The sequence below is a fragment of the Tetrao urogallus genome (genome assembly GCF_951394365.1).
Source record: "Tetrao urogallus genome assembly, chromosome: 1".
Lineage (NCBI taxonomy): Eukaryota > Metazoa > Chordata > Aves > Galliformes > Phasianidae > Tetrao > Tetrao urogallus.
In genome coordinates this window covers 129,272,055-129,344,143 of record NC_136813.1, presented here as the reverse complement: position 1 = coordinate 129,344,143, position 72,089 = coordinate 129,272,055, and the positions used below count along the sequence as shown (strand labels likewise).

At 39.6% G+C, this 72,089-nt stretch overlaps 2 protein-coding genes across 2 annotated transcripts; both read left to right on the top strand.

Moving 5' to 3' along the window:
- Positions 1-14,201: 14,201 nt before the first annotated feature.
- On the top strand, positions 14,202-39,052 carry LOC306957909 (solute carrier organic anion transporter family member 1C1-like; the record flags this gene model as incomplete). Its single annotated transcript, XM_079549260.1, has 15 exons — positions 14,202-14,245; positions 17,566-17,711; positions 20,309-20,450; positions 21,151-21,283; positions 21,920-22,041; positions 23,089-23,235; positions 24,325-24,423; positions 25,221-25,466; positions 26,306-26,470; positions 30,014-30,209; positions 31,710-31,875; positions 32,325-32,509; positions 36,525-36,589; positions 37,678-37,795; positions 38,830-39,052. Exons 2-15 carry the CDS (start codon positions 17,583-17,585, stop codon positions 39,050-39,052), a joined length of 2,136 nt encoding a protein of 711 aa, XP_079405386.1. The 5' UTR covers positions 14,202-14,245; positions 17,566-17,582.
- Positions 39,053-50,564: 11,512 nt separating this feature from the next.
- LOC306958190 (solute carrier organic anion transporter family member 1C1-like) lies at positions 50,565-66,134 on the top strand (the record flags this gene model as incomplete). The annotated part of the gene is made up of 14 exons (XM_079549623.1): positions 50,565-50,696; positions 52,911-53,052; positions 53,139-53,271; positions 56,061-56,176; positions 56,985-57,131; positions 57,248-57,346; positions 57,914-58,159; positions 59,002-59,166; positions 59,715-59,910; positions 60,848-61,010; positions 61,959-62,143; positions 63,293-63,357; positions 65,244-65,361; positions 65,918-66,134. 14 exons carry the CDS (start codon positions 50,565-50,567, stop codon positions 66,132-66,134), a joined length of 2,124 nt encoding a protein of 707 aa, XP_079405749.1.
- Positions 66,135-72,089: the final 5,955 nt, after the last annotated feature.

Sequence of the window (72,089 nt, the reverse complement as noted above, 5' to 3'; positions counted from 1 at the left end):
CAGTTAACAGCGAGGTAAAGTAGCTTTTGCTCTTAATACTGAGGGATAAAAGTTCCAAAGCTTTACATGTATCCTGCCAACATATACATGTATGAGGGGAGTGGTCATGTGTGTGGGTGGATATAATGTCATATAGCAGAGTTTGAGACTAGCTGTAGCACATCCGAATACACGACAATGAACAGGAGGCCTAAATTTTAGGAATCTGTGCCCATGAGGAGCCCTTTGTGAGAAGCTCTGCATTCCCATCCTCCTCTGAGGACCGGGCTGCATGCTGGCTGTGTGACTTCAGCTCATCTTCCTTCTCCTCCTCCTCTTCCAGCACCTCCCAAACTGCTGGCAAAGGGATGTGCCAGGGCACTTAATCCAGAAGGGTTACGAGGGATTGTGCAGCACGCTGCCTGTGAAAGGCCCCGACCCTCTGTCCGCCTCTGAGTGCAAGAATGGCATATATGTTTGAGCAGGAAGCAGAAAAGAGCAAACGTGTGTGCATATGCAGAAACTAGAGGCAACACTGCTGTCTTTCCACCCAGACCTTATGCCTCCACACATCAGTGGCCAAATATACCATATAAGAGTGAAGCTAAGCACCATCTCTTGAGAGCAAAGGAAGGGGAGCATGGAGATTATGCCCCTTCTCAGAATAAAATGTGAACAATGCATTAGGAGAAGGGTTGGAGAATGGTGCCAGTCCTGCGGATGTCTCAGCAACCACTCACAGGACCTTTGGAGAGCTTGGATTTCAGTGCAAGGTGCTGGCTGGGAGCAGTTTGTTGCTGGTGTTCTGCCTAGAAGCAGCGTGTTTGATCCCACCAGTATACTTAATGGTTTTTTTCTTTTTACTTTTCTTTTTCAAGTGAGAGGATAAGATCAGTCCTGTAGAAGAGCAGATCTTTTTGTTTTGTTCTGTTTGTTTTTTCTCTGTTGTTTATGCTGTGAGCCAAATGTCTATTTAAAAGGTTGAATATTCACTTTCAATATTTTATTTCACGATATTGTATTTGTCAATGATTAGCTATCTAGATGTAAATATGGAAAAATTTTTATGGGTTCCTGTAGATAATGATATCTTTAAGAAAAGAAAAAAAAAAAAAGAAAAAAAGGGAAAAGTGTTGTTTTTTGGTTGTTTTTTTTTTTTGTAAAGCTAATTTTTTAAAAATAAATACAAAGGCATTTTTATGTAGTGTAGCCATTTTCAAACCCAACAAAAAGGTCTTAATATGTACAGACCCTTCTGGGAAGCCACTGGTCTGCAGGGTCATGGCTTTTATGTATTAATGCTCTTTGGGACTGGCAACACCATCCAGTACCACAACATTTAGAGCATTTTGTTTTGGTTTTTTTTTTTTCCCCCACAAGAAGAGATATATATATATAGAGAGAGAGAGAGATACTAAACTTTATATATGTACATATATGAAGCTCAGTATCTCTCAAAAATGATTAGACTATGTATTCTCTTTTATCCTAATCCTGTAGCCCCTTGCCAAGAAGAGGATTGCTTGTGGGAATAAGAAGGCTTGTGAAAGGAAGAGTTTGTAGGAGAAGTCCTTTCTGTGTTAAATAGCTGACACTGCATCCATCACTTTTTGCCATTGTTATGCATTCACTGTACTTCATGGTCCTACTGATACCTTCCCCAAAACATTCTCTGCCAAAGCCAAAGTATGTTGTCACTTCAGAGAATCTCTCTGCTTTGCATTTCTGATAGAGTGAGATTTGCTGGAAGAGAGGAGTTTGGTTTCTCACCAGTAGAGATGTTTGCATTTGGACAGAATGACTCTAGAGCGTGGCCCTGGATGTTCTAATCAGCAAAAAGATTTAGACAGTGGTTTTCAATGAAATCCAAAAAACAAAAGTTCAAACTGAACTATTATTTTAAATTGAAAGGATAGAATTCATTCAAAAGAAAGAGACATCTCACGTATGCTCCAAGATGCCAGCAAATCTCTCCCAGTTCCAGCTTCCACCATTTCACAGTGCAGTTTTATTAACTCAGGTCTTTCACAGTGAAGGATTGCTGACAGGCCTAAAATCAGATTATCTTTGATTTTATCCCAACTGGAAGCAGTGCCTGCAAGGAATCAGAAGTAGCTGGGACTGGTTAACTCAGTAAGAGGTAACATTTTTTTGCACTCCATATAGTTATTGGTAGAATCCAATTTCTGCAGTGTTCATTCCTTATCAGTCTGCATTTCTGGCAGGAAAAGATCAGGGAATTCCCAAGGTTGATTTACATAGAACACAAAGAAATGCCAGAGAGATTTTGTATCAAATGTGTGAATACATTTTTTTACTTTTTTTTTTTTTTTTTTTTTTTTTTTATGTAGCTAGTGAAGCAGGTTTTTTTTCAGTGGTTGGAGTTCTTGGGTTTTTTGATGTACTAGTTTCTAGCCCAAAGGAGGCAAAATTTTTGAGCTGCAGTTGCAGCAATGTTTCTGAGGCTAGACCTTGATGGTTTCCCACTTTGTGCAGTCCTTTGGTAGCGCAAATCCCAAATAAACCACAACCTGTGCATTATTTTCGGAAAAGAAAATTGTATTCTTTCATCAAAGCTTTCAGATTTCAGGTAGGCTATTTTAAATGTTAATATGAGCTTCTGTAATGTATGTTTTGCAAAGAGGTTGGTTAAATGCTAGAGAAAGCCCTGTCTGGTTTTTGCAGGTTAAAAAATAACGTGAGCCATACATGAGAAATAAGTTGTGGGAATTTACTATGACAAAACAATTCTCCAGTCTCCCTGGAGCATTTTAATTTTGCTTATTCTGTGAACAAAGTCCCTTACAGAAAGCTGGAGAATTGGCTGTGCGTCACCAATGCCTGCAAACTCGTGCTGGCTCTCAGAGTAAATGCCTGCCACATTCAGGGTGTGGGTGGTTCCCAGGCAGTTGGGATCACAGAGTGCATTTTTCACCAATGCAGGTATAGTTAGTCATCAGTTTTTACCTTGATATCATGTGTGAGCATCTCTACAACATCAAGTTATAATCCCAGATCACAGTAGAATTTGCTCAGAACCTTTTGACTGGTGGTTTGGGGGCTTATACTCTTAATGTTCTACTGTCAGAAGTTCTGAACATTCTGACTGTCTGAGTGAGGAAGGAAGAGAAGTCTATAATGTTTCAGATAGGTACTACTAAAAGTATCATCTGAGATCTAATCAAATTCCATTCCCAAATCCTTTTTCATGCTTTCCCTTTTGGACTTTAAGATCATTTGCTTTCTTTAGAAAGTTCTCCTCAAGTCCTGTCTGCCATTTTAGAAACAGCCTGGCCTTCCCTCCCTCCCTCCCTCCCTCCCTCCCTCCCTCCTTCCCTCCCTCCCTTACATCCATCCATCCATCCATCCATCCATGCTGAGCCATGAACTGAGTAGGTGTGGGGTGGCTATCAATTTTCAAAATGAACCTGGTTATAAATGAGCCACTTGGCTGCAACCCAGAGAAAGCATCAGGTGCTTGATCAGCCATCGCCCCAGTGGGATGCACCCAATGGTCCACGTGTGGGAGAAGCAGTACAGGTGTGCTCCAGCTCATGCTGGAGAGGAACCATGTAAGAGAAATAGTGCTCAGTAGGTTGGGATGGCAGCAATGAGTTTGTGGGTTTTCCTTCTCAGAAAGCAAAGGCTTTTGCCTGCTGGAAAATCTATGATTCATAAAAGATATATAGTTTCAATTGCTTTTTCGAGTACTGTTATGGCTGAGATGTTCCTATGTCACTGTTTGAAGCAGAAAAGGTTCAATATAAGCATGAGCAAGAGAGTCTCAAGCATCCCTCTGCCATATGGGCAGATAAAATCAGCTGCCTGCATCTCCTATCTGCTGCAGCTGACAGGCAGTGCAAGGCTCAGACCTGGATATTGGTTGGGGGTTATGGGTGTTCCTCAGCTCGGCAGTGCTGTAATTAGTCCTTGAGTTGTGACAAACAGGGAGAGAGGCAGAGTGGCTGTTTGTGGGAAAGAGAAAAGAAAAATATAATACAGTATGAAACAAACTTTGTGCAACACGCTAACTTTTCTTTCAAAATCAAATGCAGCCCCTTTGGAGTGAAGTAAGCCTAGGTTTTCTGGGTTTTTAATCAGTTTGATGTTGCAGTGTTAGTCAAAATGGTGGCAGCATTAAAGGGAACTGTTTCCAGCAATTAGGGCGGATGAATCTTTTTTTTAATTTTTTTTAAGTAGCTCAACAAATAAACCATCCTTTGACATCTGAATGGCTTTTATTTATTTTGGTATTTTCTAATGTTAGTGGAGATAAAGCCTGGAAATTTGAAAGGAAGGAGGAAATGCATCTTTGACGCGTTCTCATTTTCCAGGCCTCCTGAGCAAACTGCACCTGTTTATGTGTTACTGAATGTATGGGGAATAATTGAAATCAAGCTGACAGCTATCTTAAGCAGTCATCAGCAGGAAGAGTAAGCAAAAATATTGATTATTGAAGGCAAACCTTGAATTAGTGCAAAACAGCACCAATGCATTTGAGAACAAATGAATATGATAAATCTTTCTTTGAATTTCATCGCTTTCATTCAGCAAAACAACATTCCTCTGGAGGTAAATCAAAGCAGGGCTTTAGCCCATGCTGTGGTGGTTATTGAATCCCAGCATCAGAGGCAGCAGTGTGAGAGTTACTCTCCATTTACTTCCCAATTATGATTTATTCAGAGGCTTTTAGTGTGATTTGCCTTTCAGGCAGGTGATTTTTGATGAAAAACACATCACGCCTCCTCAGCAGGGTGCAGATGTCACCCCCGTGCAGCCCTGCCTTGGGGCTATGGGAGCCCCTCGGAGCCAGCAGGCAGCAGTGCTGGCACAACTCTGGAGAACCCTTTCCCACAGTGACAACAGAGCAAAAGCTTGAGCCAGTTCACAGTACTTCTTTGATAAATCTGAAGCAACAGTAAGCACAGTGCAGCTTGAAAGCCTGCCAGCAGCACGTGAGATGTGTGCAGCAAGTCCTGAGTGCATGCACATGTGAAAGGATCTTTTCATCAAGGTGATGGGGTTGGGTGTAACCAGTGGGCTGTGTTGACGGGCTGTTGAGCTGAAGTATGAAGTAAGCCAAGGAGGGTTTTAGTTTTTCAGTGTTCTGTCATCTAAAAAAAACCTTTTCTTGGTGCTAGGGGAGGAAAACAATTATAGCATTTATTTCAATTGAGATTTTTCAGGTGGCTAGAGTGTGCAAGTCCAGTACATCAACTGGACAAGAGGTGAGACTGTGGCTAGTTATGATGGCGTGTGAGATCTGGGTGCTGAGGATCACATTGGAATTTGCAGGCATGGGAAGTGCTGTTCCCAGCAGTGAACTGGATGGGAAAGTGCAAGCAGTTCTGCTTTCCAGCTGTGTGGAAGCACAGAGCAAAGAAGAAAGACTTTGTCACAGCCATGAGCTGTGTATGCCTGAAATCTCCAGTGCTGGTTGAAGAGCTACAGAATTCAGCTCAAACAAGCAAGGGGCAGCACGAGTCATGCCAGCAAGGCAGGTGTAAGGCTGCCATCGCATCCTCTCTCTCATGGAGGCTGTGCAGCACGGTATGAAGCATGGGGAGGAGCAAATGTTGAATGTCATCTGTCAGAGCAGCTAGAGAAATGCCTGCAGTAATGCAATCTCATCCCTTGCCCACCTGGCTGTGGCTGGCTCAGCACCGTGGGTTTAGAGGCTTTGCTTTCCAACTGTCTTTCTTCACCACAGCAAATACTTAGAAAGAGACTATGCTCATTGCTTTAAGATATTTATTTAAAAGAGATTTGGTTGTTTGGGTTTTTTTTTTCCATTGACCCCAATAATTTTGCCCCCGTGCTTTTATACAGAAAAAAAAATAGTTCTGTGATGTGAACAGAGAGAAAACAGCTAGGGATCACCATGCCTGTCCATACTTCTCTAGATAGAAGCCTGTTGTCTGTTGAAGCTGCCTTTCCTTTCTGAACTTCCCTCCTGATTCTGACATGCAATGAAAAGCTGTATTTGAACGCAAGGTTTTCATTTTAGGTATTTATAAACCCAAGTACAGTACTGCAGATGGTATCTAAAAGATCAAAGGCAGCATTTAGAGCTGCTCTGTGGCATTGGTGGTGTTTTTAATATTTCAGCCATGTCAGCGTACGTTTGGTCGTTACTCTTCTGACGTTAAATGCTCTTTTCTTGAGTAATCGATGTAAGATGTCTGCACGACAGAAAGTAATTTAAGTTCACTTTTTTAAAAGATGTGATTCGTGCTATAGGCTACGTTTGTTCAACAGATAACACTTTCACGGGGGGGGTGGCAGCTTATTTTTTGTTAATGCTTTCAATAGAACATCGAGGGCATTTTCCACCAGAATCACATTCTGAAACCTTTGCCTCGGCAACTCCAGCAGGAGTGGGACCTTTCAAAAATGACAACTTTCCAACACAATTTTGCCATCTGGGTAAAAACTGCAAGTGTGTCCATCACATACAAGCTATACTTACAAAAAAAAAAAAAAAAAAGAAAGAAAGAAAGAAAGAAAGAAAGAAAGAGAGAGAGAAAGAAAAGAAATCAAAGTAATTAAGAAATCAGTTCATCAAGGTCAAGACACTTTCTGAAAGAAAATGTGAAGTGTGTGGATGTGTATGAAGTACTCAGTGGCCCACTAAACATTGGGGCCAGTCATTCAGGTCTTGTATTTCCGAATTCCTCAGAGGCGTATCAGGGCCTTTGAGTTGAGAAAGCCCCAAGGGATTTGGCCCTCTCCTGTCCCAACCCACAGGCTTTGGCTCCTGCACTGCTGCTCTGGGTGCCGGGGCTCAGGCGGGCTTTGTGATGCTCGCTCAGATCCAGCATAGTTCCAAATGAATCCTTCCCAGAATCGTTCGCTTCGGAAGGTGAGAGAAAGGGGGGAAATATATCTATTTACGTGTACAGCTTTGATATACGGCTGTATTTGAGAAGGCTTTGGGTATCTTTGTAATTCCTTTGCAGCAATATTTTGAAAAAGAACTGCCGACCAAAGTGGCAATGCGGAGAAGTGCCATCTTGTTCAGGATTTGTACACGCCAGTTTTTAACACAGTGTTCCTTTCACTAAGTACTGCATTCGTTAATTTATATTTATATCTTGTCAATATTGTTGTAACCGAGCTTCTCCTTTTTAAACACTTCAGGAACAAGGCCTTGTATTTTTAGGTGATTTTCATAAATGGAATAATTCTTTTCCTTTCACTAGTATCTTGCACTCAATACATGTAGCAATACTTAATATATTCTCTTCACAAGTATTTGTTAAGTGATTTAGTTAATGGCTGATCAATGTTTTGTACAAAATAGATTCTGTACAGGAAAAAAAAATCTTTTAGATAAACATTATTTATTTTTACTGTTTTGTAAGTTAGACACTATAATGAAGCTCCTTTTTGCCAGAATTACTGGAAGTGCCTCTTGGTAAAATGTATTATACAGTAAATATGTATTCAAAATTATTAGAAATACTTGTCACAAAATGAACAATGTGGATGTTGCAATGTGAAGACAAATGTACAACATAAATATAATTCTGTGGTATCCTGTTTGCTGTGTTTCTTCTTCCTTTATCGAACAAACTCACTCTCAGTGCTCAGCTTTTTGCTGGCAGGCCCGGCAGGGGTGACCCATCACCTCTCCAGACTCTCACCCGCTCAGGCTGTGGGAGGACTTGAGCACGGTTTGAAACAGGCCCCACCAGCTGGCCAGCACCTGCTTGGAAATGCAGCCACTGTGTGACCTGCCAATGTGGAAGAGGTATTTTACCCTTTCTCCATCTCATTTTTTTTTCTCCAGTTTGGGTATGGCAGGGCTATGCGGGTGCACAGGTATCATACAGTGCTTCTTCTGAAGTGTTTGTATGATAAAGCAGGTATATGTTTAATCACTATTTAACCTGCCAGCTTTCTTTCATGTGTGTTTGTGCCCCATGGTCACGTTCACTGATACCTGATTATCTGTAGCTTCGCTAGCAGAATTTTGTGCTATATTTCACTAATATTACATGTTAACTGCTGTGTGACTCAACTAGTCTGTGGAAGGCCTCATTAAAAACATCCTTCTTTGATGAAGACCAGTATTTCAAATCTGTCATCTGTCTGCTTTTCAATCCAATATGGACCTTATTGATTGACAATTTGTCAATTGTATTGACAAATATAATGTCATTATTCAGTGAAAGATTTTGGTAGTCCATGGCACATACCACTATTGATATCTAGCTGGTTTCTTGGATCACTGTTTATCCTTTTCAAAATATCCTATCTTACAGCTATCTAAAACTTTTCCTATTTTTTGTCTTAAGTTTTATCACCTACTTTCATCAAAGATCTGCAGAGCTTTTTAGCCAAGTTGTGTGAAATGGCTGTGTACAGATTTTCTGGATCAGCTATGTTGTCAAAGCCTCTTTTCCTATAACTTAAAAACTCCAATTTTCAAAATATGGAAAAAACATCAGCCACAAACCTGGCTGCCAGTTTTTAAGTCCCACCAGCTTATTTGTCCTCTGGCTTACATTTGGAATAGCAAAATGTAAGGTAATGTGCATCAGGCAATGATTAGGAAGGTATTAGTTGGGAACGGTCCTGATATGAAAGAAAAATACAGTTATCTGTATTTTAACTGAAGTGCTCATAAGGCTGCAGCTGGTCTGTCTCAGGCATTTAATAACTTCACGGTATGGAATTATTTAATCCAGAGATTCACAGCTGCTGACCAAAAAGCACACTGCTGGAGTGACAGAGAAAAGCTCTTTTCATTCAGTGCTTCTCATCACAAAGACAGCCCTACCAAGGTAAGAATGCACTTGTCTATAGAAATCACAGAACTCTCTCTGGAGCTCTTCAAACAGCAAGAGGTTCCCATGGGAAGGGATGAGCAACAAAACACAAAGCAGAAGCAGTCAATCTGCTAATGAGACCACACATGAGCATGGCTCTCCCACTGCTCTGATAAAACATAAAGGAGACCGTGACACACAGTCAGTAGAAGCTCAATTAAATGCTGCGTTTTCCAGGTGTTCAAATTACTCTCAATTGCTCAAGCAAATCCACTTTTCTAAAACCCACTTAAAGTGTTTCACTAAAAATAGAAAGCTCGGGGAACTGCTGGCACTCTGCTTAACAGTGCTTTCTTTATTTTTTTCCTCCCTTCAAATCTCTCACCCAAATCCTGTGGCAATAGGCATTATCCCTCGTGCCACCCTGGGCTCTGGATTTCGTCTGACTCTTCATAAAGAGGTACAGCAGCAAAGGACACTAATAGTCAGATGCCCAACTTCTGGGTGCTGCCATGGCTGACGGAGTGAGTAGCTCTGGGACAGCCATCTCACACCATCTCAAGGAAGATTTTAAACACTCTGCACTGGGATCTCAAAAAGAGGCACGTTCAGGAAAAAAAACATTAAAGTCAGCTGCTTTGTTGGTCAACTTCACAGTCAGAAGCTGGTACCAAAACTGCCTTTGTTCATGAGCCACGAGAGAAAACATGCAAGTTTAAAGTTGCACCTAAGGCTTTGATGATTTGTGTTGCACTCAGGCCAGCCTGCTGGTTGTCATCACCAAATAACACGGGACAGACACAGCTGTAGTGATTTGGAAGTCTGACGCGGATAAAAGGTTGCTGCAACATCTGCTTATCCGCAGCCAGAAAGAACAAAGTCCTGTTTGATCTGCATGATGACTTCACTTACAATGATTTCTGTTGTCGTTGCTGGTAAATTACTTCCCTTCACAAGGTTTTGCACATGGCAGTTGTTTATTATTGTGCTTGCCAAAGGCACTGAATTCAACAAACTCAACACCTTCAGTGTAATAAACTCTTCTGTTAAATTCTTTACACTTTTTCTTCCCACATTTTTAGCCCAAATCTTTGTGTTTAAATCTAGTTCAAAGAACTTGCATAACAGAAAGTGCTCTCGGATTTTATTAAGATTGATGGTGTTAATCTTTAGTGGTTGGCCAAATTCCAGTTTCTCTTATTCTATTCTTCTAAACTAAAATTCTTCCCAGAGCTCCAGTGGGTAAAAATGCTTCCTGCCTTGACAGCTGTGCCATGTTGCTGGATCTTTCCTTCAGTCTGTGTCAGAGCTGGTATCTTTGCAAAACTTGGTTCTACATAGGTATATATAATAATTGATAACACTTCATTTTACTCATCATTCAAGGACAACCTCCTACCTCTTTCACCTGATCTTTTACAAGGTTACCTTCTGCAGCTATTTTCAAGATAATCCAGAGCCACTGAGCATACACTTCTGTATGTTATCCTAGGCACCAAACACAGAGAACATATGTGGTAAAGGGAGTATCATTCCATGGTAAGGCTGCTATTGCTTCTAACAACCAATGTGTGTTATTTGTCTCTAGTTCTCTAATGTGAAAGGGACTTGTAAGGTTTCTTCTGAGAGTGGTTTTCCTACTCTTTTATGCACCTAACAAGAATGTTCTTTCGACTGCAATGAAAGGGAAAGTTGATACTGAGAAAAAGTGAATCCATAGCAATAGATGAGCATGGCTAAAGCAACAGAAATTATGCAGGCAGTGAAATTGTATTGCTTTATTTGTTAACTGTAAACGTCTTGGTTGTATCTGCTTGTTGCTGACTCCAGGCTGTTTTCCTAAGTATCACAGGAGAAAATATTATTTAATAATGTTAAATTATACTAAAATTCAAGTACTTAGAGACATTCGTTGGAAACAAATAGCTGCTTCCAGACTATCATCATGCTGTTACTTTTATTCTGGCAGCTGTTTTTCCAGACTCAACAATGGCAGGATGCCTTGATCTCACTGCTCTGGACAAGGATTTAAGAGAGATGGATCTTTCTGAGTTTTTTTTCCTGAGCTCTGTACAGGCTTCCTGCATGGCCTTCAGTAAACATGAATGATTTTAAATCCTCTCCTTCAAAAGCAATTATTACTTTTTAGCCAGTTTTCTGGGTCTTGCCCACTGCATTTTCTCTTCAGCACTGCCCTCGCTGAAGATTTAGGAGATCACTGCAGTACGAGGACTCTGGGCCATACCTGTTTCTCCATCTGCATGAGTTGTTTCAGGCATAGCAAGGCAGCTCAGAGTCAGGGAATTTACATTTTAGCAGAAATACAATAATAACTGGCCAGTTGTCAAGCTAAGCAGTTAAGGATTCGTTCTACTGAAAGTCTGTACACAACTTTACTTTCCAGTGAAATAGTAAGACTTGGGAATATGTTTTCTGTCAGATCATAGAAAAATAAAAAGCTAGGAAAAAAAAAAAAGAAAATGTGGTCTATTTAAATCCTTTTATTTATATATATATATATATATATAATATATATATTGTTTTGTTTTGTTTTCTTTAAAAAAAATCAAAACATTCCTTCTGTCAGTAAAAACTGAAAGTTTCTTTGCAGTATTCTTGTTTGTGTTCAGGCTGCATTGTAAAGTTTATACTTGCAGGCAAGACCTTGTGATTTAAATGTCTATTAGAATATGTTTTAACAAAAAGTCTTACAAAGAAAAAAGCTTAATGCTTCACAACACTGTTTCTTTGAGACTTTACAAGGTTAGTGTTTGTTCATGACGTGCACTGAAGAAGCAGCTCCCTGGAGCTGCACCTGAGAGACCTGCTGTTGTCAGATGATTTAAAGACTGACCCACAAACCCACTGTGTGATGGGTTTATTGATATGGCCATGAATTAACATTGCTCTTGTCCCAGCTATTCACCATTCGGCTAGACTAGGCTTTGGAATGTAATTAATTTAACCCTGTTCTTTAGAAATGAAGGTGGTCAGGCTTCTAATTTCCTGTAACTAATACAAGGTAAGAATGCAAAGAAAATGGAAACGAACCTCAAGGAACAGCCTTCAGTCTGGTCCTTTGTCCTGTATCTGCTTCCAAGGCTTTGCTTCTATTATAGAATAAGTATATATAAGTAAGCAATTTCTTTTAGGACTATGGGAAAACAAAACCTTTCTTTGATAGACTGCCTAGAGAGCTTCCAGCCGGTTTTGTGTCACTGCACTTAGGCAGCGCTCTGCTGGGGGAGGCAATGAAAAAAGAAAACAGGGTGGTCATTGCCACAGGAGGTGGCATGTCCTGCTCCATGACTAGTAGTGGTTTGTCTCCCATGCCCCAGTTCTTGTAGGTAAATTGAAGTAGGCAATCTACTGCACTGCCTTCCTATGCAATATCCACAGTATGGAAGGCCCATTAGACTGGTATGTTCCTGCCTAAACAAGAGTTTCCTCTCTGTCAGATGAACTCACTGAGTTAGTTTTAGTGAGGATCTTTTGTTCATTTTTTCCAAGCATCTCCAAGTCCTCCAAGTACAGAACATAAATATGACTGTTTCTGAGGAACTGCTATAATTAGCTCGTAGTGGAATGGTGATACTCATTTGGAAGATGTAAGAAAACTTTCCGTAACGGAAAATATCTCCCTCAGGATTGTTTGGGTAAAGTTCCAGTTAAGATGTTATCTATACCTATAAGGAAGTCAAAGCAAGATCTGTAATGAAATTCCAGTAAAAACATACCTGTGATAAAAAGTTGATGCTGAAGATTTACAGTGAACCAAAATCCAGAAACAATAAGAATATTGCAATAACCTTGGCAGACCTCATTCTTCAAAGCACAACTTCATCTTAAACCTTTCTTCAGATATTTTTGCCTTAGAGGACTATGCCTCAGTGTTCATCAATACAATCTGTAGCACAATGAAGTCTTGGATGATTTATGTGAAAGAGATTTCTATAACAAATCTGGGATTCTGAATAGGAGCCTCACCTATCTCAAATGACAGTGTGGTGAAGGCTACCAGTGGCAGAAAAGCTGGAGTTTGTCAGAAATCATTGGAGGAGACAAGGCCAGCAAGAAAGATTTAAGATCAGGCACAACTAATACAGATCCTGTATTGTGTAAACTCAGCTTTCCTAATAATTGAAGGAAACAGGCTGTAAGCTGCTCTAAGAAAGAGGCTGAAAGAACTCTTAATTCTCCTAATCATTAATTCCTGCAGACTACTAGGCACCCTGATATCTTGTAGAAAAGAGGAAAAGAGATTTCCAAGTTTCCAAACCAGCCAAATAAGGATGTAGGCATATTAAAGTACAAAATGTGAATTACGTGCCATATAATAAATTTCCAGCCGTGTTAAGAACCCAAAATGGAGATATAATGAAGGAATGGATAATCATTCGTAATAAACCTAGGAAAACAGGAATTTGCTCCAACTGTTGGTGTTTAGCACCTCCCTCTTTGGAGTACCAGGGGGGTTTTAGCTGCCATGGCAACAGACCCTATGCAGAGGGTGGGGGAGAGCAGGTAGGGGGAAGGAAGAAGAATTTCTATTAATGCCTTCTCTGTCTGTGTAATGAAATCACATAGGTTAGCAGAACAGGTTAGCAGACTCTAAAACCTTCCTCAGTGCAAGCAAGTGCACTGAGAATTAGCTGCGTCCCTCGCCATTACACAAATTTCAAAATTAAAGTTGCCATCTCAACAGCCATAGACCTTGCACAGGAGAAACACATGGAATGAAGTTTGCATGATTTTCCTTTGATTCTGGCAAAAAAACTTGAGTGATTCTCCCATGCAGCTTTGTTCTCTCCTTTAATACTTCTTTTCCTGCTGGTTTACCATCACTTCATCAGGGACTTTGCTCCGGGGCTTTGGGAGAACAGGGAGACTGGGCATATTGGAAAGGTTTGGAAACCTCAGTGCAGAATCTCTTCACCCCACATCCTATCTTCTCCCACCCACTCTCTTTTCTTTTTCTGGTCCATTTCCCCTTTAAGTCTTTTGTTTTCTGAGAATGAGCAATTAAGATGATCAGGATTATTTTTTCTCTCAAAAAAACCTTTGTCACGTGCCCCATCAAACTTGCAGCATATTGCAAAGAAAAATACACCTGGGAGGGCTTAGGTGCTCTTCAAACTTTGTACCTAGCATACCAGCATTGTTGCATGGCCATATACCTAGAGTTGATAGGAGGGGAGAAAGGAAGAAAAAAGTGAGGAGGTGTGGGAGGAGGATGGGGGAGACGAATACCAAGTTCTCAGGCAGAACAAGGGACAGCAGTTCCTCCACCCCTATGTTTATTCCTTTCTCTACCTCCAATATAAGATGGACCATCCCTAGGCTGGGTAGTTTCTAAGAGGTGATCTTCCCCTCCAACTTTTCCCACTTCTATGTTAGGACCACAGACCGTGCGTGCATGTATGATGGGTAAGCATAAACGATAGAGGGAGCTTACCAACAGGTAGGCATCATCTGGGGGTTTCAGCTGCCAGGTAAGAGTTCGGTTTTCTTCTCCTTGTTGAGCTGCCTTTTCAAGACAATGTTTCTGTCCTGGTCTGCCGTTTCCTCTTAGCCTAGCAAGTGCAGCTTCCACGCCTGTGGGCTGCCACACAACAAAGGCATGTCTAAGGAGGCTTATCGCAGAGCAGACGTGTTTCCACTGGGGGAAGGACTTTTTCATTGCCTGGGCTTTGAACGAGCACAGAGGCACTCCGGGAGCTGCCTGGTGGAGCCTCAGCCCACCGCATGCATGTTCGGAGACGGGCCCTTTCCCGGACCTGACCGTCTGGCTGGTCCCACATGCCAGCCCTGGGGAGGGCACGCACTGCTGCTGCCCCCGCAGTGCCACAGGTGAGCAGGGGACCCATTCACAATGGGACAGAGACAATCCTGTTAGCAGGGGCTGGCACCTGGCTGAGGGCTTCGGCTATAGGCAGGGAGATGTTGTGACCGTGGGCAGTAGCTGTCCTCCAGGCAGTGTCACCAGCCCAGATGTGCATAGGTGGAGTGGATGTGGTAGCTTTTGTATTCTGCTCATTTTATTTATTTCAATACTCCCTCAAAAGGCAATGTTAAAGTAGGATTGGGTTTGATTTTATTTTTCCTAAGTGTAAAACACCACATTTTTCCCTCCTTGATCCTCACAGTGACGAGAATGTCCCTGGTTTTGATGGCTCCTGCTTAGCTATGTTCAAGAGAACTTCTGCTATTTCACAATTAGTATTACAGAATGCATTGGCAGAATTAGGCAATCCTCTCACTTATGCATCTACTCTTCCTTGACTATTATGGAGAAGAACGGCTTTAAATATGGGAAGAATTTTTTTAAGACAGAAAACAGCCTTACACAGTGCATTCTTAATTTCTAATAAAAGTTACAAAATGGATTTAGAAGGACTAACCCATGGAAGATGTCTAATATCTTCTGAGTGCAATGTAAGCTTCCGAGGATACTACTTGTAATTAGGAAATTCTGCTTAGATGCCATTTGATTGAAGGAAGACAAAATGTTTTGTCTGTGTGTACACATTTAACTGTTTATGCTTTGGTATACTTGTTTTTTTTTCTCACCATATGGTTACTTGCTTACGTAAGAGCTGAATATCTTTACTGCCAGAAAACCTGCATTGTATACAGGCTAAGCAATAAGGACTGCTAAAATCAAGAAATATGTTTTTATCATTGCAAACATTACATGGTAAAGATATGTCTTAAAACAACAAGCAAATCTAAATCTTGTGTCAAAGTAGTTGTAAGTGCAGTTAGGAGTTTGTTGTCTAAAAGACACGACTGTAAGAAATTTTTGTGTACATGTGTATGCATCCATGCCTAAGCCCATCTGCAGTCACACAGATGTTGATAAAACTCTAGTCCTTTGTTACAGTTATCAGCTTATCTGGTCCAGTAACCTGGCCTCAAGGAAATGTTGTGCCACTGCTTTGGATTATTCTTTTCCAACATTCCTGCCATGTCTGGGATGGAAGAGCCAGTACAGGCTATCTGTCCTCATGTTTCATGACGAACTGGAGAAAAGTGGTGCCCAGGATGACAGGGCAAAAAGCTAAGGTTGTTGCTACACCCAGGTCCCCAGCCAACCGGGTCAGACTCCATGGGTAACTCCTTGGTCTGATATCTCTGACCCACAGTGCCCTGTATAAAACCAATGGAACCAAAAAGACCTTTGAGTGACAGTAGTTTGTGGTCAGAGAAACACCCATATTTATACTTGTTGCACAAAAGAGGAAAGGCTAGAGCTAAAAGTGCAGTGGTCTATGGGGGCACAGTGTTCTATTCTCTGTCTTAACAGCTTCCTTCAGAGACACTGCCTGCACATCTGAAGAGATGTGCTTGTACTGACAAGTATAAGAGTTGTTCGAGCACTGCTGTTGATCCTCCATCCTTTCACAAGTTGCACTCAGTGTGGCATGATGCATTCAAGCACCAGACATTAACTTGTACAATGCAGTTAAGTGTGTCTTATTCCATCTCAGCAACTCCACGGCACATTTTTCATCAGCCCTGTATATGGGGTGCAGTGGAGATCATACATGCCCCTGCTGCCCTGCTAGACCTTCCCAAATTGGACACTGCTTTGCTCAAAAATAAGGGAAAATATCTTCATCCATGTTTCAGATGTTATCCCTTCTGTTTCTGTAAAATAAATGCTTATTTCATGTGCTTACGTGGCAGCACACTATGTGTCACACCCATACTCCTAAGATTGAATGAATTTACCCTCATGTGAGCGCTGTGAGGTACATGCAGTCATTCCCCACTGTACAAGTTTGGGAGTGTGGCATGCAGTGTGATGTTTCCCAAGACCACAGCAGAGGGAGAAGGCTGTAAGTTTTCTGCAAGCACAAGATCCTTGAAATTCACAAATACGAGTGGATATACATACAAACATAGATATTTTTAAAACCTTCTATGTCTTTCATTTGTGTAACATCTCTGTTTTAGACAAACATAAAAGAATAAGAATTTCTATTTTCCGCCAGCAGTTCTATAAAAACAGTGCTGCTCAAATGTGAACACAGAAGCTGATTTCATAAATATTTACAGATCTGATTTAGAGAGATTGAAAGTAAGAACCAAGTACTGTACTATGTAAGTAGAGATTTAAGAATTACTGATACCTTCTGTTCCCAAAGTGCAGCATTTAGGTTTCCTTTACTTCTTTGTATTTACCTGCAAAGAAGCAAATTCACATTTTTCCTGTAACAATTGACAAAACCACTGAGCCCTAAGGCCCTATCTGAAATGGTAAAGGGAGCTAAACCTCTTTATTCTTGTGTAACTCATTAGCTAACATCAGGCGATTAGAGCTAATGTTTCAATCTAAAACAATTCAAGTCCCTCATTAACAAGACTAGATTTCCTTTGATCTAATTACTCAATGTCCCACATATGTGGGAAATTCAGAGATCAGCTCTGAGAAATCTCTGCAGACATGGTCACATCCAGAAATGTGAACTTACATATAGGTTCCAGAAATGTGATTTAAAATGTTAACTAGCCTCACTTAGTCTGCTGATGATGCTGGGCAAATGTTCAATGAAATCACATTGATGATAGCACGAGAATGAAGATGAAGATTGTTTACTGAGTACGATTTAATCTTCATTATGATAGGCAAGTGGATTGCAAATTTCCTTAATTAAACATCCAGTGCACTGGTCAGATTCTGTTGTAAAGTTTGATAATTGCTGTTGTAGCGAAAACAGTACAAGAGGGTGTTGCTGTCACGTGACAAACTTTGAGGCTGAGCTGAAAGGATGCCCTTTAAAAATATTCTTCGTGTTTTCTGGTTTAGAGGCAGGGGATATCATCATGGAGTTTTCTTCAAAAGAAAATGCTCAGTTATTCTCAAACAACACAATCCTGCCTGTTGACCGATCTTCACTCAAATCTGAATCTTCTACTTCCAAGGAAAAGCAATCATGTTGTGGAGGTATAAAGGTAGAGTAAGAGCTTTCGAATATTCTGGTTGGGGCTTAGAAAAAAAATTTTTTTTTTTTGTAAACTAACCCTTTGTAAGTTGTGATTATATGTTGGTGAGTCAGTACAAAATTATTAAAGACACTTCAAAGCCACAGTAGTATCTGCCTCTGATCTGTATTTGCCTAACTTTTGGCAATATTCAAATATAACATGTTGACTGAGGCTTGCATATTATGAGATCTTCATCCTGAAGGGTCAGTTACATCCTCCTTATTGTACCATGCTATTTTCGTGAAGTTAAGAACAAAGTATGAGAAGCCAGATACTACAGTCAGACAGACAGATGTTAGTACAGATGGCATTTTTAAGATTGTAGCCTTCCAAGTGCTGGGAAATATTATTTATATTATGATCTGTGTGTTCTGAGTCCAGTGTTGTTGTAACATTCTTGATTCGAGAAAGCTTTGTATGAAAGCACTTTGAATTGAAGTATCTCTGCTTTATCAGCATTCCTGGTACCCACAGTACTACACTGATGCAATGGAAGCCCCCTGCCTTACAACAAGGCTACACCTCAGACCACTGCCCCTTGGAGGAGGATTCCCCACTTTCTGGGACACCTGGGGTACAGAAGACAATATGATGATTTGCACGTCATCTCTACCCACTTTTCAAAGCCAAGTTGTGAAAAGCTGAGACTCCTGGGTGGGGTCTCAATAAATCACCATATAACAGTGAGAAAGATTATTTGAGTTATATGGAAAATGATTCATCAGCCTTGCCTAGCTCTCTACAGATAGCTTTTTTTTTATTATTATTTTTGTTGTTCTTCCAAATGAACGAAGATACTGGCAATTTATTCATAGATCCCGATTCAGCTTCCAATTAAGTCACCAAGAGCAATGCCTATTCAACTGAAGTCTACAAATTAAGCAAAGCAGTTAAGATATAGTCACGTTAATGAGTCTAATAACTACTATCAACATTTGATTTCCTCAATATTCTTCCTGATTTTCCCTGCTCCTGTAAAGGCCTGGAATTGGGATCCTGCCTTGAAACAGAAGATGAGTTGTATTAATTAAATTTGTAGCACAATAGTAATTTATCATTGTTCTTCCATTTGCTCTAAAATAATCCAATCCTTTCACTGAATAAAACTCCAATCATAGATTAACCAGTTAGGAATCAGCTTATTAGATCCAAAAATAGAAAAGAAATAATATTTCAGCTCAGATTTTTTCTGGGCCACTTTTTTTTTTTTTTTTTTTTTTTTTCTTCTGAGAACCACAATGTTGTGATTAACCTTTGGACTAAAAAAAAAACCGACAAAACAATGTGTTGTGTTGTTGATGGTGATTTGTTTCTTTTTGTTTTGTTTTGAACTAATTACCAGCATTCCTGTGTTTCAAAATTACCTTCATAAACAGAAAAGATAGGATTAGATATTTTACTTACAGTCATTCACAGACCACTGAACAAAATGAAATCCTGTGCACCTTTCTGTCCCAGATCTAAATCAGGAGCATTTTTCCACTGTTGCACATGTTCTCCATTTCTCTGCAGGAACAGCTCCAAACCCACTAGAAAAATGTGTACCAGAGGGACAGAGAAATTAGACAGTTCTAATTTCACCTGTATGATTTTCTTGTGGAAAAACCACAGTTGCTTTCACATTGCTATTCAAAATCCAAGAGCATAAAATGCACAGAAAATGTAAAAGATTAAGGCAATATTTTTAATAGAGAGATTTTTGAGAGCCTTCACCATGGGAAATAAGAATGAGATGCTGTTTGTTTTACACAGAAATGCTTCTGAAAGAGAAATAACCAGCTCTGTATAAAGAAAAAATGCATTGAATGTGACACAGAGCTATTTTTGAACCTTGACATGAGAACTGGCATCCAACAGTGACGTCAATATTACTACTAATGTGCCTTGTCAAAAGTGATGTCGTAAGGAGTGTTGCACTGGCAAGGTTCCAGCATGATGGAAAAGCTTCCAGCCTGATTTCCCACAAGTCAGACCTAAGGAGTAGGACAAGAGTCTTAGTCTTGCTGTATATCATACAAAACTGTGTATTTTAATTTTTTGTTTATAGTTTTTGACACTTTTTGCAAACAGCAGCCATATATATTCAATTAATCCTGCCTGTATTTGAAGGTAGAAGGCAAACTTGTGGTTTCCAACATCAACCTCATGGTGTGTGAATATCCCTGGAACTAGTAAATTTAGTAAAGCTATGTTTACATTAGGCAATAGCACTGTAGGAGTGGAACAGCTGGTTCTGAGGACCTTGTGTTCATCCTACATTTCAGTGTGGGGAGTTATATCAGGCTTGATATTTATTGTTATTTCAGGCTGGGAATCCTGTCCCAAACACTGAAGAGCCCTTAGTTGTTATAGTGCCTTTCTGGAGTGCATCTTCCACTTTAACTATTTTGGCAGGAATTTATTCTGCTTGTTTGTAGTGTGAACCACTGGGGTCAAAAAATTTCATTTCCAAAGCCCAATCCTGAGTCAGACTAGGACATTAATGCAGATGTGAAGCAGCTTAGAAATAACTAATAAAGTAAAGCAATCTTCCTGATTTTAATCACTGTCAATTTCTTTCACAGATATTTCTTGGTGCATTATCTTTTGTTTATTTTGCTAAAGCACTGTCAGGAAGTTATCTAAAAAGCACTATCACGCAAATAGAAAGAAGATTTGATATCCCTTCCTCCTTGGTTGGTGTTATTGATGGCAGTTTTGAAATTGGTACGTGCTGTATAAATTCATTTTTGCTTTCAGAAAAAAATACGATGCAATTTGTTGTGAAAAAATGTTTGTAAGAATCTTCTCTGACTGTTAAAACTGAGCAAGGTTTACTTAGTAGTAATCATTATGACTATCAATATGATTACACTGGATAGGATATGGCTGCTAACACATGCAAATCAGCATAGTCCTAAATATTTTGTGATTTGAGATGCTTATCTGCTAGTTAATTAATAGTAATAGACATGCTAACTGAAAAATGAGAATTCAACAACTTACAAAAATTTCAGCCTTCTCTCTCCTTCAGTAGCGATACAAAACTCTAACTGTGTAATCTGTGTTCATTGTCCAGCCTTGCACTAAGATTAGGAGTATGACATCACTTCTTGCTATTTCAAATTACTGGCTTTGTCTCTTGGCTGTTCAGTGAGTTGTGGTATTCATGGGAATGAAATCTTGGTATATAAAGCGCTGTTGCTCTACCATCTGACACAGTTATCTTTTCCAGTTGTTTTTCCAAATGTTTTCTTATCATGAAAGGTACTGGGCTCCTGTAAAGATGCCTGGAAAGAGGTTGAAGTACCAACCACATGCAGTCAACCCTCTCCCTTGAAATAGCTGCATACATTGTGAAAAATTTTACTAGGGGGTGTTTTATCAACAAGCCATTAAACTTAGTTTTCCTTTTGTACTCTCTAAGGGAACCTCCTAATCATAGTTTTTGTAAGCTACTTTGGAGCGAAGCTTCACAGGCCAAGAATAATTGGAGCAGGCTGCTTAATTATGTCAGCTGGAACATTCCTAATTGCAATGCCCCAGTTCTTCATGGGACGGTAAGCGCAAAATGATTGGTATTTTCCAACTGGGCGATGCATGCTGGATACTAGTTCACTGAGATATGTAAGCATTGACTGTGAAAAGGTCCACAAAAATAGTTGCATATAAATGTGGATGTTGAATCTAATATTTATTACAAAGACTTATTTTATTACAGCAGAGCTAATATTTTAACACATATGCCATCCCAAGTTTTAATCAACTTAAGTTTTATTAGCCTTCGAGCTCAAATATCAGCTGTGTTTTGACATGGTTTAAGAATTATTGAAGATTTGGTGAAGAGATGACAAATCATGAAGACAATATGAGTATCAAACAAGAGTCAGAGTGAGCACCCACTGTTTGATTCTCTTTAGTACAGATTAATTTATCACAGTACAGTAGATTTCCTGTTAAACTGAAATGCATCACTGTGACAGAGAGAACCAAATGGGGAATATTCATACGCTACTACAATATAAGCCAAGTGACATTTATCCACTACAAACAGATCATTTGTAATTCCAGATGCAGATAAAATCTGCATTCAAGTGCTGTATTTAAGTGCTCTCCTCCATGGTAGCAAGAGATTTGTTTGTTTCTTTTTTCTTCTAAGTTGGGAGAGTAAAAAAACAACTTTGGTTTGTAAACAGATATCAGTATGAAAGATTTCCTTCCACCGTCAATTCAACTGTTAGCATCTCTCCATGTCTGCAGGAGAAAAGCCAAACTCCACTCTTGGCCCTGGAAAAATCTCAAGCCAAAATAAATGCAGGTGAGAGCAATCTATTTTACATACAGTGGTGAGCGCCGTAGAACACACCTGAAGGCTCTCAAACACTGGCTTTATTAGAATGAAAAAAATTGGAATCAGAAGGACCTATCCCATGGAAAAGCCAGATCTTTCTAGTGAAACAAGTTTTTTAAAAGCAAATGAACATCTGCCTCTACTCATAGTCTTTTCAGGATGCCTTCTCAGATGCCTTTTCAGGCTGCCACCTCTTCTCCAGCAACTTTCTGCAGCATCATGGCTTGCAGAAACCCCAAACTTATATAGGACTCACACAGGAAAGCTTTGGTCTTCTCTCTGTCAGGAAACGAGCCTTTGGGTCCTCGTTGTGATGGAAATAGCAGATTAGATCTTCCAGACTGCAGACCCACTTCCTCATTTCTCTTCCTGCCCACTGCCCTCTGTTTTGCAGAGCCGGAAGCTGTCTCCCCACTGAGGTGTGCTCAGCGCAGAGCAGAGGAGCTGAGGGCAGGCCTGATGGCGGCTGCAGCTCCTCACAGGGAGCGGAGGGGCAGCGCTGAGCTCTGCTGTGTGACAGCGACAGGGCCAAGGGAACGGCATGGAGCTGTCAGGGGAGGGCAGCTGGGGGTCAGGGGCAGGGGCTGCAGCACAGGGCAGAGGGCATGGAACGGGATGCACAGGGCTGTGGGCACTGCGCTGAGTGCCAGAGTTCATGGAGCATCTGAACAGCACTCTCAGACACAGGGTTTGAATTTTGGCTGGTCCTGCATGCAGCCAGGAGGTGGGCTGGAAGATCCTTGGGGTCCAACTTTGGATGTTCTGTGGTGCTAAGATATTTATAAAACTGGCCAACTTTTAATGCGTCTTACTAATTACCTGGAGTAGTTCTTGCTAGACGTGTATCCACCTCAGTCTCATGGGGTTAAAACTGCTACCACCACCGTTGGCCCAAAACTTTTTTCAGCTTTCCCACTGCTTTTCCCATGTTAAAAGCATTTTAGAAGTCCTGTGCATTCACTGTGAAAATGTTATGATAAAAACACATGGTTGTCTCTCTTGTGATATACCCAGGATGTGAAAAAGAAGCAGGCTCTTCCATGTGGATCTATGTTTTACTGGGAAATCTTTTGCGTGGAATAGGTGAAACTCCTATCCAGCCTCTGGGAATTACATACATTGATGATTATGCCATTGAAGAGAATGCTGCCTTATACATTGGTAAAGTAAATACTTCACATTTTTTTTCCTAATGGATTTTTCCTTAGAGAAAATGTAGTCATTTTTACTAATGGAGTGACCGTTGTTAAATTGACTTGCCCTGATTGTTTTACTTGCATTATTTCCAATATTAAAGTTTATTTAACAATCGTATACATTAAGGGTTCCTACTTCCCCTTTAATTACACTAGCACAGTTCCATTATCTTAATTTGAGGAAAGAATTTGATCTAGGGTTCCTGCTGTTACTCTAATCTTCCTAATTCTTCTGAATGGAGACTGCTGAGCCTCTGTGCACATTCAGTTCTCTGGAAAGTGATAAAAACATGTGTTATTTTAAGCACTTAAAATAGAATTTCAGTGGGCACTCATGACTTCCCCTTCAGACTGAAGCAGGATTACCAATAGTAATTGAGGCTTGAAAAAGTAGATATCACTTTTTTTTCTTGTATTCATTGTGTGAAGAGATCTGTATATTCACCTAAAATATTACCGAAAGGTCTTTCTCCATCAACATCTCCTCTCACAGTTTCCAGCTTGGAAAAACCTCAGGATCTCTGTTTAAAAGATTCAGTCTTTCCAGATTTCCAGATCAGTTTTGAACATTCAAAATATGGAATGTTTAGCTTAAGGAGTTTTGAAATATGGTAAGATTGGATACCAAACCAAAGTGATTTTTCTGCTTGCTCATTGTCTAACACAGTTTAAAATTTATTTTGGTAAATGATATTTGTTTTCCAATTACTTGAATCTAGCCAGCTTTTTATAGTTTATAGTAGTTATAGATTGGTGCCATTATTAAGTTTAGGCTATCTAATTCCGTGATTTATTATGTTGGACTGAATTTTGGTTTTTAATTGTTCTTTACCAACAAAATATCAAAGTGACATTGAAGTGCATGAAATTTTATTGTTGATTTTTTCCTTCTTGCAAAAGTGCTAATTTGAGTAACTGATGTGCAAGAGAGCAAAGGTGGATTAGTCTTTTAAGACTGTCTCACTTGTTACCTATCATGTTGTATTCTGTTCTTTTGTGCAGCAAGAGCTGATGTTCACTCAGAAGAGTAACAATTCCGTGGTTTCCATTACAGGCTGCGTACAGACACTTGCAATTATAGGTCCAATATTTGGCTTTCTTCTTGGATCTCTGTGTGCCAAACTTTATGTTGACATTGGCTTCGTAGACCTTGGTAAGTCAGAAAACTCAAGTTTAAAAAAATCAGTTAAGTTCTAGTATGCCTGTTTTGGGCATGTGTTCCAGTTAAAGAACTATTAAGTTAGCTTTTATAGATAAAAGGCTAATGAGGGCAGAGCAGCTACTCTCTGAGATAAAACGGATGACTGCAGTGCAGTGCCTCATGCAGTAAAATCTATCCACAAGGCCAAATATGGAAGAAATAGGAGGCCCGATGCTCCCTCCAACCCAGCTCAGCCTCAGCTGCAGCCTTCAGGTGCTGTGCTGGTGAGTAGCTACGGGGAGACAGTAGGCACCTGGAAGAGACAGGACTGAGGCTCCTGCCAAGAGAATTCCTTTTTCATTTTCCAATAGACCATCATTGCAGAGAAAGCGGGTCTTGCAATGCATGCAAGAGCTCTTAACTAACTTCCTCCTCACACAACACCTTTCTTCTAGCTGGGCTTGTGACTCTTAAGCAGAACAGCATAGTTGGTGCAGCAGTGTTAACTGGACCACTCCATGGCCCGATCCTCATAGCCTCTTTAGGAATATGTGAGCAGAGTTTTGGGACACCCTGATGTCAGGAACAGGACACCAGTGTGACACACGAATCAGCAAACCTTGTCACCTCCCTGAAATTGCTAAATTGCTCTTATATTATCCATAGAGACACATGGCACAGCTAAATCTGGTGGCAGGAGAGCGGACTTCTCTGGAGAAAATTTTCCCACAAAATCATCTTCATTGCTATCAGCAAAGATTCCTTAAACAACTTTTTTTTTTTTTTTCTTCTTTCTTGACTTTCTTCAGACAGCATAACAATAACTCACAAGGATGTGCAATGGGTGGGAGCCTGGTGGCTGGGTTACCTAATAGCAGGTGTTATCAGTGTTCTGGCTGGTATTCCCTTCTGGTTCCTGCCCAAGCACCTCCCAAAACCAGAGAGCAGAAAGGACTCCAGCACCTCTTCTGAGCAGTCCAAATTCATCACTCAGGATAACAAAGAGCAACAAAAATCTTACCAACCGCAAATGAAGTTTGCTGAGATGGCAAAAGGCAAGTCATCGGAGCTTCTGTCCTGACTGCTGAGTCTTTCTACACTAGCTTTCAAACTTTTTAACAACCTCAGAATTATTATTTTTCCCTCAGATGTCAGTTTCCACATAATTTGTATGCACAAAAAGGGTCTCTTAATTGTTCTGTAGACCTGCTCTTGCATGTAGAATTTATCCAGCTGAGAGTTTCAAAATAATGCTAGTGATACAGCAAATATAACAAAACTGTAAAAGTTTGTCATTCACATAATTTGGCTGTTGTAGATGTGGGGTGTCAAAACTGACAATCTCAGTTTCTAGTAAACCTTCTTTTTCTTTATAGTCATATGCATATAGTCAAATGCATATAATGGCTGATCAGAATAAGGATAGGAACATACCAGGTACAGAACTTCAGGAGACTAACTCGATTTTAACAAAAGTGTATTTTTTTTGTACAACTGCATTTCCTTGGCTGTACATTGCCTAAAGTATTTTCTCTCAATACCTCAGTCTGTAACTCAATGACTGTGCTTGCTGTCAGCTGTGCATAGCACCATCTGCTCCTAATTTCAGCTGAAAGATGTCCTGGCTGTTGAGGACACAAAGTAACAGCTCAGCCCTGTTTTCTGATCAAAAGAAAGTACCTAAATCAAGGTGACTGTTCTGGAAAGCTGATTCTTAGTACTTTAGTCCACCATTCCAAGCATCCAGGAGTGCATCTCTTACAAACGTAGTGGGACTCTATTCCCCAAAACATATCGTGCATTTCTCCTCTGGAAGACGCAGATTACAAAGCATTATTCATGGCAGTTATTCTCTCTCTGGTCTGTATGTCATTTCTCCTGTTTTGTCTTACAGACTTCTTGCCATCACTGAAGAACCTCTTTGGAAATCCAGTTTATAGTCTGTATTTGTGTGCAAGTATCCTTCACTTCAATTCTTTAATTGGCATGGTGACATATAAGCCAAAATATATTGAACAACAGTATGGGCAAACATCTTCAAAAACTAATTTTGTTATAGGTAATGCTATATCTGCTTTTTGATTCCTTAAAAAATGGACATTTTAGTATTGGTGTATGAATACATAAAGGGAAAATTGCTCTTGAAGCTATGTTTTTTTTTTTTCTCCCTTCTTTCCTATCTGGCTTTTAAGTAGTTGCTCATAGAAGGTAAGTTACTTTATTTCTGCTTTAGCACTTGTTAGCTCATAGTTTATCTGTACAAGATTGAACAATCTGTAAAAGATTCCACAATTTGATACTTCATTTCCAATTCTTCTAGAAAAATTGAAAAATAATTTATTTTAAAATACTTGACATAAATTTATCATCAGATAGATCTGTTTCCTTGCTGGCTTCTCACTTATTTCAACAAAATGAAGATCAACTCAGAGCATGCTAAAAGACTGACCATATAGTAGCTGTGATATTGCTTTCTTACTTTCCAAAGAGGTTGGCGTTAAGCAAAAGGAAATTAAAGTCATATAAATGATCATATAACATGTGAATTAAAATTAACATTATCTCAGTGCAGTGCAGGTGAAGGGAAATCAAGTATTTTTGCCCTAACTCTAAGAGTTAGTTACCCCAGACTGTATGGACAGGTTGAGAGTGGACAGTGTTGGTTCTGCTGGCACCACTGAGCTTCTGCTTTGCCAGACTCACAGGAAGAAGATACCTTTCTCATCCAGCTGCGAGGGCAGCATTGAGTATTGAGATGGCTGCTTTTTGAGGATGTCTTCAGGATGGTGAACTTCACTGTCCACTTTGTTGAACCTACAGGCTCAGCCTCAGTTTCTGAGGTACAGTGACTCAACAGCATTAGACAGCAAAGAGGTTTATGTCTGTTCAATACAGAGGGATCTGCCGTATTTGAGAGAAGCTTTAGTTGCACAGCAACAAAGTATATATATGCAGAAAAGCTGTAGTGATCCATTATGCTATGTTAATTCCTTAAAGATAGAGGCTGGAATTTCCTGGCACTGCACCCCTACAAGCAAGGAGAAATCTTCAGGCATAGGCAATAGCCAGAGAAAGTCCTGAAAACAGTCCCTACATTCAGCACAGTACTTCTCATTGTATTTACAGATTCTCTGGAGCTAAGCTTTCAAGTATGTGCAAACTGAGTGAGGATTAAGATCCATCTGATTTCACAAAACATACAGACTGCATCCGCCAGGGAAAATGTGACAGCTTAGCTAGGGAAGGGTCTTAGCCAAGTGATCATCACTACAACAAAGTGTTTTCCCCTTTTCTCCCTTTTCTTCTTTCAATCTGTTTTTGCTGAGAAAGCTTGCTTGTACTAACAGTGCCTATTTCTCTTGCCCTTCCTCTTCAAACTTTTTTTGCTATTTTTACTATTTCTTTTTTGGTTTTCTATTTCTATTGCCATATATTTCTATTGCCATATATTTGAAGGACATCTGAATTGTCAGAGCAATTTGAAGTACTGTAACATCAATAACAAAGCATGCTGGAGGCTAGAAGAGGATATTTTTCAATAGTCACAAACTAAGGAACATGTTAGAAAGAAAAAGGGTGTGTTTGTATTATTTTCCATAAATAGATGCACAATATTGTTTTCCATGATGCCAATGTCAAGCAATAGATTGATCGATAAGGCCATAAAACGTATGTATGAATAAAAGAGGTGCATAGGAATGGGCAAGCATGGTGTGTGTGCTTTCTGGTACATCATGCAGCTCCCACGCTCAGTCCCAATCTCCCCATACAAGAAAAAGAGAACAGGAAAAGCTGCAGCTTCAAAGTGTTTGGACAGGGCACCCACAAGAGATTGTTGTGACTCTACATTTACGTATGCTGCACTTTGGATGCTACTTCTGAAATCCCCTGAAATATAATTTTCACATGAATGCAGATGAAAAATGCCACCCAGTGAAGTCTCTTGAAACTCAGCAGTAACTGAATGGGGCTATCATACTTGCCAAAGTACTGACTTATGCTTTTGCCAGATGGAATAATTCTCTTTGTAATGTCATGCATACTTCTAGCATCAATGCTCAGCACTGCTTTTTCCATGCATGTAGATGGATTTAACACTTACTCACCCAGCAGTTCAAGAGATTCCCAGTGCACTTCCTAGTAGGGAGATCAGATGCCAACGTGAATATGTATTTTTCATCAAGTCATTTGAAATCTGAATAAACTTCAGAAACTTCATCATATGTTCCAAGGCATGGATGCTTTTGTACTTGCTTTTGTTTTGTACACTCGCTCAGCTCAGCACCACTAGATGTCAGCATGAAATAAAAGCTGCAAAACAAATACAGAACTCTGCAAACCAGAATTTAATGTTCCGAAGCTAGCTGGTAAAGCTAGGAAAATCAGTTTCAGTAACTATGAAATCCAGAAAAGTGTACCTTGCTTGATGGTGCAGATTCTTTTATGGTAGTCTCTATTTGCATCTTTTTGATGTAAATAGATCTGTACTGAGCAGAATTTTTTTTATCTTGTCGATATCTATCAATATGGACACGGCTTTGAGCAGAACTATTCCAGTAAGAGTCAGTGGTCACACAATGTTACATATTTCCTTCACTGCTCTTCCACCTGTTTGCGTGAAGCCTATTACAAGAAGGGTGCTCATGGGTTATATGTATTTTTTAGGGATACAAAACTCAGCTAGGGGAGCATTTCCAACAACCGAAACAGGAGAAATTGCATATATCTCCTGTGTGTGAATGTGATGGCATATCGCTTGCACTCTCCCTGGCTGAGGCTTCTTTGGGGAATTGTTAGTTTTATGGCTCAGTAAAGACAGAAGGAGCAGGTCTTTCTCCAGGCTTTATAACACTGGGTAAAACTGAATATGCCCCTGAGAATTGCAGTTTGGGCTCTTGTTGCCCGTGCAAAAGGAAAGGAGAGAAGCTGCCCCTCCCTGGAGGGATGTTCAAGGCCAGACTGTTGCCCTGGGCAGTCTGATCTAGAGGGTGGCAACCCTCCCCATGGTAGGGAGTTGGAACTGGATGACCATTAAGGTCCCTTCCAACCCAAGCCATTTTGTGATTCTGATTCCTCAGGCAGCACAGCCCTGGAGCATGGCCTCTGCTGGTCCTTCTCTGCTGTTGCTCTGTGGTGAGGGACATGAATAGAGACACAAGGAGGGTCTGTGCCAGAACCCCACAGGACCTTGGCTGTCCATAGCAGCCCAATGTCCCAGGCAACTTCTCTGAGCCTAGAGCACAATTCATGAGGAACAGCACTAGGAATATTTGAATCAACACTACAGTGGTCCCTTCTCTGACAAACTTATAGCTCAGAAAACCACCTAGGTTGAGAAATTAGAATGTTGTTATCTAGACCTTAAATAAGGTATTGCTGATACTAAGCTTTGTATCAATGCCAATGAAACATTTCCCTAAGAGCAAGTTAAAAGCAAGTAAAAGCACATTTACAGAAACAAATTTGGACAAATAAAATGCCCAACTTGAAGGAGATTCTTATTTTACTGCTTCATGTTATCAGTGCTGCTGCTTTAGTTGCTGAGGAGGATATTTCACTGAGCTAGTTTTCAGTAATACCAATTTTTTCTGTTTGATTTCAGGTCTTATCAACATTCCTGCTGTGGCCTTTGGCATATTCTCTGGGGGACTGATCATGAAGAAATTCAGAATCAATGTTTTAGGGGCTGCAAAAATCTCTCTAGGATCATCTTTTTTTGGTTACCTTCTGTTGCTCTCATTGTTTGCCATGGGCTGTGAGAACTCAGATGTAGCCGGACTGACCGTATCTTACCATGGGTATGCCGGGAAGGGCAAACTTCAGCATAAAGTGCTATTGTGAAGAAAACTCCTTGATCGTTGTATTCTGCAAAGTATATGTTGTTGAAAAAGTGAATGACCTAAATATTGTTCTGAGAAGTGTATTCAAAGCAGTGAAAACCATTCTGTCTGTTCCAGTGGGCAGTGTAAGAACCTGTTTGTGACTGCTGCCTTCAGCTCTTTGGGTTTTGTGCCACAAGTGCAGATTATTTTTCTGATTATTTTTTAATTATTGTTGCCATGGGACCCATCCTTTGAACACAGAGATTCCAGGAAATGTGAAGAGTTCAGTCAGGGAGTGAGATTCCATTAGTTGTTCCTTGTCTCTATGTGCTACTGAGCAACTCATGGTGTTTAATAGCCTCTGAACCCAAAACTGAATGTTTAATGAATTAACCATGAGTTAACCATGATGTTCGCTATGAGGTACACTTGGTCCAAGCCCTGCTATTACAGCCCCTGGAGCTGCATGGTGGTTGTGTTCATCAGCAGCTAGATGAAGGTGCAGGTAGAGTTGTCTTGCAAGGTAGTTTCCTCAGTTTGGATAAATGCACTTGGGTCAGGGCAATCCCAGGTTATTTATACAAACTGGGAGAGGAACTCCTTGAGAGCAGCCCTGCTGAGAACGATTTGGAGGTCTTGGTGGATGAGAAGCTGGACATGAGCAGTGTGCACTTGCAGCCTGGAAGGCCAACTATATGTCCTGGGCTGCATTAGGAGTGGCCAGCAGGGAGAGGGAGGTGATTGTCCCCCTCTACTCAGCTCTTGCGAGGCCCCATCTGCAGTACTGCATCCAGACCTGGAGCCTCCAGTACAGGAAGGACATGGAGCTCTTGGAGTGAGTCTAGAGGAGGGCCACTTAGATGATCAGAGGGCTGGAGCACCTCTCCTATGAGGAAAGGTTGAAGGAACTGGGATTGTTTAGCTTGGAAAAGAGAAGGCTCCAGGGAGACCTCATTGTGGCCGTCTAGTACTCGAAGGGAGCATATAAACAGGATGAGAAATGGCTATTTACAAGGGTGGATGGTGACAGGACAAGGGGGGAATGGTTTTAAACAAAGATAGGAGAGGTTTAAGTTGGATACTAGGAAGAAGTTTTTCACAGAGAGGGTGGTGATGCGGTGGAACAGGTTGCCTAAGGTTGTAGATGCCCCATCCTTGGAAGCATTCAAGGCCAGGCTGGACGTGGCTCTGGGCAGCCTGGTCTGGTGGTTGGCGACCCTGCACATAGCAGGGGGTTGAAACCAGATGAATATTGTGTTTTTTCCAACCCAGGCCACTCTATGATTGTGTGATTTTATGAAATCCCTTTCTAATATTGTGAAATCCTCATAACAACAGAGAAATAAGAATCTACCCTGCTGTACTGATAGGAAGAGACTACGCCTTAATGGCCTAAAGACACAAACCCAATGAACTGATAACAATTTTCTCCACATCTGTCAGAAAACATCACTGCGGTTCCTCTTTTTCCTGCAGGATCAAGCAGAAGGTTGATTATGAGCAAGGCCTGTTCTCAGAGTGCAACTTGGGCTGCATGTGCTCCCAGAATGACTGGGATCCTATCTGTGGAGAGAATGGCATCACCTACATTTCTGCGTGTCTCGCCGGCTGCCAGGCATCCAACGGCAGTGGGAAAAACACTGTGAGAGCCTTTCATTTCCATACATGATGTGGTAGCTTTCCTAATAGCTCAGTTCTGTGCAAGTGAGTGAATTAAAAATGACTAAGGCATGTTCTCTCCAACCAGAAACTTCTGATGTTTTTAGCTATCTGCCACCCACATTTAAAATTCTCTCAACTGGTGTTTCCATTAGAAATTCCAAGAAGAGAATGTAGGAGTTATTTTAGCTGCTGGCTACAAAACTACAAAACTACTAAAAATAATAATAATAATTAAAAAAAGGAAATGCATTTATCAAAAGTAGCTATTTTCTTCATAAAATTTTCCTCAACTAACAAGCCTTTTCATGTGGAAAACCCTTTTCCAGTTAGGATTTAAAATTTTTGCTAACCAGAAAAGAAAGATGTGCAATTCCTGAGGCGCTTTCTTGCTGCTCTGGTTATCACACACTTTCACCTGCTGTCTTACAGGTATTCTTTAACTGCAGCTGTGTAGGGATTCTGGAATCTCCATCAAGAAGCTCCTCAGCTGTGATGGGACCATGTCAAAAAGGAAATGAGTGTCCGAAAATGTTCCTATACTTTCTGGTAATATCAGTTATCACTTCATATACTTTGTCAGTAGGTGGCACACCAGGATACATACTTCTTCTAAGGTAAGCAATCATTATTTCTGCTAACGCTGGCAAAAGTTTTCAAGATGTTTTGATGTAGGAAACTGGGTCTCTTTCCATTCCCTAATACTGTAAAATGTTTTCAGCTGTGAGGTAGCTTTCAAATTATGTTTTTCATTCATTAACAGGCATTTTACCATTAACACAACAGTGTGTTTATAGTTATAGATACATGCTGCATGTTTCTGATTTCAAACGTAATATAGGAGGCCTAGCTATCATTTATGTCAAGTTCCACTTCACTTAATACCTTTTACTCCACCAGAACAGTGTTAAACAGCCATGGCATGAATGGAAATGAGCTTTACACATAGAAATGTGTGCATGTATGTGCTTATAGGTAGTCAGCTTTTCCTGCTTCCTACGTATACCAGCATACACATACACAGAGGTGACCTAACCCAAACCATCTACATACACTCAGCTCTTCTCCTCAAGTCTGTTGTATTGTTCCATATCGTTGTTATATCCTACATTTCCCTCTTCAAATAATAATAATAATAAAAAAAAGATTTTACATGAGCTGTTTTTTTGTTTTGGAGTTTTTTCTGTTGTAACAATCATGAGTTTATTAAAAGTTAGTCCCAAAGGATTGTTCCACTATGTACTTAACTGCTGGGACTGTTTGTCCATCACCGAGTATAAGCTTCTAAACTAATTTTAGAAAGTGCAAAAGGAACATAATACTTCCAGTGATTAATCTGGGTTTTTGTCAGCTTCTTGCAGTTTTTGGATTCTAAGTAAGCGCTGCTCCACTCTGCCTTGGAAGGCTTTCTTTCTCAGTTCCTTTTTCCAAATTATTTCCAGATGTGTATGTTCTACTTCTCAAACAAAACAACACTAAATACTCTCTAACTAAGATTTATTATTTTTGCTTTTTCTTACACCCAAATTTTCTTTGCTTTTGAATGAAATTTTCTGGAACAGTGTTTTTATGCCACATGGAAAAAGTCAGTGTTAGAACTGGCTATATAGACTATAGGGAAAAATCTAAATAAGGAAATGTAACTTCAGCTGTGATTCTAGCACAACCCCTGAGCCAGAAGTAATGCTCGTACAGAGGCTTACAGAAATGGTTGAGGTGAGGATACTTCTCCACTGATTTCCACAGGTAGTGACAGTAAGGTCTGCACCTTGACCCATGCACATAGCTTTCCCCACTCACTGTGAAGGGTGTTACACTGAGCACTGCAATAACATATGGTGTCTGTCCAAGGAGTAAATGCAGGAAGAAAAATCATATTTAATTTATTTTTTTTCTACTGAAGTTTATGCAGTGTTGGAACAGTCTATGAGTCTATGCACCAAGAGGAGGATAACAAATTCAGATGTTGTGTTGCCCCTAGTAAAGCAGGATTTCCTGTTGAATAAAAAGTGGTGAGGATGCAGTTTCCTTCCCATATCCCTCCACATACTTTTTACCTTCTATCCGTGAAGAATGTGAGTGAAAATGTACAGCTGTGGTATCACACAGGGCCTTTGCACAATCACTGTCATGCTTAGCCTCCGGTTCTCCATCTTGTTTCCACCACACGAAGCTGAAACTGAGCTTAAATTGCACAGAGATGCTTGCACCTTGCAGCCCCAACCGCTTGTTCCCAGGGGACTTACGGCTTAGTGGATGTATTTAGAAAATCTTGGAGTGCTTTTTCAATAACAATTCTAAAACATTTTATATAAAAGCAGAAAAAAATGGCTTTATTGGTTCTGCTCCAGTAGCTTTTGTTCCTGTTGAAAATTATTTTACTTTGAGATACACTTAATTGAAACTGAGGAGTTAAGTGTTTTTCTGCTGAACTGAAGTGTCAGAATCCAATGCACAGCTAAATAAAACAGAATTCATTAAGTTCAATCCCTTTCTTTTGTTCCTGGTAAGTGACCTGCGGGCACAATTCCACTTTAAGCTCGTGCTTGTTTTTCTGAAATCCATCACTGACTGCTTTCCCTGGAAATCTGTCTGAACCAAAAGTATGCTTCTGTTCCCAGAAAAAAAACCCAACCAAACAAACAAACAAACAAAAAAAACAGCAACAAATACTCTTTGTAAGCAATCCCAAGGTCAAGCTGCAGACTTCATTTAAGTTTGGTTTTTGGGTGTGTGTTTTTTTTAACAAGTTACCTGTTTGTGAGATTATTCAGTATTGTCATCTCTGATAAGATTCCAGCGCTTAAGCAATGTTATGGTTTTAGATGAGCAGCCATTGTTGCAGCCGCCATGGAGCACAAATACTGCTAAATCCCTAAAAGCCTGTAAGATATAGTGACATTTATTTCAGAGGTTTACTAAGACTGAAATCACTGAAATACACTTGCAGCTGGTAACAGTCATTTGCTGATATGTCTTTTTTAGAGGTATTAAGCTAATTACAATTGCCAGGGAACTTGGGAAAGCCCTGAAGTTATGGAGGAAATAAACCCCATTCTTCAGATAGCTGTTGTTTAAGCACAAGCTATTAATAGAATGTGATTAGGCAATGAAAAAGAAGTCTCAGGTCTCCTGAAAGATTTGGCTTTCACAATCTCAGACAACTACAGTTTCTCTGGAAAAGGTGTTAAAATGCTCAAACAATTATTTTTTTTCCATCTGAAAGAGAAGGATATAAATCCAACAGAACGAATAATAAATATTGAATTTTTATCTTCCATCCTTGGCTTTCCATGTCCTTATACTTGATTAAAAGGACTTCTAGGCTGTAGCCTTAGTGTAGCATATATAATGGAGGACAAAACAAAGATTACTATCTGCATTCAGTTTTGCATAGGTGACAATGCCTGTATAAACCATGAGTAACAGACAGTATGATGAGAAACCATGATCAGGCATCAGAGAACAAAACACTTGAATCACAAGAGAAGCATACAATGTTGTTTTTTTTTAACTGTCTATACTTCGATTTTGTCTTCCATACATAACCTTCATGCCATTTTGCAATTTCCCAAAATTATGGGAGGATGACCCAAGTACAATCTATAATATGGGTTCTTACTGCTGTCCGGGCAACTACATTGGGAAAAAACAAAAGTAAACAGAACTGATGGAGAGCAAAAGAGCTAGTTCTGCAGTGTCTTGAGGGATGTTCCTGACTTCATGAATTTCTATGGAAGCTGAGCCTATCCCCTTTCAGAGAACATTGGCCTTACCTCCTAAGTGGTGTGTTTAAATTTGTAGTAACAACTGAATTTCAGCCTATTTTTCATAGTGAAAGAAATGACTGAAACAGTAGGGAATTTTATCGGGCAGCACAATGAGGCACCTCTGTTAGTCACCACACATATTAAGCACGTCCCATTTCAGCCAGGTGACTGGGACCATCAGTGTACACGGATTCTAGCTGGATTAGGTCTTGTAATAGGCAAACTGGGTGAAACATCACACTTAGATTGGTTCCATATGCACCTTACTGATAGCATGAACAAGAAGAGTAGCTGTTCTCAGCCCTACCACTCCCACTTTTCTGGGTGAGCCACCTGCCCAAGGCTGCAGCAGGGCTGTTCTCAAGACAAAAATACTGATATCTGTTCTGGGACCCTATACAAACTCAGAAATGTCCAGCTGTAAATGGCCTGTTCTGTCAGACAGTGGTTTCAATGATTTACAGGAAGTTTGATCTTGCTACTAGACACATGGTGAGGGCAATATTGTGTCTATATACCTTTTGCTAATTCAGGTTATTAGCCATGATTTCAGATATTTTTAATTGAAAGGGATTATTATGATGCATGATTTTACACAGTGTTCCTGTCTTGTATTAGTAACTCCAAAGTGCTGGTCTTATCTGAAAGGGTCCCGCCTTGAAATGTGATATTGAATATAGATGTTTAGAATCCCTTGCTGCTGTTATGATTTTATCATGTTATTTATATATTTCTGTGATTCTATTGAAGTCGATACCATCAAGGAAAGAAAAGTAACATTAATTTCCTCCCTCATGATTTCTAGTTTGATTCAAATAATGTACAATCAATTCTATATTTCTACTTAACATTCTGTTTTTAGATGCATTAAACCACACTTGAAATCATTTGCACTTGGTATCTACACACTGGCAATAAGAGTACTTGGTAAGTCCAGACATATTCTTGGATGTATTTTAATGTATTCTTCACTAATCGCTTATCCTAGAATTAAACTTGGATTGTTTGAAAGAGCAACTTCTAATTGACAAGTTAACATTATATGACTTTAAAAAATATAGGAAGCAGATTGGAAAGAGGGTGCACATTTATATTTGTAAAACTGGAGCACCTCTCCTATGAGGAGAGGCTGAGAGAGCTGAAACTGTTCCATTCAGAGGTGTTCAGGAGAGATCTCACTGATGTGTATAAATACCTGAAGGGAGATTGCAAAAAAGATGGAGCCAGACTCTTTTCAGTGGTGCCCATTGCCAAGACCAGGGCACTGGGCAGAAACTGGAGCACAGGAGGGTCCCTCAGAACATCAAGGAGAACTTCTGTGCTGTGTGGATGATAGAGCACTGGCACGGGTTGCCCAGAGAGGCTATGGAGTGTCTTTTTTGGAGATCTTCAAAAGCCGCCAGGATGTGGTCTTGGGCACCCTGCTCTGGGTGTCTCTGAATGAGCAGAAGTTGGAGCAGATGGACACTGAGGTCCCTACCAGCCTTAAAAATGTTGTGATTCTGTGACTTTGTAAATTCTATCACTGTGACATATAGTAAAAATGTACCCTGCTAACACATATAGAGGTGGCAAGTGATCCTTTGTACTACGAAGCCAACACAAAAACTACTTCCTGTCTCTCTTTATTCAACATCAAGCATGACAGAACAGATAAGACTGAGAATTCATAATAATTTTTCAGGTATATTTTTATGAGTCACATTTTTATGAGGGAATAAATCTAAGTAGAGGTGTACTGGAGGTCAGAGTTCACTATCTTTGGTAAAGATGCTTGCTGACTTCAGCAGGCTTTCTGATGACCAGCTTCATTTTCGACCCAATCCTGATTTTTCATAAGGAAGAAAGTGTTCATTTGGCAACACAAATCGTGACTTCTTAAATTAGCAAAAAGTGTGAAAGTGTCATTGCTATTTGAATGTATAACTTAATGTTCTATGTCAGTGCCTGTCTAGATCAGAACTGGTCACCCTGAAAAGTTATCTTGCCCCTGTTTTTTTGTTAAATACACCCAGCTGGGATTCCAGCCCCAGTATATTTTGGAGTGGCAATAGACACCACTTGCCTGAAATGGGGAAGCAAAAGATGTGGGGGAAGAGGAGCATGCAGACTCTACGACTCCAGTGCACTCAGGTAACAGCTCTTCTCCATTCATTATTTAATTTGCTTTCTTTAAGTACATGTACAGCCAGCACTGATAGAATTTCTATCCGAAAATTTTGGTAAAAAAAAAAAATGATCTTGAATGAAAGAATTTGGCCAGCAGAAATAGCAAGAATGCTTAGTTTTTAACATTTTTTTTTTTTCTGGTTTAGGCTTTTTTTAGTCCATGCTATCTCAATACTAGTAAAAGTCACTAAATATTCAGAAAAAAAATTCAGTTAAAATCTCAATTTTCTACTGAGTCTTCCCCAGATTCTCTTAGCAAGTCTTCTGTGTGTATATGTGCAAGGGCTACTAAACCTCATCACTGCTCCATTCTGGAGATGGACCACAAAAAGTTAGAGAAGGATGCCTCACATCATGCCTAGATTATCAAAAGTCCTAAAATGCACTGCTAACTGTTGATTTATTGCAAGAGAAAATCAATTGTCTCAACTGTTTCTGAAAGACATTAGCAGAAATTGAAAATGGAATAACGATAAAAGGGAAAAGAGAGAATAAGTCAGCTGCTGAGGTTCCAATGCCAGGAAAACAAACAAATAATAAAAAAAATAATAATAATAATAAAAAAAGTGAGGGGCACATCATGTTTTGGAAATTTGAAGAAAAGAACAAAAGCTCATTTAGGATTCATTCCTAACACAGAATAATGATACTCTTATTGCTGTTGATATTGCAACTGTCATTACGTTTGTAAAGCAAAACACCACTGAATGCTTTTGGTGTAACTGGTACTGTTTATGAGACAAGTGAAAAATGAATTGCCCTGGAAACGTTAGCTTTCTTCTTACTGATGTACATTGAAAAGGAAGAAGTCAGACAATGCCTGAGACCCTTTTTGGCCACAGCCTATGCAGTGAGCTGGGTGAGCTCCAACATCATCTCTTTGCCACTTTTCTAGAACACATTCCTAACTTATCATGTGGAAATATAAATGTATCCTTACTGCCTTTTAGTTGTGCCTTGCTTTTGAGATAGGCTCTGACAGATTGTTTTTCTCTCAGATACACGTACCTGGGGCTGACACTGGTGTTGGGCACTGTGTCCATTTTCTTCAGTATTGCTGTCCTGTGGGTTCTCCGAAAGAGGTCTGCTCCGCCAGATGAAACCCTCTCAGCCAATGGGGAAAGAGACACCTGTGTGACAAAGAGCAGGAAAGATAATTTTGTCAATAGCGATCATTTAATTCAAACAACTTACTGGCCAGAAAAGGAGACTAGGCTTTAGGAAGGCAGATCTTCACTGTGATGTTATCCAGTGAGTGGTGTTTCAGGCAAAAACTTGTCATCAGTGAAGCAGAATTTTAGTATTCACACTGAATAATGTTGACCTTCCTGTAATTTTCACCATAAATATGAAAAGCAAAGAATACAGGTATTTTAGCACATGTCCAACTCTGAAAATGCCGCTCACCATTTGTCCTGCTGAGTCAACAGCGCTCAAGTGAGGGGACTTGTTATGGCTGGGGAGATGCAGATTTCTACAAGCAAGTTTCATGGCTGCTGAGAGTTCCATCCCTCCTTGCCAAGCTGCAGCAGCTGCTGCTGCCCCTTTTCTAGCTTCTGTGTACAAGGGGTGGCTGAAATGTAGCTTTCAGCCATACTAATAGCCTGACCTGGCAGCCTGCAAAATACAGGGGTATTCTGCATCGGTTCTTCATCACATAGCTCGCCCTTGCAGGGTCTCCAGTGTGGAGCAGGAGGACAGGGGTTTGCTGGAAGGACAAATCAGCTACAGACTCTGGGAATCACCTGCATTCAATCCACAGCATTTAGGCCATCAAATGTTGTGGTTAGGAATTTCTTTTCAAGTATAATCTGCTATAGAACAGCAATAACAGCAAGAAACATTGTCATTTCAGTTGACAGTTCCGTAGAGTATTATCAGAAGGAAATTGCAAAATCAAGCTTCTTTAGTCTCCAGCAGTTTCTTGTTTCTAGCTAGTACTCAGTGGACTGAATAATTCCATGCATTCTGTGCAATGTAATAACACCCTGATATGAGATACAAATGATTAATTTTTTAAAAAGCTATGACCAGACAGCTTCAGAAGAATAAAATGAATTTAAAGACAAAGTGATCTGGGACTTTCCTTTCTAATTTATTGCTATCTGAATTTTCTGAATTTGCTAGCTGAAGCTAAGATGTGTCATACTACTCTTTTGTACATACAGTTTGCAGTTTGATAACGTTTGGTATTAAATGAATTTAAGGTGGGGAGTACAATGAAGGGTTCAGTATGGAACAAAACCTCAAGAATGATTGCACTGAATAAGACGATGACAGCACCACTGCAGATTACATCTGTTAAAGCAATTAATACTTTAGTGCATGTGATGAAAGAGAGGTTTTACCCTTCATCATAATATTGGCAAAACAATCTTGCAGTGCATTACTTGCATCTCAGCAGTGACTGCAAGTACCACACTGCCTTGCTGAGTTTGCAGACCAGAGGTAAATGCTGAGTGTCTTCTGTGTGATGCGTGAGAGGGGGCAGAGGCAGAAGAATAGGACTTACTGAGCTTTATTAATGATACAGGTTTACAGTGTGCCATTAGGGAACTATCTGATCTTTTCACAGATAGGTATACTTAAAAGAGGAGTGTTGCTTATGCACCTGTCTCAGTAGTTGGTAAGGATTTAAACCCATCACTTCATATGATGTGGTTGATAGAGGAAGGACTGATGCAGCCTGCTGTTTGCCATGTGAGTGAGTCTTTTAGGCAGTGAGTCTGAATACTGAAGAGTTGAGACAGGAACTCTCAGGTGTCCAGCCAAATGAGCATCAGTGGCTGCAGGCAACGAGGCACTGGAGGACCGTGTCTGGTCACTTAGACTTGCATGGCTGGGTACTGAACCAAATAAACAAAATAATGAAAAGCTTTTAGAGTTTGGGGCTATCTGAATCATTCTGGCTAAGGTGAATCACTATGATTGGCATCCTACTCTCAGATCTTATTCATAACATATTTTTATAAAAACAACAAAAATACCCAGCTGCATCAGTATCCAGGATTAAAAGAGATACTTCATACCATCAGGTCGCAAGGTAACTAAAACTTAATCTTGGTTTATTCCCAGTCTCAGACAGTGCAAACTTCAGCAGATGTCCAAGACTTACGAAACCTAGTGCCAAACAGAAATCAGTACATTTCCAGAAATTTAAAGAAAATTGAGGGAAAGGGGAGAAACCATACTATTATATGAGCAGAGAAAGAAAAGAAACTAAGGGAAATTAAGAAAGAAATGGGAAAAAAAACCGAAACATTTTGAGTTATGATTTTGTATGTGAGTATATGATTATGTATGTATTGAGTTAAGTTTATGTATGTAAGCCTGTATTTGGTGGATGATGATTCTGAAGGATGGGTTTTACTTGTGTGAGTCACTTTCTTTACACATAAAAGGAAGAATAGTACTATAAAGTAATTTACTTCAGCAGCTCTTATTTTTTTTATGGTTTAAAAATGAGCACTCTTTTTCTCTCACTCTTCAGTAACAATCATACCATAAGTTACCAAGCAGATATACTCCATTTTCACTTTGAAATATTTCCAAGTCTGCTACTTTACATCAGTATTTCAGGTATTTAAGTGAAAACACGGATGGATGTCTGATCAGAGATTCGGGTTCTGGATTGTTTATCATTGATGAACAAATAGTTTCATTACTAATTTCAGCCTGACAGATTCTTCCTACCTAATCCCTTGCCTTAAACTAAATCTACGACTGATAAGGTCACAAAGACCAACAAATTTAGGGATTTTGTTATTATTACTTTTTACAATTAGCACTATTAAACATGCTTGAAAGACTGCAAGAAAGCAAATACCTTTCATTTCCAAGAGTGAGACTGTTAAAATAATTTCCTTAGATTTCCTAACCACTGCTGTCAATCTCTGAGGACAAAGTGCAACTCATTGCCTTGTTAAGAAGCACTTATGGGCTATACATCATGCAAAAACATTATTAATACATCTTCCTCTCATAAGAAGCACTGGTCCTGAGCCATTTCAGATATGTGCCTGTATTCTGCCCTCCTATTTGCTTTTCCTGAGTTATTGTCTGGTTTTCCAGGATTTTCCTAGGGCCTGACTTCTCACCTTGCCTTGAGTTGATTGTCGCTGAACTGAGGCTGTGACCAGTGACTTGCAGCTCACCCTAATCAGGTGCTGAGAGTACAGCTGATGAGGGGCTTACCCTCAGCTCCCAGCTCTTGCCCTCTCATGGAGCAGCCCCAGTAAGCATGAGCCTTTAGGCTAGAGGAGTTAGGCCTGACTCAGGTTGATCCCTTCTTCTGGTAACATATAGTCATTTCTAACCAAGCGTTGCAGAAGAAATTCTTCCTCATTGGTGCTAATAAATCTCTGGAACAAATAAAATCCACAGTGGCCATTAAAAAGAAAATGATAAAAGTAGTTCAGTGGTGGGGTCTTTCAACGGTGATTAAGACTGCTCATTAAACAACTTGTGGTTAATATCACCAGGAGGTGTGTTAACCTATGGCACATCACAGATTAAGACACTTCACTGAATTTTGGAGAGTGAAGAGGATTTAGAGTAAACGGAGCACATCAGCACAGCATGATGGTAACCAGGTCAGTAAACTTCTTCTCGTGGCTGTTGAGCAAGGTGAATTTGAATGAAATGATATCATATACAGGTGGTAAAAAGACCCCTCTTCTTGATCCCGTGAATTTGAAACTTGTGAAAGGAGCAGCTGAGAAATAGGGACTGGTACAGAAAAAAGCTGTGAAGGTGCTGTGCGGTCAGGAAGAATCTGACATAGAAGAAGAGATTAATAGCCTGTCGAGAAAATGCATTTTGTATCCGAATTACCTTTACATGTGTGAAGATTTCTAATAAGAAGGGTTATTTAATTTAGCAGAAAATGGTAGACTATGTTCCAGTGACTGAAAATTAAATAGAGAACTAGATTAGAAATGAGATACTTTTTCTTTTTTTTTGCTAAAACAACTGTCTTCAGGATTTTCTGTTATCTGCATTATTAGATCAATAACTGACTATTCTGAAACAACTGCTCTAGAGTAGCAAGCCAGATGAACAGCTTAGTGAAGAGATTTTATATATTATGCCAGGTTTTAAATTTCTTGAGCCATAAAATCTTTCTAATCCTTGTATCACAGATAATATGCTAGACTATATGAAAGTTATGGGGGTCTTACCTCACCTACAAATTCATGTTTCCATTGCTGCCGTGCTGTAGTGCAACACATACATGAACTAGCTCCCAAAAAAGCCTAGGTTCTCTCACTTGCCAATGACTTGCACACTTTCAATTCTGTGTTTATGATAACAACTCCCAAACAAGATACTGGTGAAGACTGACTGCAAAGAGAAGATATACAATCAACATGACTGACTATTCTATTTCTTTCAAGTGGAAAAATTATCAGTACTGTTAAAATAGAGCTACCAGTTCTACTTTTCACCAGAAAGGTGTATGATATGAATCAATGACAAAATTATCTGTGAGTCCTTATGAAAGCAAAAGCTCCACAGAATAGCAGAAGGAACAAGTCCCAGACAACAGCTGAAATGGAGATGGATTTTAATAACACCAAATCAGTTTGATAGTATGTTTTTATTTTTTGGTAGCTTTACAACAACAAGCTGCAACTAGATGCACTGGAACAGGAACTCCAGAAACTCTTTTTGCTATTATAAAGGTTTTCACATTCTCAGGAATTCTGTAGCAGTTTAGTATTTGCTGAGCTACACTCTCTCCTAGTTGGTTAAGTAAGAGTTAAAATTTAAAATCCAGTGATTTTCTTTATTAAGTGATTGGTGCCCCAAGATTAAAAAGCCCTCTAATTGAGTTACCTGCTGCAGTTGACCCCTGCTTGGCTGACTGCTCCCAGCTACTGTCAGCTCACGCCTTTGCAAATGGGTGGCTTAGCAGCTACTTCTGCTGGGAGTCTGCTGCCATCCTCTGCCTGGAGGAGACTGCAACCAGCTCCTGCTGTAAAGGTGATGTTTAGCATGGCTTCTGTATGGATTGCTTCTATTCTGGAGAGTAATCAGTGATTACTGATATCTTGGTGTGTTCTTATTAAGCGTTTTTTGCTATCACAATCCAATTATTACACGTGAGCATAAGTTATAGTTGTATGGGAGGGCTTGGATGAAAAAAAAAAAAGAAAGAGGATGAGATGCTTTTTTCAGGCGTGAGGCCGTAGTCTTGGATCCAAATTCAATACTTTACCATTTCCAATTCTGGTATTTTAATCAACAATGCATTTAACTCAGTGTTTTCTTTTTAATATTTTTAGGATGAAAAGGCAAAAAACAAAAAACAAAAAAAAAAACCAAAAAAAAAACAAAACCCAAAAAAACACTTGAGTGGATCTGTTAATACATTTGAAGGCAGTCTGAAAATAAAACCATGGGAACAGAAGACTCCATTGAAGAATACCATGAAACAAGAGCTAGTACTTATCTTAACATGGTCAGAGCATAACAACAGAGCTTGTGACACAGTATCAAGGAAAGATGAGGAAACAGCTGTTTGTTTTTATGTGCCATACAGCAGTTGCCATAGGTCTTTTAATGAAAATCAATAGACCAGGGCCAAGATGCCTGCATTGTGAATAGAAAAAGTCAATCCTGCTATACATAAATGGAGTTAAATATGATTAGTGGCTGGACAAAAGTGGTGTTCTCCATGCTGATTGGTGGATCAAGTGCACCTTCAGTAAGTTTGCAGATGACACCAAGTCAGGTGAGAATGCTGATCTGCTTGAAGGTTGGAAGACTGGATCAAAGGGCTGGGTTCAATCACACGGCATTCAATGAGGCTAAATGTTGGGTGCTGCACTCTGGTCATAACAACTCCATGCAGCAGTGTAGAGTTGGACAAGAGAGGCTAGAAAGTTGCCTGTCAGACAAGGATCTGGGAATGCTGGATGACAGCACAGAGCATGATCCAGCAGCATAACCAAGAAGACCAAAGGCTTCCTTGACTGCATCAGAAATGGTGTGGCCAGCAGGACAATGGCAGTATGTGTACTGGGCAGTGGTGAGACTACACCTCAAGTACTGGCCTCCATTTTGTGTCACTTACTAATAGAAAGCTTCTGAGTCAAGGAAACTGACAGAAGGACTGGGAAAAGACGTGATGAGTGACTGAGGGAACTCGAGTTGTTCAATCTGGAGAATAGTAGCTGAGGGAAGACCTCATCGCTCTATACCACTACTTGAAAGGAGGCTGCAGTGTGGAGGGTGTCAGTCTTTTCACTTAGGTGAGAAGTGGTAGGACATAGGAAATGGCCTCAGGCTGTGCCAGGGAAAGTTTAGACTGGATATCAGGAAGAATTTCTTCATGGAGAAGATGGTCAGGCATTACATCAGGTTGCACAAGGGAAGTGGTGGAGTCGCCATCCCTAGTGGTATTTAAGAGATGTATGGATGTGGCATTTGGCTACAATTAAAAGAAATCCATAAAATACCAAGGGAGATTTATGGAAGATTATGGACCAAGTTATCCTTGAAGCCACTGATAGGCAAACAGTGGAGTGGCAACAGAACAGCGATTGGATAGGTAAAAGCTACACAAGGGAGTATACTGGGAATATAAAAGTCAACTAGACAAAAAGAAGCTTTGCAGAAAAGAACCTTTGTGTCCTAGTGGATAGTGAGTTAAAAATGAGACAGCAGTGCACGTTTGAGCCTACAGGACTAACTGCATATTAGGTTGTGGCTACAAAAGATACAAAATACTGAAAAAGTGATTATTTCTGCCTGTTCATCATTTGTTGAACTGCATTTGGAATACTGTATTTTATTTGAGTCTATCCAAAACAAGAAAGACATTGGCAAACTGAGTCAAGGGTTTGGATGATGCATTTGATTACTTTCTTTAGCTATCCAATAGGAGCTCATGCAGAAAACAATTCCAAAGTCTCTCTTGCACAATAAGGTGAGAGGCAATAGACACAAGTTGCAACAAAGGAGATTTTGATTATGTATACATATACATACATATATACAGATGAGAGAGGTCAAACATTGAACCAGGTGCCAAGGCATGCTATGGAACATCCATCCAAATCTTGACTTGACAAGACCTGACCAATCTTACAAAGCTTTGAAGTTATGCCTACTTTTAGCCCAGAGAATTGAAGCAGGTGAGCTCCAGAGATTTGTTCCAATCTAAATCGTACTTTAAGACATTTTTCTAAGATGAAATTTTTTTTGAAAGCATCCCAAACTTTGATAAAGACGACAATTAAGACTCATTAATTTTAGTGTTCTTAGTTAAGTGTAAGTCTGCCTTTTGAGTTTTCTAAATATATAACGTATGACATTCCAGCTTAGACTACCATTTCCTTAATATTGTTGTCTCTTATTCTAGAAATGGAAAGGAAACTGTAACCAAGTGTCAGAAATAAAAGCAAAGAGCAGTGCAGTATAACTCTGATAACAGTACTGAAGGCTATCCAAAGGTCAGCATTATTAAGTAGTCTACAGTTGTCCGTGGCGAGTAAAAGAACGGGCGAGATTATTGTCATGGCAGTGCAGAGTACAAAAGCTGCAAGGAATGGCACGTTTTGGTGTAATGTCTAGGCGGACAGTAGTCATTGTTCACATGCTGTAAAGTGGACGTCTCTTTTATCTATAATTACTCTTAGGGATAAATTGCAATCCACAAATAACAGCATGATCAAATAAAATACTTTCAGGAACCCGGTACGGGATTCCTTGAACTAGAGCTGTAAGCAGGCAAAGGGCTGATCCAAAGTACACATAGCTCCAGTACACTTTCAGGTTGGCTTTGCCTGTGTTGTCAGTAGCTCTGAAGATGTAAATCTGAACATTCTTCAAAGCACTACTGTTTCTTGAACACCCAGTTTGTTCAATACACCTAATTCATGATATTTTCTCCTTCTGTATGTCCTTGGCCGGCTCTATCAGTCTTAGATGAATGGACATCAGCCACAGACTAGGGAAATAAAACATCTTATTCAAATACATTTTAGCTATTAGTAATCAGGAACACCTCTGAAGTCAGGATGCCCCATTTTTAAACATCAGGGAGGCATGAATGTCTTGAATTTATGAACTGAATAAGCTTGGGAAACCAGGTATTTCACAAAAGGGTGCACAAATAGAACACACTCGCACATTTTCTTCCCAATTAATTTTTGACCACTGTAGATAAACATGTATTTTGGGACCTTTAACAGAGGGCAGAACTGGGAGGAGACAAGATTAAAACTGCTTAGACCATAGTTTGTGTTAGAAGTTAATGATTCCTCTACCAAGTACCAACACAGCCCTGCTTAAGGAGAGAACATTCTTGCTTTTGAGCATTTGTGTGGTAGTATAACTTCTCTTGTTGTGGATACAGCACCTAGGTAGGAACCGCTTTAATATTCTTTTTGTTTGTTTTAACCTCAAAATGTCCTTTAGTGTTTGTAGCTAATGAACATTACCTGTGTGGTTCTGTCTCTGTTTCCTTTGAACAACTACACTGCTAACATTCATGTTGTAAATATTAACATTTTTAGTGATGATGTTAGAGTTTCTATGTGTCTTTCTGAAAAGTAAACCTCATATATCATGAACAATGCAAGCAGCTTTAGGCCTGCATGCCACTATGATGTACATTTGTTGTATTACCTTGACTTGGAAGGTATTATTATGAAACCGTAATGTTTTATGAATCAACAAGTGATTGGATTAGCACTGCAGCTAGTGTAAATCAATACACTTCCATAAGCTATTTGATGAAATCTTGATTGTATTATTTTTAAGATTGTTTGACTGATCTTTCCCTTCTGCAAATGCAAAGTCTCAAGCTAGTACTACAGCAGAATGGCTTGTGCAAGTGAAGTTTAATAGTTTTAGAGAAGTCGTATAACTGAATGAATATATTTGATGCTGAAGGCTTCATACTTATCCTCTGCTTGTAACCAGCTCCTTTATTAATTAAAGATGGGGGGGGGGGGAAAAAGAGCACTAGGTAAATCTAGAACATGAACTTCATCAATACTTGAAACTGTTAGGCTCAACAGCTAATTTATGTTTATATCAATAACAAATTAATCTTTTACATACGTTTTTTTCCTTATCTTCTTGTGGCATGGCATTTTCCCAGCCCTACTCTTTCCATGTAGGTCAAGGTCAACTGAGGACAGCAGGAGATGTTGCCAGCATCTCCAACTGCTGATTTTTGCACACAGCTCACTCTGACATTTCTCCAGCACAAACTGTGCCATCTTTTTACTTCCTTCCCATGCTCCTGCTCTTCTCCAGCAAAAGCAGCACCTTTTCCAGTAGTATCTTTGCAAAGTAGTGATGAGCTATTCTCCACTGATGGGAGCTGGTCATCCTTGTTCTTGCCTGAGAGACCTTCCCTGGATCTCTAGAGGAACTAGCAACCATCACCGAGCTGTCTTCGTACTTTTCTGTGTGCATCAGGCAGCTTTTGCAACCAGAAGCTGAATTTTACTTTATTTTTCTTTTCTTTATCATACTTGATATTGCCTAATACTCTAACATTTACATGTGGTTGCCTTTTTTTAAACTATTTACCTCTACATTTTTAACCCTCCCTTTGATATTTACTGCTTTTACTTCAGTCTGTCCTCCATTCCCATTCCTTCATAACCTCTCACTAAAACATGTACCAGAATGGGCTGATAATGTCTGGATATACTCAGTTACATTTCTAGATATCTAGTTGCCTTTGTCTTTTCTCTATTTTATCTCATATTTCTACCCTCATGTTTCTCCATCTTCAGTCCTTCTCTCTTCATATTCAGGTTCTAAATTATGTTGAACCTTCAATCTCTCTAAAAAATCCTACTTCCATAGCCTGTTACCATCAATGATTTTTTCCAGCATCTTACTGTAGTCCTTTGCCTGCCTTTATGAGAGAGAGAAGCTAATATCTTCACATTACACAGAAACAGCTACATTTCAGAGGACAAGGTGCTCATAAGTATTTGCCTACACCTCAAGCACTAAGAATTTTATTTCACAGTCATTTCTGCTGGTAGCTGTGCAGGCATGAGGAGACCCTTTCCTCTGCTTCTTGATCCTATCTTTCTGAGGAGCCAAGGAGCAGGGTAAGTTTTGAGGTTTATTAGTGGACCTGTGTTCTGACCCAGACTTACAGCACAGCCATAGAAGCAGAGGTATTTGCACGAGTCAAGAGTGTGGGATGCAGTGGGAAAGGAAAGGTATTGTTTATGTCAGCATTAGTACCTAAGGATATGCTCATAAACTTAAGCGAAGAAAACTCTTTGTGTGTACTTGTTTTAAATTTCCTTACATCTTAACCCTGCTCCATTTAAATGGAAGGAAATATTCTTCATCATCAAACATTAGAAAAACACCTACCCTTTAAATGCTCTGGAAAGTTTTGCTCTGCTGTGCAGACTGTAGCAGAGCAATTTGCAAATGCAGATGGACATTTTCCAGCACCGAAAAAGTTCATCCAACTTTTTTTCAGCTCCATTCAACCATAGAAAACCTCTCTTTGTATGAGTTTCCTTCCCTCTCTATCATTCTCACTCTTTTCTGAAATGAGGAGGGTACTGTGAAAGGTGAAATAAATCAGATCCAGTCAGCTATGATTTGGGGTCATTATTGCCAATACTCTTATCTCCTCTGAGTGTCAAAATCTGCAGATCTGAAGAAGGCTCTCTTTCAAGCATTTCCTTTTTTCCCACGAGGCTCTTCAGTGTCATCTGGATCTTTCTTCAGAAATCTTTTCTGTTTGTGGTTGGAGATGCACAAACGGGCAAGTGCTTTCCTTCTTTAAATAATTTTGCAAATAGATATGTAGAGCTCCCTTATAGCATTCCACTGAAGCATTCTCTATTTGCTTACAACTCTCAAATATTAAAAAAAAAAAAAGAAAAAAGAAAAAAAAAAGAGGAGAGAGAATAGTGAAGTATGTAGTATTCATTGCAATAAAACCAAATTCAACTTAATTGTGCAACAAATCTTTCAACACGAAACAAAACATAGTAATTCACAAGAGAAAATAATTTGTCCTCTTTGAGTATAAGGTGTGCTCTTCCCAGTGGAACTGGTGCAGTTCTCCTGAATTCCTGATTTGCAAAGGATTTGAAGCATCAGTGAATATAGCTAGAACCCTGCAGAAAGAAGGGGACTAAGGACACCCTGTATAGTGTTGCAAGAAGTAAAAACATACAAACTCCCTAAACGAGGTCAGATGGATAAAGTAACCAATTCTTTGTTGCCAGAAATTGTTGCCAGCAAATTGGTGCAAAAGGGCTGGTTGAATGTCAGAGTGTTATTACACAAGACTTCCCAAAATGCTGATTAAGTTTTAAGCAACATGGCCCACAGTGCAGAGCTTCCCTGGTACTCCCCGTGTTTTGGTACTGATGTCATACTGACCCCTCTAGTTTACTTTTTCTCTTATTCCTTCGCAGAAATAGTCATTTTTGTATTAAAAGTCACTTTAGACATAGAAAACCCCCATGTTGGTGAGGGCTGTGTGAAGAAATATTTCATCTTAAAAAAAAATATAAGATATCCAAACAAAATAATTCAGAATTCAAATACCTAAGCCATTAAACCAAAATAATTCCAATGGAAAATTCAGTTTCATCATCTCAGTGCTTTCCCATGACTACTGTTTCATTGGAGATATTCTCAGACAACTCTATTTTGGCATGTGTATTTTTATATCTGTTATCATTTTCTCTTGGGTTCAGATCACTCAGCAGAGAAGTCAACCATGACAGCAGAAACTGAATCCAGCAATGTCAATGACTCAAGCCAAGAAGCAGAACCTTCCCAGCTTTTGGACAATGAAACAAGTGAAAATCTAGCAGTCAAAAAGAAGGCCTCCTGTTGCACAGGCTTGAAGGTTTGGTGCTTACTACTTACTCACTACGAATTACCACTGTTGTATGTTAAGGAATGCTGTTCAAGGTCTGACATTATGGAGCACCTCCTTTTTCCCAGTATCACTTCTGGATCTGAATACACACCAGGAGCACAGGGGAGGGCTGGATCTTATCTCTGTCCTAACAAAAATAAGTGCAGACCTAACATATTTACTCTCAAGTTATTCACAGTTAGGTCCTCATTTTTGTTACTGAACAGAGGTAGCAGTCTCAAATGGAGGACATGAGGCATCCTAAAATTGGTGGTTATTATACACTGATGTCTGGAGCTTGCTGTCAACACTCATTTTTAGCGCCGAAATGGAGTGCGCAGGAAGAATAGATTGAACAGAGCCAGTAAACCAAAGAGAATTTTGCTTTCATATTAAAGCCTTTAGTATTTATTGCTTCTGGCTGAGGTGTGAATATTACCTGGGCAAGTTTTCTTGTGATACCAATGTGTTTAGATTTATACTTTGACTAGTTCTTCAGCCAGCTTTATCTCGGATTAAATTCTGCAGACTCTGTGGAGCTATAACACATTCATCTCTATAAAAAATTCTGTAAAATGAAAGATTAATGAAAAAAAATAGGCAGTTGCAAGCTTTTTATACATCTGGAGTGATTTGGACGGAGTATCAGGTGAAGTTTCTTATATTTTTTATTTTATCTGACTCAGAGATACCACTCATATACACCACAGATATAGAATCTGAGCTCTCTGGAAGACTCACAGGACAGACTTCACTATTATATGCACAGGCAGTGCTGCAAGCCTGTGGATCTACGTCTATATGTTCCTGTGAATGACTTTATGGAAATTAGCCTTCAGTGAACACAACCTTTTGGTGGTACAAGACAAACTGTTCTTCTTCTTGTTGTCAAACATTTTATGCTTACATGGGGACTGCACTTTCAAACTTTTAATATCTAGGTCATTGTTTGTGTGTTCATGCTTATTAGCAGTTCGTGATTTTAGCCAAAACATTCAGGAGAACACTGCTTTCAGTGCAAGGCAAAAAAAGTGATTCTTGCAGACCTTTTTCTTTTGCCAGTTGAGCTCAGGAGATCTAAAACACCAGGACAAAGTCTGTGCTTGTGAGATTTTATCTTCATTCCTAGACCAAAAGACAATAAATACACCTATTTTCAAACATGTCATTGACTGCATTTCTTACATTGGATAGAACTGCAAAGTCTAAGCCTATATTTACTTTTGTTTACTTTACTTGTGTTGTATTGGAACTTTTACCCACTGAGCAGTAAGTCTATTTGTTTTTAGATTATGTTGAAATAGTTGGACAATCTTTAAACAAACTTAGTTTAACTTCTTATCAAATACATTTTAATTTGCAAAAGACAAAATGTGTGTTAGTGGAAGCAACTATAAAAATTAAAAAGAATGTCAAGCTTTTTGTTGTCAGATATTTGATATACAAGTGACACAGACAAAATGCACACATCTCAATACATTTTAGACAGTGATGAACAAATCAGCCTGTGCTATTTCCAGAGACGTCACAGAATCTTGTGCAAAGACTTTATTTTGGTTTCATGGCTACTTATATGTTTGAGTTAGAAACGGTTATGAACTGGCATAAAATAAGTGTCATGAGACCCAAACAGAAAACAATTGGAGCTGAGATTAATTGTAGGTGAGATTAATTTCATTAAATCAGTCTTGACGATGCGCATATGCGACAAAATCTACATTTCCGCAACATCTAGAAATCTCACTATTTTTACTGCCCAACATGGGCCTCAGCTGTAACCACAGGATGTCAGCAAGGCAAGCAGTCCCCAGTTTTTTCACTGCCAAATTTAAATTCTATAGCCCTCAGGATTTCTGCTTTGGGCCACCTCTGGCTTACAACACAGGTCAGATCAGGCTTTCTGGTCACTAAGATGGCTGTTGCAACCCTGAATTTACATTCAGTGTAAAGCAAGTGGGAGCTTTCAGTGCAACACCTATCACCAGCCCTTTCCAGCAGGGAAAAGCTGAGTGGTGAGCAAAAATCAATGGCACCACTCTCATAACCAGAGTACAGAAAATTCAAACACAGTGTTGTCAGTGTAATTTGAGTAACAAGCATACACCATGATGATTGCTCCACATAGTTTCAAAAATATTTTGATTTCTATGTGACATCTTCCCTTGCCTCTACCTCCAATTTTCTATCTCAATCTTCCCTCAGGTGTTTCTTGCTGCTTTATCATTCAGCTACTTCAGTAAAGCTTTGTCTGGTACAATTATGAAAAGTTCCATCACACAAATTGAACGAAGATTTGACCTTCCATCCTCTACTGTTGGTTTCATCGATGGAAGCTTCGAGATGGGTAATATTACTCCATAATATGCAGAAAACTGTTCAGAGAAATATGAGACAAGGCATCTAGTATTAATTTTGTTCATTATTTTCCAGGTAATTTGCTGGTGATTGCATTTGTAAGCTACTTTGGAGCTAAACTTCATAGGCCCAAAGTAATTGCTGTTGGATGCTTTATTATGGCTTTGGGAAGTGTTTTAACAGCAATGCCTCATTTCTTCATGGGATAGTAAGTACAGATCAAGACTGATTAGAGTAACATAGCATTGGACTTGAGGGAACTAGAGACTTGTGTAAGATGGTGTATTTGTGAAACAGATTGTGCTCTCCTTACAGAAGCAGCTTTCAGCTTCAGAGCCAGCAGATGTCCTGGTGCTCATAGAAATGGTCCTGGCTCATTTTCTGTTCCAAATCACAGAATCACAGAGTCATAGGTCTTGCAAGGGACCTCTTGCAAGGGAGATCATTTAGTCCAATCTCCTGCTGAAGCAGATCCTTTTGAGTAGGTTGCACAGGAAGGTGTCTGGGCTGGTTCTGAATATCTCCAGAGAAAGAGACTCCACAGCCTCTCTGGACAGCCTGTTTCAGTGCTCTGTCGCCTTAAAGTTAAGAAGTTTTTCCTCTTGTTCAGATTGAACCTTCTGTCTTCTGGCTTGTGCCTTGTTCTGCCAATCAGCACCAACAAAAAGAGCGTGGTCCCATCCTCTTCACACTCACCATTTAGTGTTGACAAGATCCTCTCTTAGTGTTCTCCAGTCTGAACAGTCTCAGGTTTCTCAGCCTTTCCTCAGAAGGAAGAAGCTCCAGGCCCCTCATCATTTTTGTAGCCCTCCACTGGACTCTCTCTAAAGATTCCCTATCTTTTTTGAAATGAGTTTCCCAGAACTGGACACAGTTCTCCTCACCTGGCCTCACCAAGGCAGAGTATAGGTGGAAAATTACCTGCCTTGACGCTCTTTTTAATGCATCCCAGGATACCACTGGTCTTCTTGACCACAAGGATGCAGTGCTGGCTCATGATTAACCTATTGTCGTGCACGACACACTTTCTTTTCAGAGCTCTTCTCCAGCAGGTCAGCCCCTAACCTGTACTGATGCATATGTTATTCCTTCCAAGGTGTAGGACCCTACACATCCTCGTTGAACCTAACCAGGTTCCTCTTCACTCAGCTCTCCAGCCTGTCCAGATCTTCCTGAATGGCAACACAGCCTTCAGGTGTGTCAGCCATTCTTCCCCGCTCCATATCATCAGCAAACTTGCTGAGGGTGGGCTCTGTATCTTCATCTAGGTCACTGATGAAGATAATGAACAGGGCCACACCCAGTACCAACTCCTATGTAACATCACTAATTACAGGCCTCCAACTAGATGCTGCACCACTGATCACAACTCTCTGAGCCCTGACTGTTGGCCAGTCCTCAGGCTACCTCACTGTCTTCTCTTCTTAAGCTTCATTACAAGGAAGCTGAGGGTCACAAAAGCTTTTCTGAAGTCATTGTAGACAACATATACTGCCCAACCACTCATGGCTACCTGATCAATCATGCATGCTGTTTCCTTTTGATAACCTCCTTTTCTTCTATGTGCTCAAAGATGAATTTCAGAATAAGCTTTTATGTCACTTCCTCAGGGACAGAGATTGACTGGCCAGTGGTTTCCTGGCTCCTCCTTCTTGACCTTTCTGAAGACTGGAGTGACACTAGATTTCCTCCAGTGCTCAAGCACCTCTCCCATTCTCCATGACATTTCATAGATGATAGAGAGCAGTTTGGAAGTCACATCTGTCAGCTCCCTCAGTACTCATAGGTACACCGTTGGGTCCCATGGATTTGTGTGCATTAAATTTACTAGAGGATCTCTGACCAGATCCTCCTTGAGCAAGGGGAAATCTTCCTTTCACCAGGCTCTCCTAATTCCAAAGTCTGGGATTTCTGAGGGGCAGCCTTAGCAGTAAAGACTGATGCAAAAAAGGCAAGGCATTCAGTAACTCCATCTTCTCAGTGTCTCCCATTATCAGTGCACCCATCTCATTTAGCAGTGGGCCCGCATTTTCCCTAGTCTTCCTTTTGCTTGTGATACAATTAAAGAAGTCCTTCCTGTATTCCTTGACCTCCCTCACCAGATTTAATTCCTAGCGGGCCTTTCTTGTTGCATCCTTGCATGTCCATGTTCATGTCTGCTAAAACTAATGTCTCTTCGTCTTCTCTAGGTTCAGAGGAACTTAAATAATATATATTTTTATGATGGTAGATCTTGCACTAGCATCAGACTTGTATTTTCCACTGCTTAAGTGAAGCTGAGCATTTAGCTTATCTGCACTGGGAAACTCATAAAGTGTCTCATGGATCACAGCCTGAACTTTTGTGAGGAAACTATTCTGCACTTTTTCCTATGATGAATACTCTTTGTTTCAACATGAAAAATAAGCCTTCCTAATCAAATAGAGCCAGCCTAGTTCCTAGAAGCAGACTATGTGCTTTACTGTGTTGTTCCGCAGAAGCTCATTGCACATGCTCCTCAGCAAGGCTGATATCTGCCTTCCTTGCTTCTTCCCTATCCTCACAGAAATTTTTATACAAGATAGAAAGGGAGATTTGGACTCCAGAGATTGTTCTTTTTCTCCCTGATAATATGGTCAGCATAGGGATCTAACTTCGACCAGACCCTAAATGTTGACAGCACATATTCAGTCCTGCCTGAATTACTTTCAGAAGTAATTTCCAGCTTAAAATGTTAAATCTTCCAGATGAGTATTTCTAACTTTTATTTGCTGTTCCCTTCTGATATTACATATTTTTATTACAACAATTTATTCCAAAAATATAATGTAATTGTATTTATTACATATTTTTAAAATATACTTAAGTAAACTTTCTTCTTACTCCTTCAGTAGCATTTTGGATTGATACATAAACAAAAATACCTTTAAGGAAATAGCATTCAAGCCATTCCTTGCCTACTGTACTAGCATTTCTATACTGAGCCTTGCTTCTAAAGCTACTGTTATATGTTTTCAGTTATAAGTATGAAACAGCATCAGACACAAGATCTTCAGCCAACTCCACCTCAAGCATAAACCCCTGCTCTCCACATCAAGATTTGAATAAAACCTTTTTGGACACATCCCAGTCTGGTAAGGAACTGTATGTGTAAATTTAAATATAGGAGTTAGTTTTTCCTTTGGTTAAATGTGGAATAAATAATTGTCCAGTGCAAGATGCGCAGTTAGGTTTCTAACTTCAATCTCTACCTTCCTGAGAACATTACAAATACTTCAGTGCACTTTGTGCATTTTGTCTGGAGAAGAAACATCCAGAAAATACTAGGACCCAGATCAGAGTTTTCCTATGTTCACATTCCAATTTTCTATAAAATGACCCTAACTCTGAAAGAGATGCTGAGTCTGTTTGCAAAAAGATTTCTGAAGGGTTTCAGTTACTCAGGTTTGGAGGAAGAGATGGCAAGAGAGAAAGAGAAGTTGTACAGAGTCAACTGGAAGTTAGTTGAGATTTCTCTGATCTTACTTACAACATGGAATACAGATGTTATACGAGTTGCTTTGCATGGGAAATGGGTAAAGAGAGAGTCAAACTGTACACACCAACCATCTCAAACTTTTTATTTTATCTTCCAGATAACATACTAATGATAATATCAGTCTGCCTTTTTTTTTTTTTTTCCACATGGACTTTTTTTTTCTGACGGGTGATACTTACCTGTACCTTTAGGAATCAAATACTGTGAAGGTGGAGGAATGTGATTTATAAAGATTATTAAAAGATGTAAGGAGGTTGACAGCCTCTCATTGATCTTCTTTAAGGAGAATGCTGTTCAAACCTTAAATACTAACGTATAACCATGTGCTGAACTTCCTGTGATTTGTCTCTATATTTCCCCTTAAACTATTCTATAATGAAAATCTAACATCTCATTATCTACAGCCTGTGAGAAAGAGCCATCATCATATATGTGGATATATATCTTACTGGGAAACATGTTACGTGGAATTGGTGAGACTCCAATAACACCACTGGGCATCTCTTATCTTGACGATTTTGCTAAAGAAGAGAATGTTCCTGTATATGTAGGTAACGTCAACATAAAATAAACGGGGAGATTCTTAATATAAGAGGTTGTTTATCCTCTGCAGGAGAAAACATTCACCCATTAAAATGTACTATCATCTGCTTCATTATATTTTCAGCATGTTTGCACACAATAGGCATGTTCGGCCCAATGTTTGGTTTCCTGCTGGGATCCTTTTGTGCCAGACTCTACGTGGATGTTGGATTTGTGGATTTAGGTAAGCAAAATAGGCAAAGTAAAAGTAAGCTAAATACTAATTGTATTAACTTAATTCTATTTAATTTACCTTAATTATATCATTTTTATTAATTGTATTTTGTACTTTGTTATAATTTTATTAAATTACTGGAAGCTTTTGGGGGTGAAGGCTGAATTAGACAAGGAACATTTTAGAACCTTCTAGGTTTCAAGGATTAAAATACGTGTTTAATCTTAGAATTTAGTAACAAGAATGCTGAGAGACTAAAGAATTTTTTCTAAGTTAAGTTGCAATCTTAATGAGAAGATTCTGCTAGCACGTTAATTTTACAGTTTTTGTTGATCATAAAATCATAGACTGACTTGGATTGGAAGGGACCTTAAAATCATTTATTTCCAACTGGATGATCCCCCCCCACAGCAGAGGATATGAGTTTTGATGCCTTCACTGCGTAAAAGTTCTCTTATTTGGTGTTCATCGTTACTGCTGAAATTCAACCACTGTACAAATATAGGTATTTTAGCAAATTAAGTGTGGAAAGTTTCATCTTCTCATTTAACTCGGTTCTGTTTCATTTGATTATAGGAAAAATTGCTATCACTCCACAAGACTCTCGCTGGGTGGGTGCATGGTGGCTTGGTTTTTTAATAGGTGGAGTGATCAGTTTCCTAGCCGCTATTCCATTTTGCTTCCTGCCGAAGAGTCTGGAAAAGCCTGTGAAAGCCAATAAGGACAAAACTTCACCTGGTCTCCTGGAAAATATGGAAGCCACGAGGAAGACAATTCCTCCTGCAAAATCTAAGCCAATAAAGTGGTCAACAATGCTGAAAGGCAAGTGTTTTGTGTGTGTCAGGTAATTATGGAAAGCAAATTACAGTAAAAATGTGATACTTCTGCAGAATACTTTACCTCCCCTACACTTACATGAGTAAACGTACAATTAAATGAGTAAATGAGTTAGCTATCCCCAGGAAAGGAGTTATCCAATAAGTATTATGAGAAGTCAAAGAGCTTCTTCAAGACTGTGGGGCATTTATGATTACCTGTATGGCACCTACTTCAGAAATTCTGCAATAGGAATTGGAGTAGAGGAAACATCATTTCTGAATCAAGACCTAAAGAAAATATTAGAAGTTTCCTTTTACATTCTGGAAAACCAAATCATTTTTCTGGTCATCACAGAGCTTGTGAAGATTCTGAAGATCATTGCTGCCTGAGGAAAACACAGCAGGCTTGAATTCTGATTGTGCAGACCTTATACTAGGAAAGGGGAGGAAAGGTGAAGGGAAGAGATGCTTTCTATCACCAAAGATTCCTCCTAAGTTCAGATCCCAATGGAAGATGTGCTTCCCTACAAAAGCACCAGTCACTTAGCCTTGAAACTTGTAAGCTGAAAGTAGCCTTTGCTGCATGGAGCCCTTTCGTCTTCACATGCACAGAACTCAGGCCTTAACCTGCAATTCACTCTTCTGTTAAAGTTCTCTCCTCCTACCTTAACATCTAGAGTTTTCCAATAGCCTGGTTTTGCTTTCAGGTACTCACTAGCAAATGAAGATCAGTATAATTTGCCCTTGGACAGTTAAAAGAAGGATTTTGCCCTAAATTTCATGGATTACTCACCTGTAATAATTTTACATAGCTTTAAAGCCAACTCATTTATCTCTTTCTTTCAGATTTCTATACCTCTCTGAAAAAATTATTGACTAATCGAATGTACGTTACATTTTTGTGTTGCTCACTGTTACAATTCACTAGCTTTATCGGCTTCTTGACTTACAAGCCAAAGTACATGGAACAGCAGTATGGACAGTCTGCATCTAAATCTAACTTTCTAATAGGTGAGTTACACTGCAATGACAGTTCATTTTATAATGGTTGAACTGGGAGAAGTTCTGGCATCTTTTTCTTTCCTGAACTTAATTATATGAAAGCAGCATATAAGCTAGTTTTAGTGTCTATGGGGACAGAATAAATAATTATATTCTATTATTTATGTTTATGTTTAATTATGATTACAATACTACATTATGATATTTATATCATATAGTATTAATAACATTATATTCTAGCAAGGGTACTCAAAATATGCAATTAATGGGGTCAGGGGAGTTTTAAATTCTCTAACATCTGATTGAGGGATACCTTGCTTGAAGAGAGGACAAATCACTGTCAGCTTGCTAGCCAGACATACAGTCTGTTTTGAGAACAGACTTCAAAATAGTATATGCAACCCAAAAATTAGGTTGGGTGGAAAGCCATCTACAGTCATACAACATACCACTGCCAGGGACATCAACTAAAGAATGGAGTTTGACTCTTAAACCCAGTGTGATTAACTTATTTTAACCTCTTTTTTATTTTATTCCTCTTCAATAACCTCTTTCAGGATTGACAACTTTACCACCTGTTGGAATTGGAATTTTCCTGGGAGGAATAATAATGAAAAAGTATAAAATGAGCATCATTGGAGCAACCAAGTTTGCATTTACCATGTCTTTTATTGCCTATTCCTTCACTCTCTTGCACTTTTTTGTTGGCTGTGAGAACCATGTGGTAGCAGGAATTACAGCATCATATGATGGGTGAGTATAAAATGAAGAGAAGGTTTTTCTTTACGGCAGCAACAGTTCAAATACTGTACAAGGACATGAGATCTGAAAGACAAGCATGCTTTTGCAATGCTTAGAGGGAGCAAAAAATACCAAGCGTCATTGTCATAGTTCTGCTGATCAGCAGCAGGACTGGTAAAAGTTCAGTCAGAATCACATTATCAAAATCACATCATTACTAATGCAGGAATTTTGGCTGCTGTGGGAGTGATGCTTGTGTTTCACGCTGTGCCATCTCTACATCAGAAATAATTTTCTTGCAAAGTTTATTCAGACCCAGTAAAAAGATGAAGAATGTGTACACTGTACATTGGTAGCACATCCTGCATGGATTTAGAAAGGCTGCAGCACATCAGACTCTCAGCCTGCTCTTAAACAAAATGAAGCTTCAATCCCTATCGGAGACGTTCTCTCCTGTCAAGACAGAACAAATATTCAAAAGTTAAAAGCTATTGTTAGTTCCCTGAGCAAACAAAGATACCAGAACAGGAGCTGTGCATTAGGAGGTGGCTTTCCAAGGCACCCAGAAAAACACTTGCATTTGGATTTGCATATGCTCCCAGAAGTCTAGTTTCTATGGGTGCATTTTTGCCAACAGCTGAAGAAGTACCTGATAAGTCTCTAGGTACAGCCGACCTCTCAAACAGTTTCAGTTTTTTCTTTTCTTTATATGCCTGGGAGTTAAAATCAGTAGTAGCAAATTTTGTCCTAGCGTTATTAATAATCTAGTGATCATTTTAATATCAGCATGAGTGAAATGAAATGTGAAGCAGAAAGATCAATATTTTAGACGTTCAAATATTGAAATGTAAGCCCTGGTCTTATGAGAACAAAGACACTGTCACACAGAAGGGACCACACTGATCTCAGTGCTGAATTAAAAGTTCTTACTCTTGTCTCAACTCCTAAGCAAACCCATTCCATATCATGAAAATGCCATATATTCTGACTGCAATTCTGGCTGCAAATGTGCCACCAATGTGTGGGATCCTGTGTGTGGAAGCAATGGGCTGACATATGTTTCAGCATGTACAGCTGGATGCACGATTTCAGAGGGACATGGGAAGAACATGGTAAGAGCATGCTCAAGTTTTTGTAGCTTTTTAATAGCTTGCTTTCCATTTGCATCGGGGGTTTCAGTAGTATAATGTGTTTAATGGAAAACAAAGTTACTGGGGAACTACCACTAAGGTATTTATGCCATGTGGCTGCAGAATTTTGTGGATTGAATGTAAGAGGGGGAAAATAACAGTTCAAAATGTTTACCTGCTTTCTGAAGTTTATTTGTGGTCTGCCTTTTATAAACCATGATTTGGTTGCTCTGAAGTTTTTAGTCAATAGTTGAAGGGTGCTAACATATCATAGCATCCTCCATGATGCACATCCTTAAAGTGATAGCAGTTTAGTAGGCATGTCTGAGGGTCTATGAGACTGAGACTGTGGTCCAGCATAAAAGTCTTTCTCTGTAGAGGTTGAGGTTCATGGCCTGCAGTTCCCCTTATATTAGTAGATCTTCTTGTCTTCAAGTCCTATAAAAGATATTGCTTTTATGCTATCTGTACACCTTCTGCTGCTCTAAGGCAGTCTGCATAAGCTGCATCTTGACAAGCTGCTGCTTTTAGGTAACTTTGGTGGATCAGCTTGTGGATCAGCTTTAGAAGAGGGGGACCTGGGATCCGGGTGCCTTCCACAGAAAACGCCATTAACAGGCAAAGACAACTAGCAACAAAAGGCACACCCCCTGAACCTCGCTTTTCCCCTCTAGCAGCCCTCCAGAGACATAAAGACAGGTTCAGAAGTTCTGCAGATATTCCATACATCTTCTAAAACTTGATGTTGTGTGCAATGCTAGGAGCATACTTGAATATCCCTTCCTAATCTGAGCGCAGTTTGTAGTAAAGAAGCTGCTGCCCACTGCCTTAAGGATAGGCAAACAAGAAAATAGGCTTCAGACTCTGTCTGATAGCAGGATTCTTCATTGCCTGAAAAATGTCTTACCTAATCTGTTTTGTGTCTTCCAGGTCTTCCATAACTGCAGCTGTCTTGAAACCAGCAGTTCATGGTCAGGAAATAGCTCTGTCACTTTGGGGCAATGTCCAAAAAGTGACAGTTGTTCAATGATGTTTATTTATTATACAGTAATACAAGTCATAAGTGGCTTTTGCTTTGCACTGGGAGGCACTCCAGCATATTTGATTATGTACAGGTAAGTTAAACTGTGTAATGATGGCTCAGGCTTTATAGTGAGGTGATCAAAGTCATATCTATTTTTTTTTCTCTTTTCTTTGAGAGAAGGCAACTCTCTTGCAGTATAACATGATTTATCTAATGTGTTTTGTCATTCTGCTTATATCTGCAGCTGTTAATATCAAACCTTGGTTGGCCATTGCCAATAAGTTGGTTCTAGTGTGTTGCTTCCAAATACCACATAATGTTTTTTCTTATTACTAGCTTTCCAGGACACATCCTCTTTCCCTGCTTGGATATTTTGTCCGTGTGGATTTAAAATAGCATGCATTTGTCAAGATTTCTGGATGTGGAGTCATCTGACATATTGGGCTCTTCAGATGTTAGGGTATTCAGAACCTCTGATGGTTCAGTTTGAGGCTCAGGTGCTCATGTCTGTTGAAGTATACCAGGTGCAGGCACACCAGGGTGTGCTTCAGAACAAAGTATGCAAATTAGAATATACTTTTCAGTAACCTAAAAAGAATTTTCAATCAGTGGCAAATTCAGTGGAAGTCCTAAGGGCATTATGTCATCCTTAATGAACATGGAAAACAGAAAGTGAATTCACCTCTGTGAAATATTTTTCTGAGGGCTGACCATATTAATATTTGTAAGGAGATATTAGAGACTGGATATATAATAAGATCAGTGAACAGTCTGGATGTTTGAAATGTGGTTCTCCATGAGACAGATGGGCATTGCGTAGTTCAGGAAGTGCTGACATTTGTGTATAAAAAGGTGCTGCCTTAATGCTGCTGCTTGCAAAATTTTTGTCCTAGGACAATATGATATCTCCCATCAGGTAAAGAACATGTATGCCAGGGAACCAAGGCAGTTTAGAAATCTATTTCATTAACACTAGTTTAGACCATGACTATTCCTTTAAAAATTCTTACTTAACTATACTTAGTGAATGGACTTCCCAGGAGATATGTGATAGAAAACAATAGATTAATTCCCATTTTCATACCACTTTGTACCTTTTCAGCAGACATAGGAAGCACTCTCCTTCCAAAGCTTAGTTTTATGTCATTTTCTGAGTGTTTAGTTGGGTGAAATTAACAGCAATAGATATGTCTAAATGCTTGATAGGCAAATCCTTCTTACTCATTCATCTCTCTTTCAGATGCGTTCAGCCGGAGTTGAAATCTCTTGCAGTTGGTCTGCACACTCTTGTTATGAGAATGCTAGGTAAGAGACATGCTTCTGACTAACAAAGGTACCTGCTTGCTTGGCTTTAAATGACAAGAATGTAACAACCATCCGTAAACCAGACGTATACTTGAAATACCTGAAAATCCTGGGTTGTTTCTGGAGGCCCAAAATACAGTGTAGAGTTCACTGAGAAGTCAGCTAATGCAATTTTGAAAAGCTCTGACTTGTTGATTAAATGATGTTGCACTTTGGGAGCCTGGCTTTTCAAAACAGGCAGAGTTTCTGAGCAAAATTAAAATACTGTCTTGGATTTCTAAATAATTCTGGAAAGTCTCGAACTTATCATTTGCCCGATGGCTAACTGAGACACAGTGATGCAAGATCAAAAAGAAATGCTCTTCATTCAACACTAATACAACTCTGCTCACAGCAGATTGTTTTCTCCACATTGGAACTTTGCTTTCCTGAGATGATTAAATTTCATTTCCCTATAAGCACAAGGCAACGCTCTTCTCTTTTTCCTTTTTTACTTGAGGTTGTTAATGAGACTGTTGATTAAGGTGCCTAGATGTGCAAGAAAGCATCTCTGTGTTTTCTTTCATTCTCTTTATCGACACAATAGGAAGAGTTTTTCATAAGTATAGAAAAATGTGTTGTGAAGAATCGAACTACATGGATTTGCTTTGATGCCTAAAAAATTGACAGCAACTTACAAATTTGGGCTGTAGTCTCTAGTCCTGATTGTGATGAGATCTTGGAGACAGCAAGGTGTACATACATTTTGTCCTTTTTTATTTTCCTTGTCAAACACTGTTTGGGAAGAATTTCTCCATCACTCAGGACTAGCAAAGCCAACGGGATTCTGGAAGCTTTTCTGGCCACGAGGAAAGAAAAACATCACAAGAAAAGAACCTCCCCCTTTCTATAAAGCTTTTTTTTTTTTTTTCACCCGTTTGAGAGAGTGTGCTCCTTCTACTGTATGAAGGTGAAGAGCTGTAGTCACTGATTCATGAAAGCCAACATTTCTCTTCAGTGACTTGGAGATCAAATCTGGCATACTCCCCTCTTCATTCTCTAAGGAACATCCCCAGAACAGCATTTCTCCCGTCATACCTTGGCCACAGCTTAATGATCATAATTTACAGGCCTTTATAGGCAACTTATTGAGTTCACACTGTCACAAGAAACCTAGGGTACAACAGGCTGAGAACATACCTGTTCCTACAAAATAATTTCCTATGTAAGAATGCAAGAAACCCACGTAGAAGCAAAAGTAATGTGAAACATGGTCCTATCTACACTGAAACCTGCATTTATCTGAACACTCACCTTTGATTCAGAAAGGGTAAGATTCTGTCTTGTGTCTGCCATCTTTTCCAATAAAGCATAAGCTCATATCTGTCCAAGTCATGCCAGGATTTTGGTTGTTCTACACTCATAAACATTTTTGAAAAGCATATTCAGTACCTCTAGTCATGTATACCTGGTGCTGCCCCTTCAGATGGAAGGCACTATCAGCTGCTATCTGACAGAGATAAAAAGCCAGCACAGTTAATTTAAGCTGTATGTGGAAATGTGACCTCTGCATCTGTTCAGTGCTGCAGTCCAGCTCTCTTCTGCATCATCTTAGTATGCAGTGGATGCCATGCTCAAGAAACCATTATGATGGAAGAAGCAGCATGCATGCTAGAAGCCCAGCCAAATCTCCACCATCAGACCACATTCCCTAGGCTGACAAACCCTATGGCACAAAGAGGGTGTCCCAGCTTACATTTATTCTGATATAGGAAAGGTCCTCAAAGTCCAACTCACATATTGCTGCTATTGCAGCAAATGATTTGCTTCTAAGAAAATATAATGCTAATTTTAAAAAATGTCTTTTCCTGTGGTATCTTGAGACATTTTTGCTTATTCCCTTGCAGCTGGGATCCCTGCACCAGTTTATTTTGGGGCACTGATTGACAAAACATGCTTGAAATGGGCAAGCACGAGATGTGGGCAGCGAGGGGCTTGCAGGCTATACGACTCCAATGCATTCAGGTAAAGCAAAGTATAGCATCAGAAGTCCCAAGCATTTTGTCTATACAGACCCTCCTTGATTTGTCATATTGTAATATGTGAGGCCACTGATCAAACATAATGGTCTCAACTCAGATTTTGGTCATCCCAGAATTCCTGAAATTGAGAAATTTTAAGATAAAAAATCAAATTCTTGGCTCTTCACTCAGTTTTTACATTGTGCAAAAACCCTTCAATATAAATGACAGGAACTTTTTAGAATGGAATACCTGTTCTAATATCCTTTGAGTCAAATTAAAAAAACCAAGGGTTGCATGATTTACCAGTGAAAGGGAAGGTAAACAAATTACCTCTGTAACAACGTTCATAAGCAAATAAAAATCTTTAAATTCTTTAACAGACGATTATAGTTGTCAAAATGTCTACCCTGTGATACCATTCACAAAGAGTGAGTTTTAGAATTGCCTTCCCCTGAGCTTCTATCTGATTTTTATACCTCTGTGAGCCTTGAAAGTCTTTAAAAGTGATTTTCTTTGACTTGAAGAAAAGACACTGACTTTTATTCTCTATCTGACAGATATTTGTACCTTGGTTTGTCAGCGGTGTTGAGAGCTTCTTCCTACTTGTTTGCGATCCTTTTCTTTATATTGATAAAGAGAAACTTTCAAAATAAGAATGCCAAGCTTGCAGAAAATGGAGGAAGAGAAGATGTTCCTATGAATAAAGAAGATAACTGCAAAAACAGTGAACATTTGGCAAGTTCTTCTGAGGCAGAAAAGGAATCGCATACTTAGAACGCCATCTGGAACAGCGTAACATAAATCAGGACAGCTTCTTTTAAAAACAACTTTAATTATGTCATGAATAACTAACTAATAGCTTAGAAAGTTCAGAAAGGCAAAGGAATAGTAAACCTACGGTCAACAAAAAGGAAATCTTACAGTGAGGTATGACCTCACGTGTACTTGGCTACAAGTAACAGACCAAATAAATTACTTGAACCAAACCAAGTTCTCAAAAGGTAATGAAAAGTCTCCCGTGGTGTTCTCAGCAGAGCTAGTCAACAGTTTCTGAATGGGGTCAAAGATGAGTGCTGGCAGAACAGCCACATCCCAGGGTCCCACCAAACGTGGGAATGATTCCACGTGCAGATGCGTGGAGTGGTGCTGGAATGGCAAGCAGCAGTCTACAACAGCATTCTGATTTCATCAAGTTCAATTGGAATTCGAAAGAAAAACAAGGCCCTTGAGCAAAATTCTTCCTTATCTAAGTGAGTCACTGCAACCCTTTGCCACTGCAAAACTGACAACAGCAGTATTTTTCCAATAAGCATTTTTCTCTTAGTTCAGCAGCAAAAAAATTATGCCATAAATAATTATTTTTTTTTAAATCTCAGAAGTTGTGGCATTTTATTAAGAGCTTTTCTTTTTTGTTTTGTTTTTTTAGTTGAGTATGAAACATAGGAACTATTTTGAATTTTTGTAGTTCTGTTGTTTTCTAAGCAAAACTCAACACGTGTTCGTGGCTTTATTGCTATGCAGCAATATGTCCAGCAGAGGACACTCAAACAATAACAGAACACCTTTGACTACTGCATAGGGTGTCTCTGCCATGTTCAGGCTTTATCATTTTGGGAGACGTTCATCAACAGGTAGGCAAAACATTCAGCTGTATTCTCATGCACCTTAAAACTTTTTCAGACCGAGACTTTAGCTCCTCTTTTCAAAATCACTTTTGTATGTCTCTTGGTTTGAGTTCATTATATTTGCATCCCTCAGAGCTCGGCAATTGTTACTACTTCAAATAAAAAGATGCATGCTTGTGTACCGTGTCACAGCAGTGATTCAGTTCTCTGGATGATACTTTCAAACAGACTCTTAATGTTCAGTGGGTGATGGTTAATAATGGTTAGCTAAAAAAGGCATATTGAGTGAAATGCTGAGCTGTTCTATGTTGTCTGTCATGTAGCAGCTAAAGGGAAAAGAAAGGGACTTTTGTTTATAAATTTCAGTGATACTTCATGGAGGCAATGATTCGCTGTCTAGCAGAACTGATGTGACTCTTCACTTGGTCAAATTGCATTTGCAGATGTTTAATGCATCCAGGTCACAAGAATGACTCACACCAAGTCACAAGAATGACTTGTAGGACCCAGATGAGCAAACCACCTTATCCAGCTGTTGAAATTGGAAGTGAGTTTGGCAAGGTAAATTAATGCAACTGCTTAGTTTTGCTTTTCTTTCAGGTGCTTTGTCCAGATAATATTTTATTCACATGTCTTGGTGCATATATATTTTCCTGTGGCGACTATGGCCAAAGTTTTGTGTGAGACACTTTTAACCCCAAATCTGAAACCTTTGAAAACATATTATATGTGAAAATTCATACAGTATAAATTGGGAACAAGAGCTAATTTCAGATGGCAGATTATGAGAATTATGCATGAGTAATCAACAATGCCAGAATAAAGGGTTAGAACCCATAGGGATTTAGAAAGCTGTTACTGAAGGCTGGTAGAGTTAAGAGGGTGTCGATTGACTCACTTCTTTGGATGCATAAATAAAGACTCCCACAAGATGATAACGACCTGTTTATTGTAGGGGTTTTCTTTCCCTTTCCAGGGGAAAAAATAGTTCCAGCAAGAGATAAACTGCTATTCCCCTCTGCCTTTAGGTGTTACATTGGCTTAGCACCTGCAAGTGAATGAGAGCCAGGGACAGTAATACTGTTTTAGTGCTAGCCTTGGTGTTCTTTCCTCCATCACCAGAAAAAAAAATTAAAAAATAAAAAGCAGAAGTAAGTCCTGGGCCGAATCAAAGCAAATCAGACACTTTATTTCTCCTTATGATAAAACTCTGTACTTTCTGTGCTCTATATATTTTGTGTCCTGAGAGCCCTTGGTGCTTGAGAAGCATTTAATGTATCAGTGTAAATATCCTTGAGTACTGTGAAAACACAAAGGATGCTATACAGGACAATGCATGCCTGCAGTGAGTGACCAGTTGGATTGGGGTCACAAGCAGTGGACAACTGATGTGTTCTACTCACTCGAAGGACAAATGTCTCATACGCAGTTGGATCTCTCAAGACATTCAAAAAGTGAAAGTCAAATTCTTTGTTACATTCATCTGATATCTTACCTTTTTTCAAATGTACATGCCAGTAGTCAGTAACAGCACTAACTGATTTTCTTAGTGCACTCTCTCTTTTACACTTTCTGGAATTCCTTACTTCCACTCACTAAATAGCTCCAAGAATTTACTTGCAAAATCTCCTTAATTTCCAATTATTCATACTATTTTTTTCTTATTGAAAACAGATTTTGAATGAGTGTTCAATAGCTGATTCATTTGTGAGTCACCATTAATTTCAGCCCACTAGTCTTTTTTTAATCCTCATTTGAATACAGGGGATTTAAATTGTTGTTTTCATTGACTTTAGGAATGCACTGAAATGGTTAAGAAGAAGCATTATGGAGAGTAAGAAATGCTTTTGCCCTCCAGGTCTCATAACTGCCTTTATGCCAACTTTTGACTCCTCTTTAAATTCCACTTCTGGTCTAGAATGGATGCTACAACGATGGCATTAATCACTTTTCAGCAAGTTTTTTGGGTGGTCCAAATATTAGCAGGGCAGGAGAGCTGCCATTGGGTGAGCTGCCAACTAGTAGGATCTCTCAGGTATTTCAGGTAACTTCACCACTATTAAAATAATAACCTATTAGTAGCACTAGAGTAATATTTCAGGTTTCCTTGGTCTAGCCGTGTGAGGTCTGGACTCGAGCACAAACTGTATGACAATACATCATTAATATGCATTGCCCTTATTCTAGTCTGAGAGATCACAACATCCTACCTCTTCTGGGAAGGGCATTCCAGCAGTGGTGGAGCTGGCTCATCATGAGGCCCTGCTCTGAAAAGCCATACAGATACAATCAGCTCAAGCCATGGCTCACAGCAATGGCAGGGAGTCCATAGGATGTGGGAAAGAGAAGCAACCACCTCAGCAGAAGGGCCAGCAGAGCCACATTTCTTGGTGCGAGTCAGCAGACAACATAGTGGTTGGTGAGTATTCTAGTAGTTGGTGGCCTTGCCCATTGCATGGGGATTGAAACTAGATAGCCTTTGAAGTCTTTTTCAACCCAGGCCATTCTACGATTCTATGATTCTATGATAGGGTCACCTCACACTGTAATACCAGAGAGCAGTGACCCCGTGTAAGCAAGTTAAAGCAACAACCCAATTCTTCTATCAGGGGCACTTACTGTGGGCCTCAGCCAATTGGGCCACAAGGAAAAAGCTCCGTCCCAAAGAGCTACATATGATCCCCCCATAAGGTAGCTCAATAACCATGCCAGAGGATCTGCTGAGGCACCTGGAAGGGTACCCCTGGAGCATGCCTTCTGGCCTTGTCTGAGGCTGCATTAATCTCTCCCCTCTGGAAATACATTCTGAACTAGGGGAGTGGCAGAATTTGCTAATGTGAAATGCAAGCATGAGACAAAGTGTAATGCAAATTTAATAGATACAAACATACAACATCAGCATCCCCTCGATGAGATGATAACATAATAAATACGCATTCAAATGAGACAAACTTGTTTACTGTTTTTGCACATAAGAAAGAGCACTTATTCATTTCAGCAACAATGTCCAACTGAGAAACAGTTTCACTCTTTTGATGATTCCTTGTTGATTTTAGAGAAGAAAATGTTCCATTTTTATTTAAATGACCTTATAGTGCAATGCAGCTGAAGAGATAAATTATTTAGATACATGACATTATTTAGACAATGACTCAGAATGTCTCTGGTTTAAGATGTATATCTGTTACAATAGTTCTAGAAATGTTTCTCAGATTGCACTATGTAAGTTTTTTTTTTTTTTCTGACAAATTTCTGGGTTTCCTCTTCAATACATTTTGTCCATCTGTATTTTTTCGTAACCATTTCTATAAGGGCTCACAACTTTATTCCACTGATCTTCTGAAATCTGTTGAATCCTGGTAATCTTTATCACTTGAGACCTATCACCTCATTTTTCACTATATGTGATAATCACATTATGGCATGTTTAGAAGACCTAGGTTAAAAAAAATGTACTTCAATCCCATCGGGCTGTGTGATAGGGACACTCATAAAGCATGTCTGGCCTAAGCCTAAGCCAGGGCTTTGCTTGGACCAGCGTTCTGGTGTCCAGCTGCTTCCCATGGATGACTGCAGGCCTGTGCAGGCGTCCCAGCTGAGAGGCCACAGCTGATGACTGGGATAGGCTGCCTAAGTTCCATGAAATGACTGGGTCAGGGCAAGTGCTTGTTTTCCCTCTACTCTGTGATGACTGAAGCTGCTGTGTACAACAGGTCAGTTGGGCAGGAACACTCCCAGCACCAAGCATGGGTGGGTGGCTGTGTAGGAAGCTCTTAACCATCAACTTCAACCTCATGGGCTTTCCAGTATTACCCGTCTTTCTTTGTTCCACCTGTGATAGTAGAAATCCCCACAAGCAAGCAGCTTGTCCCAAGAAGGAGGAACAAGTCCCAGGAATTGACACAGGAACGTAAGTGCAATGACATCACGGTGGTCTCAGAGGAGATCAAATCCACTGCACGTGAATTTGAACCCACACAACAACACCATTGTGCTGCTCCTGGTCATGTCATGGATGCAAAGCCTGGATTTTGCTTGTTCCTTAAAAGAGTTCTGCACACACAAGAGAGAAACGATGCTCTTATTTTCTAAACCAGACAAACTGACACAGGGATTTTAGACCTAAGATGAGGATCACAGCCTCCTGTGGGGCTCTGCCAATGCATTAGACAAGACCCAGTCTCAAAGATCCAGCCAGACCACAATCTGATGTACAAACACCTTCTTAGATTATACACAGCTTACCTGTATATTTTCATTGTCTTTCATTTCTCCTGTATCCACCCACTCCCCACCTCATCCATGGCTATAAATAAAATAATCAATATTTTCTTCAAAAAACAACCTCTCTGGCCTTACAGACCAATCTCATACCGGGCAGAGGGGTCTCCTGGAGGAGCCTGATCAGCCTCAAAATTCAGGTGTTATCTGTAGCAAGAAGTTTTTTGGGTTTTTTTGGCTGACTTGAACTGTGAATTGTACTTTAGTAGCATGGAATAAAGCTATGAATTAATTAAAGAGTAAGATCTATATGCATCACTGGAGAAAATAATGTGTGATTCAGACCTGTATTAACAGTTTCAGCTAGAAATAATTTTGACCATATTGCAAGCAAGAAGTTGGCAAAATGACAGTATATTCCACAGTGAAAAACTTGTAGACTAAATCTAACATCACTGCTGTTTTTTTGTTAAAACATCTGAAATGCTTTAAATTTATTTTGACAGTTTGAAATATTTTCTGTTTGTTTTGTGACAACTAGTACCTTAGTCCCAATTTATTTTTGTGCCATGGTAGACGAGCCTTCTTGAAAATGAGGACACAAAACCTATAGAAGGGTTTGCTCTTTGTAGAGTACGTGATCCTAATGCATACAGAAAAGTGTGAGTTTAGGGCTGCTGGTTTGTTGTGGCTCTGGTGTTTTTATTTTTTTGATGAACAACTTAAAAATATCATTACAAAAGGAGCCATAGGTCATTATGTCTGCTTGATTATGTACCTAAAAGTAAGGAAATGCCAAATAGCAAATGCATTGGCTTCTTGGATAAGGCTCTATCTTCTGTAACTATTCTGACAGAAGGACTTTGATAATGCCAGTAAAGGG